Source organism: Triticum aestivum, chromosome 4D, assembly GCF_018294505.1.
Source record: "Triticum aestivum cultivar Chinese Spring chromosome 4D, IWGSC CS RefSeq v2.1, whole genome shotgun sequence".
NCBI classification, from domain to species: domain Eukaryota; kingdom Viridiplantae; phylum Streptophyta; class Magnoliopsida; order Poales; family Poaceae; genus Triticum; species Triticum aestivum.
Window position 1 is genome coordinate 69677941 of NC_057805.1, and position 72089 is coordinate 69750029.

A 72089-nucleotide genomic window follows, 5' to 3' on the forward strand; every position below is an offset into this window, starting at 1 on the left:
CGGATGAGAATGATATTTTGACCGCCCCATTTTTGGAGAAACAGGTGTTTGAAGCTATTTCACAGATGAAGAATAATAAAGCTCCAGGGCCGGATGGATTTCCGGTGGAGTTTTATAAAAAAGTGTTGGCATATTATTAAAGGGGATTTGATACCGATGTTCCGTGATTTATTCTCTGGACAGCTTCAGTTGTTTCATCTGAATTTTGGAACGATAACTCTGCTTCCTAAGAAAATAGAGGCTGTGAGAATTGAGCAGTTCAGGCCGATCTGTCTTCTTAACATAAGTTTCAAAATTTTCACCAAGGTTGGGACTATAGACTCACGCAGATTGCGCACTCTGTGGTGTAGCCCTCCCAAACTTCTTTCATGCCGGACAGAAACATCCTAGAAGGGGTTGTGGTCCTTCATGAAACACTCCATGAAATTCACACAAAAAACTAGACGGGGTTGTTTTCAAAGTGGATTTCGAGAAAGCGTACGATAAAGTCAAATGGTCATTTCTTCAACAGGCCTTGCGTATGAAAGGTTTTGATCAGGCCTGGAGACACCAGGTAGAATCTTTCATGCAAAAAGGGAGTGTTGGAATTAAAGTGAATGATGACATAGGTCACTACTTTCAGACACATAAGGGCCTGAGACAAGGAGATCCGATGTCCCTATTCTGTTCAACATAGTAGTCGACATGTTGACGATTCTAATAGGAAGGGCTAAGGATGCTGGTCAGGTAGGTGGACTGGTTCCTCATCTAGTTGATGGAGGTGTGTCTATCCTACAGTACGCCGATGATACTATCATCTTCATGGAGCATGACTTGGCAAAAGCGAGAAACATGAAGCTGGTGTTATGCTTATTCGAACAATTGACCGGGTTAAAGATTAACTTCCATAAAAGCGAATAGTTCTGTTTTGGAAGAGCTAATGAGGAACAAGATGCTTACAAACAATTGTTCGGTGCGAATTGGGGGCTTTACCTTTCACGTATTTGGGTATACCAATTCACCATCGTAAGCTGACAAACAGAGAATGGAAGTGCATTGAGGATCGATTTGAGAAGAAACTTAGCTACTGGAAGGGCAAGTTGATGTCATACGGAGGCCGATTAATTCTCATTAATTCGGTTCTCACGAGTATGCCCGTGTTTCTCTTGTCCTTTTTCGAGGTACCAGTTGGAGTTCAGAAAAGGCTGGACTTCTATCGTTCCCGATTCTTCTAGCAGAGTGATGAACTTAAGCGAAAATACAAACTAGCTAAATGGGATATTATTTGTCGACGAAGGACCAAGGGGGTCTAGGTATTGAAAATCTTGAGGTGAAGAATAGATGTCTTCTCAGCAAGTGGTTGTATAAGTTATCTCTAGAGATGGAGGCCACATGGGCACAGATTCTGCGTAATAAGTACCTTCATTCCAAAACTTTGTCCCAGGTGACAGTGAGGCCGGCGGACTCGCCTTTTTGGAAAGGACTGATGAGAGTTAAATCAATTTTATTCAATAGGACAAAGTTTATAGTCGGAAATGGTGCCACTACGAGATTCTGGGAGGATACATGGCTAGGGGAAACACCCCTCGCGCTTCAATATCCTTCACTTTATAGCATTGTTCAACGAAGAGACGCTTACGTTACGACAGTACTTCAGTCCACTCCTCTCAATATTCACTTCAGGAGGACGCTAGCCGGAAACCGTTGGGAAGCCTGGCTCCATCTTGTGCGTAGATTGATGGATGTTCAGCTTTCTCAACGGCCCGATCAGTTGTGCTGGAAGCTAACTAGGAATGGAGAGTTTATGGTTAAATCCATGTATCTGGATGTTATCAATTCTAGCTCTATTCCTAGTTTGAAACATGTTTGGAAAGTCAAAGTACCTTTGAAAGTTAAAGTGTTTATATGGTTTGTACATAAACAAGTCATTTTAACTAAGGACAACTTGGCAAAACGCAACTGGACAGGATCTACAAGATGTAGTTTTGTGATCAGGATGAATCCATCAAACACCTCTTTCTTAACTGCCCGTTGGCAAAAAAATTATGGCGGACGGTTCACATAGCCTTTAATATTACTCCTCCGAATACTATCAACACGTTATTTGGGACGTGGTTTGACGGGATAGATTCCGAAACAGCGAGACACATTCGTGTAGGAGTATGTGCTTTATTATGGGCGGTCTGGAACTGCAGAAATGATTTGGTCAGAACAACAAATATTCATTTTTTACAGGTTATCTTCTGAGCCACTGCATTGATCCGTATATGGTCGCTACTCACTCCGACAGAGGCCAGGGAGCGTATGGTTACTGGATCTATCCGATGGGAGATGGTAGCACAGGTTATTTTCAACCGGTTTGGATGACCGTTATGTAATAGGATAGGCAATTAGTTTTCCTATCTTTCTTAAGCCAGCCGGTTGTGGCTTTACTTTTATTTTCTGTTCTTTGTGAGCATTTTTGTTCTTTTGTTTGAGACATCAAAACTTGAGTTGAACTTATTTGCTTATTAATAATATGGCCGTATGCATGCAGAGGCCGGGGAGCTCCCCTTTTTTGAAAAAAAAAGTGATGGGTTGAGCTAGCACTAACGATCAGCTAAAGCAAAATGTGTGAGGTCTATCATACATCCCGCATAATTGGCTAGAACAAACATATGCGTTAGCACACACGATTCAAGACACGTAATCATGTGGGATGGGATCATTTTTTTTGAAAGATCCAGCAAAGCTGGCGTTCATTGATAATAGCAGAGAGCAACGGAAAATAACAAGGTGATGAAGGTCCTAGGACCAAGCGATCCGAAGATCAAAGAAAAAGAAAAGAGAAAAAAGAGAGCCCTAACAACTGCAGCACAACACTCCATACAAACCACACTAGACAGCGCAGCTCCGACTCCGACGGTGAACTATGAAGACAAAGCAAGGTTGGCATCACGGAGGATCACCGAACAAACCATCTGTCACGCGTCATCGTATACCACCGGCCCCCCACCGTGGCTTCGACTTCACAGCAACGGACAGTCGAGGCACTCCTCCGGACACGCCGGAGAAGAGAGCCGACTACCACGACCAAAGACCATGCCTCCGACATTGCTCACCACCGTCATTGTTGCCACAGAAGTCGCCGTGCACGCCCAATCGCAGGAAGCACCAAAAGGATCAAAGTCTTCAAGACGGGCCCTAAAGAGGGGAACGACATTGGAGACGACGCCACCGTCCAACCCTGCAGGAGGATCTGGGTTTTCACCCCAAGAACTTGATCCGAGAGTAGAGGCTATGAAGATTCCTAGCGACGCCTCCAAGGAGAAAAGCGACGCCCACAGACGCCGTCGCCGCCGGCCGGCCGGCCATCACCGGCCAGGCTTTCGCCTAGTGCAGCCACTCCCACGCAGCAGGCCAAGGTCGACCCGTACCTCCATTGGGGGTGCACCCCCGCACAGCGAGCACGCCACCACTGTGCAGGGCCACCAGCTATCCTCCTCGACGACGGGACCGCAGAACCAGATCGGGTTCTGCACCCCGCATCCAACCGCGGCCAGAGCCTCCATGCTCCAACCAGCGGCAACCGGGCACCACCAGCAGCCAGTAGTGCCCCTCCCGGGCCGCCGGCCACCGACGACCTGGCAGATCCAGCCCCGCTGCCCCCTCGCGTCCCATTCGTGCCTTCCACGGGAGCAAGCCGCCCCCAGTCCGCAAACCCGTGCTCCACCGCGCCCGCTCACCCCAACGGCGCAGCTCCTTCCCTCCACGCCGCGCACCAGCGACCGTGCCAGATCCGCGCGCGCCCTGCGCGAGCAACCGCGCCGCGACCCGACCTCCGGTCGTCACCCGTGCCCAGGCGCTCCTCAGCCGGCAGATCGAGGTCGACCTCCGGCCGCTTCTCTGCGCCCGCGCTGGCCCTAGCTCCGCACGGGCACGCCTCCTCCATATCTCTGCTCGCCGACCCCCGCCAGACCTCCACGCATCCCGAAACAGCACTTCCCTGCAGACCGCCAGATCGAGATGCCCCGCGCCCGCTCGAGACCCGCCGGAAGGATTAACTTCCCCGCCGCCGCCGACGCTGCACGGGCTTTGCCTGGCGGCGCACACCGGCGGCGGCGAGGGGAGCAGCTGGGGGGGGGGGTGCCCGACGGCGGCTAGGGTTTTCTCTCCCAAGCCGCCCGCGGGAGCGGCGCGAGAGAGAGAGAGATGTGTCGATCGGGATGGGATCATTCATCGCACATGATGCAATGCGGGGAGTGTGTGGGTTACTATGTTTATCACACATGTTATCTATGACAGAATTGTGTGTGGTGGTTCGTCAATCCCACATGCTTAATTTTTACCAATCCTGTGTCGCAGGTCGTCATTGCCCACACATGTTTGTACGAAACCATGTACAATGTAATAACCCAATAAACAAGCTTATTAGACCATTATTTATTGTAAAACCTCACGAGGTCGGGGTCCGCGGGGACCCAGGCCAGTGCAGCATCGGACTTTGCGAACACTGCCCGGCGCATCGCGTTACGCCGCTCCCTTCATGCTGCCTCCTTGGCCACCCTCTCCTCCGCCGACAGGATGCTTCACGACGAGGAGCCGTTGCTGCCGCTGAGGTAGTGGAGGAGGCACTCATGCACCTTCACGATCATCAGCGGCACCTCCTTCATGGCCTTGCCATGCTGGACGTGGCGCGGCGGCAATGATGGCTTACCGATGCAGACGTACCGGCTGTGCAGTGGCGACGTTGGCTCCTCCTTTAAGCGATGTCCAATTGGGACATCGCGGTTGCGTCGGAAGGGGGAGGCTCTGTCTTGACACGCTGGAGAGGTGGCGATGTCGGCTCCGCCTTGACAGGATAGATCGATGGTGAGGGCGACGTCGGATCGTGGTCCCTGAGCGACCACTCGAGGAGGAGATCCAAGTGCGCTTGGTACTCCTTGTTGGTCGCTGCACCTCCGCGAGGAGGCGGCTCTGTTGCTGCAGCTCATGCTCCTCCTCGTTGCTGGAGGAGAGGACGATCTCCTCCTTCCCACGGGAGTCGGGCGTCGTGGAGGATGATGGCCTGATAGAGCGACGGCGGCGAGGCCACGATCCAGGAGATCCAGAGCCACCACCTGCCAGCGCGGATAACCAGGACTTCGACATCGCCGACGACGGTGAGCAGAGACGGAGAGGAGCGAATCAGCGGTGAGCGGAGAGGAGAGGTGTGCTGTGGACGGCATCGGAGCGTGCTTAAATAGTCATGGCGAGACGAACGGACAGCAGCCGACTTCAATGCGGCGTGCCGGCCGGAGCAGGTTTCTCGGTTGTCGCATCAACATTAAAGCAGGGCCGCCCGCTCGACCGGTCTCGTCGCTCTCAATGTCGTGGAGTCACATCCACCCTGGAGCAGCCTGGCCGGCATCAATGTGCAGCAACCGCTTAGCACGAAGAAGGTTTTGAGTTGGACGTGGCGGTCAGGCGTGTACGTGGCGGACGTCCGTACTACCGCAAATCTCCCCCTAGTTTGCATCCGGTTTACGAGATTCTAGACACGCAAACGCGTCGATGGACCGATGAGGCACCACATTGAATGGCTTGTAAGTAAGGGCACCTCGGTCCGAATGTTTGCGGGTGTTTTGAGCGTCTGCATTGAAGATGCCCTAAGAGACAAAGGATCAATGTTAAAGTTTACTCATATGCTTTGACATACAATTTTATCAAAACTTGTAAGTATTGGGCTGAAGGGGAGACCACACATATAGATCAGTGCACAATTTAATTGAGTGAATCCAGGTGTGGACAATCATAATACATAGAAAATGTTCAGCTTCAACATTGTGCAGTACAACTGAACATTGTGGAGAAATGAACTTGTTCCTCATCTGTCGTCAAGGCTAAGACAGACGAGGCGTCTTTTTCCTCTCGGGAGGGCGACTAGAAACCCTAGGTGCCGCCAGGAGAATCACTCTGTCGCCTTCCTTCGGTGGCTCCTCTCTGCTGGCGACCTCGGTCGTTGGTGGTGAGGGGAGTCGTCGGATCTACGCGTGTGGGTCGTGTATCTTTAGGTTCGGCCCTAGTAGATTAGGTTTTTCGGCTATTCATCGGCTTAGCTTCGTGGCGGCGATGGAGGCGCTGAATAGAGAAGCTTCAAATCCCTCCCCAACAAGGCAATCGGTCATATGGTTCAGGATGGATTTGGAAATTAGTATGTTCAAGTAAGGATGGCGTGGCGGCAGCAGTGGTGGACTTCTGTCTTCGGGCTCCGTCGTTGCGACGGTGTTTGCTCCAGCTGTTGGGTAACGCAGTAATTTCAAAAAAAATCCAATGCACACGCAAGATCCATCTAGGTGATGCATAGAAACGAGAGGGGAGAGTGTTTTCTATGTACCCTCATAGACCGTAAGCGGAAGCGTTATGACAACGCGGTTGATGTAGTCATACGTCTTCACGATCCGACCGATCCTAGCACCGAAGGTACGGCACCTCCGCGATCTGCACACGTTCAGCTCGGTGACGTCCCGCGAACTCTAGATCCAGCTGAGGCCGAGGGAGAGTTTCGTCAGCACGACGGCGTGGTGACGGTGATGATGAAGCTAGCGGCGCAGGGCTTCGCCTAAGCACTACAACGATATGACCGAGGTGAAAATATGTGGAGGGGGCACCGCACACGGCTAAGCAATCAACTTGTGTGTCTATGGGGTGCCCCCTCCCCCGTATATAAAGGAGTGGAGGAGGGGGAGGGCCGGCCCTCTCATGGCGTGCCCAAGGGGGGAGTCCTACTCCCGGTGGGAGTAGGATTCCCCCTTCCCTAGTTGGAGTAGGAGAGGAAGGAAGGAGGAGAGAGGGAGAAGGAAAGGGGGGCCGGCCCCCCCCACCCCAATTCGGATTGGGCTTGGGGGCGCCCCCACCTTGGCCGCCTCCTCCTCTCTCCCACTAAGGCTCAATAAGGCCCATAGACCCCCCCCCCCGGGGGGGGGGGGGGTTCCGATAAACCCCCGGTACTCCGGTAAATGCCCGAACTCACCCGGAACCATTCCGATGTCCAAACATAGCCTTCCAATATATCGATCTTTATGTCTCGACCATTTGGAGACTCCCCGTCATGTCCGTGATCACATTCGGGACTCCGAACAACCTTCGATACATCAAAACACATAAACTCATAATACCAATCATCATCGAACATTAAGCGTGCGGACCCTACGGGTTCGAGTACTATGTAGACATGACCGAGACTCATCTCTGGTCAATAACCAATAGCGGAACCTGGATGCTCATATTGGTTCCTACATATTCTACAAAGATCTTTATCGGTCAAACCGCATAACAACATACGTTGTTCCCTTTGTCATCGGTATGTTACTTACCTGAGATTCGATCGTCGGTATCTCAATACCTAGTTCAATCTCGTTACCGGCAAGTCTCTTTACTCGTTCCGTAATGCATCATCCCGTAACTAACTCATTAGTCACATTGCTTGCAAGGCTTATAGTGATGTGCATTACCGAGAGGGCCCAGAGATACCTCTCCGACAATCGGAGTGACAAATCCTAATCTCGATCTATGCCAACTCAACAAACACCATCGGAGACACCTGTAGAGCATCTTTATAATCACCCAGTTACGTTGTGACGTTTGATAGCACACTAAGTGTTCCTCCGGTATTCAGGAGTTGCATAATCTCATAGTCGTAGGAACATGTATAAGTTATGAAGAAAGCAATAGCAATAAACTAAAGGATCATAGTGTTAAGCTAACGGATGGGTCAAGTCAATCACATCATTCTCTAATGATGTGATCCCATTCATCAAATGACAACTCTTTGTGCATGGCTAGGAAACTTAACCATCTTTGATTAACGAGCTAGTCAAGTAGAGGCATACTAGTGACACTCAGTTTGTCTATGTATTCACACATGTACTAAGTTTCTGGTTAATACAATTCTAGCATGAATAATAAAAATTTATCATGATATAAGGAAATATAAGTAACAACTTTATTATTGCCTCTAGGGCATATTTTTTCTTCAGTCTCCCACTTGCACTAGAGTTAATAATCTAGATTACATAGTAATGATTCTAACACCCATGGAGTCTTGGTGCTGATCATGTTTTGCTCGTGAGAGAGGCTTAGTCAACGGGTCTGCAACATTCAGATCCGTATGTATCTTGCAAATTTCTATGTCTCCCTCCTTGACTTGATCGCGGATGGAATTGAAGCATCTCTTGATGTGCTTGGTTCTCTAGTGAAATATGGATTCCTTTGCCAAGGCAATTGCACCAGTATTGTCACAAAAGATTTACATTGGACCCGATGCACTAGGTATGACACCTAGATCGGATATGAACTCTTTCATCCAGACTCCTTCATTTGCTGCTTCCGAAGCAGCTATGTACTCCGCTTCACACGTAGATCCCGCCACGATGCTTTGCTTGGAGCTGCACCAACTGACAGCTCCACCATCCAATAAAAATATGTATCCAGTTTGTGACTTAGAGTCATCCGGATCAGTGTCAAAGCTTGCATCGACGTAACCGTTTACGACGAGCTCTTTGTCACCTCCATAAACGAGAAACATATCCTTAGTCCTTTTCAGGTATTTCATAATGTTCTTGACCGTTGTCCAGTGATCCACTCCTGGATTACTTTGGTACCTCCCTGATAAACTAATAGCAAGGCACACATCAGGTCTGGTACACAGCATTTCATACATGATAGAACCTATGGCTGAAGCATAGGGAATGACTTTCATTTTCTCTCTATCTTCTGCAGTGGTCGGGCATTGAGTCTGACTCAACTTCACACCTTGTAACACAGGCAAGAACCCTTTCTTACTTGATCCATTTTGAACTTCTTCAAAACTTTATCAAGGTATGTGCTTTGTGAAAGTCCAATTAAGCGTCTTGATCTGTCTCTATAGATCATGATGCCCAATATATAAGCAGCTTCACCGAGGTCTTTCATTGAAAAATTCTTATTCAATTATCCTTTTATGCTATTCAGAAATTCAGTCTCATTTCCGATCAACAATATGTCATCCACATATAATATCAGAAATGCTACAGAGCTCCCACTCACTTTCTTGTAAATACAGGCTTCTCCAAAAGTCTGTATAAAACCATATGCTTTGATCACACTATCAAAGCGTATATTCCAACTCTGAGATGCTTGCACCAGTCCATAAATGGATCGTTGGAGCTTACACACTTTGTTAGCACCTTTTGGATCGAAAAAACCTTCTAGTTGCATCATATATAACTCTTCTTTAAGATATCCATTAAGGAATACAGTTTTGACATCCATTTGCCGAATTTCATAATCATAAAATGCGGCAATTGCTAACATGATTCGGACGGACTTAAGCATCGCTACGCGTGAGAAGGTCTCATCATAATCAACTCCTTGAACTTGTCGAAAACCTTTCGCAACAAGTCGAGCTTTGTAGACAGTAATATTACCGTCAGCGTCAGTCTTCTTCTTGAAGATCCATTTATTCTCTATGGCTTGCCGATCATCGGGCAAGTCAACCAAAGTCCACACTTTGTTCTCATACATGGATCTCATCTCAGATTTCATGGCCTCAAGCCATTTCGCGGAATCTGGGCTCATCATCGCTTCCTCATAGTTCGTAGGTTTGTCATGGTCAAATAACATGACTTCCAGAACAGGATTACCGTACCACTCTGGTGCGGATCTTACTCTGGTTGACCTACGAGGTTTGGTAGTAACTTGATCAGAAGTTTCATGATCATCATCATTAGCTTCCTCACTAGTTGATGTAGGAATCACTAGAACTGATTTCTGTGATGTACTACTTTCCAACTCAGGAGAAGGTACAATTACCTCATCAAGTTCTACTTTCCTCCCACTCACTTCTTTTGAGAGAAACTCCTTCTCTAGAAAGGATCCATTCTTAGCAACGAATATCTTGCCTTCGGATCTGTGATAGAAGGTGTACCCAACAGTTTCCTTTGGGTATCTTATGAAGACACATTTCTCCGATTTGGGTTCGAGCTTATCAGGTTGAAGCTTTTTCACATAAGCATCGCAGCCCCAAACTTTAAGAAACGACAACTTGGGTTTCTCGCCAAACCACAGTTCATAAGGTGTTGTCTCAACGGATTTAGATGGTGCCCTATTTAATGTGAATGCAGCCGTCTCTAATGCATAACCCCAAAACGATAGCGGTAAATCAGTAAGAGACATCATAGATCGCACCATATCTAGTAAAGTACGATTACGACATTCGGACACACCATTACGTTGTGGTGTTCCGGGTGGCATGAGTTGCGAAACTATTCTGCAGTATTTCAAATGAAGACCAAACTCGTAACTCAAATACTCTCCTCCACGATCAGATCGTAGAAACTTTATTTTCTTGTTACGATGATTTTCCACTTCACTCTGAAATTCTTTGAACTTTTCAAATGTTTCAGACTTATGTTTCATCAAGTAGATATACCCATATCTGCTCAAATCATCTGCGAAGGTCAGAAAATAACGATACCCGCCGCGAGCATCAACACTCATCAGACCGCACACATCAGTATGTATTATTTCCAACAAGTCTGTTGCCCTCTCCATTGTTCCGGAGAACGGAGTCTTAGTCATCTTGCCCATGACGCATGGTTCGCAAGCATCAAATGATTCATAATCAAGTGATTCCAAAAGCTCATTAGAATGGAGTTTCTTCATGCGCTTTACACCAATATGACCTAAACGGCAGTGTCACAAATAAGTTGCATTATCATTATTAAACTTATATCTTTTGGCTTCAATACTATGAACGTGTGTATCACTACTATCAAGTTTTAATAAAAATAGACCACTCATCAAGGGTGCATGACCATAAAAGATATTACTCATATAAATAGAACTCTGATTTAAATGAATAACCGTCTCGCATCAAACAAGATCCAGATATAATGTTCATGCTCAACGCTCGCAACAGAACCGGTATCAAATACCCAGGCGCTACTGCGAGCATTAGTTAAGTACACATCAATAACATGTATATCAAATATACCTTTCACTTTGCCATCCTTCTTCTCCGCCAAATACTTGGGGCAGTTTCGCTTCCAGTGACTAGTCCCTTTGCAGTAGAAGCACTCAGTCTCAGGCTTAGGTCCAGACTTGGGCTTCTTCACTTGAGCAGCAACTTGTTTGCCATTCTTCCTGAAGTTTCCCTTCTTCCCTTTGACCTTTTTCTTGAAACTGGTGGTCTTGTTAACTATCAACACTTGATGCTCCTTCTTGATTTCTACCTCCGCAGCCTTTAGCATCGCGAAGAGCTCGGGAATTGGCTTATCCATCCCTTGCATATTATAGTTCATTATGAAGCTTTTGTAGCTTGGTGGCAGTGATTGAAGAACTCTGTCAATGACACTATCATCAGGAAGATTAACTCCCAGTTGAGTCAAGTGGTTGTGGTACCCAGACATTCTTAGTATATGTTCACTGACAGAACCATTCTCCTCCATTTTGCAGCTATAGAACTTATTGGAGACTTCATATCACTCAATCCGGGCATTTGCTTGAAATATTAACTTCAACTCCTGGAACATCTCATATGCTCCATGACGTTCAAAACGTCGTTGAAGTCCCGGTTCTAAGCCGTAAAGCATGGCGCATTGAACTATCGAGTAGTCATCGGCTTTGCTCTGCCATACGTTCATAACATCTGGCGTTGCTCCTGCAGCGGGTTTGGCACCTAGCGGTGCTTCTAGGACGTAATTCTTCTGTGCAGCAATGAGGATAATCCTCAAGTTACGACCCAGTCCGTGTAATTGCTACCATCATCTTTCAACTTAGCTTTCTCTAGGAACGCATTAAAATTCAACGGAACAACAGCACGGGCCATCTATCTACAACAACATAGACATGCAAAATACTATCAGGTACTAAGTTCATGATAAATTAAACTTCAGTTAATCATATTACTTAAGAACTCCCACTTGCCGTCATGATCACCATCGTCACCGGCTTGACACCTTGATCTCCATCGAAGCATCATTGTCGTCTCGCCAACTATTGCTTCTACGACTATCGCTACCGCTTAGTGATAAAGTAAAGCAATTACATGGTGATTGCATTTCATATAATAAAGCGACAACCATATGGCTCCTGCCAGTTGCCGATAACTGTGTTACAAAACATGATCATCTCATACAACAATTTATATAATCACGTCTTGATCATATCACATCACAAATGCCCTGCAAAAACAAGTTAGACGTCCTCTACTTTGTTGTTGCAAGTTTTACGTGGCTGCTACGGGCTTAGCAAGAACGGTTCTTACCTACGCATCAAAACCACAACGATTTTTCGTCAAGTTTGTTGTTTTAACCTTCAACAAGGACCGGGCGTAGTCACACTCGATTCAACTAAAGTTGGAGAAACAGACACCCACTAGCCACCTATGTGCGAAGCACGTCGGTAGAACCAGTCTCGCGTATGCGTACGCGTAATGTCGGTCTGAGCCGCTTCATCCAACAATACCGCCGAATCAAAGTATGACAAGCTGGTCAGCAGTATGACTATTATCGCCCACAACTCTTTGTGTTCTACTCGTGCATATAACATCTACGCATAGACCTGGCTCGGATGCCACAGTTGGGTAACGCAGTAATTTCAAAAAAAAAATCCTACGCACACGCAAGATCCATCTAGGTGATGCATAGCAACGAGAGGGGAGAGTGTTATCTACGTACCCTCGTAGAGCGTAAGCGGAAGCGTTATGACAACGCGGTTGATGTAGTCATACGTCTTCACGATCCGACCGATCCTAGCACCGAAGGTACAGTACCTCCGCGATCTGCACACGTTCAGCTCGGTGACGTCCCGCGAACTCTAGATCCAACTGAGACCGAGGGAGAGTTTCGTCAGCACGACGGCATGGTGACGGTGATGATGAAGCTACCGGCGCAGGGCTTCGACTAAGCACTGCAACGATATGACCGAGGTGGAAATCTGTGGAGGGGGCACCGCACACGGCTAAACAATCAACTTGTGTGTCTATGGGGTGCCCCCCTCCCCCGTATATAAAGGAGTGGAGGAGGGGGAGGGCCGGCCCTCTCATGGCGCGCCCAAGGGGGGATTCCTACTCCCGGTGGGAGTAGGATTCCCCCTTCCCTAGTTGGAGTAGGAGAGGAAGGAAGGAGGAGAGAGGGAGAAGGAAAGGGGGGCCGGCCCCCCTACCCCAATTCGGATTGGGCTTGGGGGGGCGCCCCCACCTTGGCCGCCTCCTCCTCTCTCCCACTAAGGCCCAATAAGGCCCATAGACTCCCCGGGGGGTTCCGGTAAACCCCCGGTACTCCGGTAAATGCCCGAACTCACCCGGAATCATTCTGATGTCCAAACATAGCCTTCCAATATATCAATCTTTATGTCTCGACCATTTCGAGACTCCTCGTCATGTCCGTGATCACATCCGGGACTCCGAACAACCTTCGATACATCAAAACACATAAACTCATAATACGAATCGTCATCGAACGTTAAGCGTGCGGACCCTACGGGTTCGACAACTATGTAGACATGACCGAGATTCATCTCCGGTCAATAACCAATAGTGGAACCTGGATGCTCATATTGGTTCCTACATATTCTACGAAGATCTTTATCGGTCAAACCGCATAACAACATACGTTGTTCCCTTTGTCATCGGTATGTTACTTGCCCGAGATTCGATCGTCGGTATCTCAATACCTAGTTCAATCTTGTTACCGACAAGTCTCTTTACTCGTTCCGTAATGCATCATCCCGTAACTAACTCATTAGTCAAATTGCTTGCAAGGCTTATAGTGATGTGCATTACCGAGAGGGCCCAGAGATACCTCTCCGACAATCGAAGTGACAAATCCTAATCTCGATCTATGCCAACTCAACAAACACCATCAGAGACACCTGTAGAGCATCTTTATAATCACCCAGTTACGTTGTGACGTTTGATAGCACACTAAGTGTTCCTCCGGTATTCAGGAGTTGCATAATCTCATAGTCATAGGAACATGTATAAGTTATGAAAAAAGCAGTAGCAATAAACTAAACGATCATAGTGCTAAGCTAACGGATGGGTCAAGTCAATCACATCATTCTCTAATGATGTGATTCCGTACATCAAATGACAACTCTTTGTCCATGGATAGGAAACTTAACCATCTTTGATTAACGAGCTAGTCAAGTAGAGGCATACTAGTGACACTCAGTTTGTCTATGTATTCACGCATGTACTAAGTTTCCGGTTAATACAATTCTAACATGAATAATAAAAATTTATCATGATATAAGGAAATATAAATAACAACTTTATTATTGCCTATAGGGCATATTTCCTTCACCAGCACCGGCGTGGAGCTTGGGAGATGGTCAAGGAGCGGATGCAGATTGTGGTCTGCATCGACGACATCTGGAATATGGTGGATCGTTTGTTGGGTTCGTGGTTCGTGGCTAGTAGGTATGGTTTTCTGCTTCGACATTTTAGTCGTGCGAGGTGCCGGATCTGGAGTTTGATTGCAGTCCGGGGTGTTGCTCCGGTCTAATTCGTTCAACTGCAATGACTTCGTCTTTGGTGAGTCACCTTGAAGGTCCGCAAAGCTACATATTAGCGACGGACCCGCGTCGACCTCGGGTGAGGAGGTGATCCATTTTTTTTTCTTTCATAGTTGTTGTGGTGGTGTCGAAGGCAGGTGACGGACGATGATGTCAAGCTCAAGGATTCTTCAGTCTTGATTGTAAATTTTTTTCTTGGTTGGTATTTCTTTGTGTAAAGACTAACGTTTTGCTATCTGTTCAGTCTTGCATGTCAGTGTTTACGTGGCTTGTACTGTGGTCCTTATGATATAAATGACACACATATTACTTTGCAAAAGAAAAGAAAAAAATGAACATTGCGTATACGGTCCAAATTCTGTCAGTGCTTGTGCTGGAATTGAATTGATAGTCTGAGCCCAACCGCAGCAAATTGACATGGATAAACATGCACGATTACTCAAAAAAAAAGGATGAACATGCACGATATAAGAGCATGTAGGCACCACGCTGCTGGCAGCACCGATGCGAGCAAATTGGCGGAGCAGGCAAGGCAAGTACTCAAAACTGAAGACATTGTAACTCGCTATAATTCTCTTTTCCTTCCGGAGAAAAATTCGGACATAAATATTCTTTTCCACGGCAATATACGACAATAAATCTTCGACGATACAGGTACGACGTCAACACCAAAACTACATCTTCAGGGTACTGTTACAAGCTCACTTACAGCATCTCGTTCACAAACAGCGCACGTTCTTCTGATTCCCGATGACCAATCTAAGCACTCTACGAGCGAAATTTCCAGACGCGGATGTAGTTTTCACCGTGCGTGGTCACGATCTTCCTCATGCCCACCGACAGGCCGGTGATTGGCGGGCGCAGGTGCATAGGAATGTTGTCCAGCCGAGCATCCGGAGCGATTTCACGGACCCTCTTCTTTTCGACTTGCTGCCTGGGGCCAGATTCCACTGGGCGGACATTCTTCTGTTCAGCTTGTGGCCTGGAGCTGGACTGTGCTGGGTAGCCTGTATCCATGATGAAGCTTCGAATAGTCTCACCAGTTCTCTGGCATACCAGGCGAAGGACACCATCAATACCACCGACCGCCAGCGTCGAAGTGTCACCAGGCAAATGATGTGCACTGTAGATGACATTTGGGCTAACTCTTGTTTCCCAGAGAGGCCTCAGGGTCCTGATCAAGATAAAAGTAACAAAAATGATGAGATCCGGTTATGATTTGCCGGACCATGACATTAGAAAATTTTCAGCAATGGGTTCCGTTGCCAACATTTTTGCCCAGTAGTTAGGTTGTTAACACTGCAAACAACTTCATACTTACATAATAAAATATTATGGATTATTTAAGGCATAAAACAGCTATAGATCGCCACAAGCATGAACAAAGTGCACTTGATTAAAAGAATGTAGAAATGAGCAGCTTGCTAGTTGACCTCTATACACAAATTGTTCATAGACAGGATATTTTACTACATTATCAACTGGTAGTCATGACAATCTTCTTCACATTAAAAGAATGTGTAATCTTCCAACTTCCTTCTATTCTCTGCATGGAAGTAATCTTCTATGTTCAAGCAATCTGAATTCTAAACCACTCCTAGCATCTTATGAGAAATCATTACAGGTTTCTCAGCAAGTAGCAATAGCTTCAACAGTAAACAATCGTGTTGTTCATGCGTAAAAAGATTATCAACCACACACAGAGACACTAATGCAAATGAACACATTTCCATTAAACTCAATAATTAGGTGAGAGCATGCACTGCTCTTACTCCATTTCTGTTCACTCTACTTGAACTTAAAAAAATGAGAGCGAAATCAAGATAGTTGATCAGAGAAACATATTCCCTCCATCCGGGTACATAAGGCCTACAGATTTGTCTTGAATCAAAGCGTTTTAAGTTTGACGAGGCTAATAAAGAAATCAACACACAGAGACACTAAAGCAAATGAAACTTTCCATTAAACTCAATAATTAGGTGAGACCATGCACTGCTCAATATGGTTTCATCCATAGTTCTACAAGAAACAAGCTAACACCTGCTAGAGCTTCCGATTTGGTGTACACACACAACAACCATCGCCTTCTTTCAAGGAATTCTCAAGCATATCAAACTGGGCCAAGCCGAATGTGGGATGTTGGGCGTGATGGAGTCGAGTCTTTTTCTGGTGTTGGCATGCTTGAAGCTGCTTTGCCATTTGAACTATATGTGTATGAGACTATGTGGCCATCTGAGCCTTGCTATTTGTCATGTTCTTAGACTCTTAGTGGACTATGTGAGCTTGTCAATTTGCCATGGTTTGGTTTGTATTTAAAATATGGTGTTGAGATTGCCAAACCATTCTGCAATTGGGAGCCAAATGGCATTGCAAATTGGGTAAGCAAAGCAAACATCTTTTTTACTGTTTTCCATGTGTTCTTATTGTGGCCTTGTGGGACAGAATATATCTTCTACTCTTCTAATCTTCTTTACAATTTGTGTTTGATGTGTTTTGCAAGATGCAACTTGCAATGAGATGGGGGGGGGGGGGGGGGCGAGGAGCCAAATGGGGCAGTACTCTAGTCTATTCTTTATTTTGATCTCTTTCTCTTTAATCTTCTGTCTTAACTCTATATTACATGGCATGTTTTTATTTTATTTTATATATACTCGCCGTATCCCCGAATGGCTGTTTTTGGAAAATGCTGTATCCCGTATCCCCGTATGCATATCCCCGTCTTTCCGTCCCCGTGTCCGTGCTTTTTAGATGTGAGGCACAATCCCAATTTGTGGTTTAACAAGGTTAATTTCTTCTTGCTTTGCTTTTGATGTGCTCTTGGCCATGGTTGATTTTGTTTCCAACGTTTCCACCTTTGGTGGCACTTGCATTTAGTACGCTTACCTAATCTAAATAGCAAACTAGGGAGTATTTCGTAAAAGTATCATGGGCAACCTTTTGCTTAGTTTCCTAATGGAAAACGTCAATTTGAAAGTAGTGATGGGATGATTAGGTTGGAAAGCCAGTAGCCACGTGGGGAACTATGTTGTCCTATTGAAATCAATATCTAAGTTTGCCTGCAGCAAATTGAGGTGAGGAGGTTAATGACATGTGGCATGTTAAGGAAAAGGAACTGGAGCTAGAGTTGCCCAAGTTTCATCCTCAAACTGTCAATAGAAGCTATGAGATACTCTGCACCAAACCTGCTTTCCTCGCAGATACGGGAAGATGCTGGGTTCTCTTGGATCATGCCACCTGGCTGGTACCAAGAATGTCATAGTACTACTTTGACCAATTTCGCACTGGATGCTTAAGTTGCAGTTTTTACTGTGAGATGGAGGTGATACTATTTCCCCTTTTTGTGGGATTCAGTTATTAGAAAGATTGTCAAAGCCTTAGGCCCCGTTCGGATCCTCTCCTGCTCCCAGCTTCTAGTCTCAGCGTGTGGAGCCATCCCGAACGCGGCAGCTCCAAGAATCTGGCTTCGCGGAGCAAACGACCCTGCCAGTGCAAAAACAAGAAGCTGGTCCAACCCAGCTCCCAGCTTCCAGCTCAAAACGAGAAGTTGGAGTTCGTTGAAATTACATGGGAATGCCACCGCTAAGTTGCGTACCGGTTCGATCTATTTCCTCCCGAGCTCCTGTACGAGCCAGCGAGTAGACGTGGACGCTTCCACACCTTTCACTCCGAACTGGGCCGGCAGCCCATGCCACCATCTGCGTTCCCTAACAGCCCATGTCCCTGTAGCCCAGCGCCAGCCCATGCAGCGAAGGGAGAAGCTGGTCACAGCCTCCCGAACGCATGCAGCATCTCACAGGAAGCTGGAGACGTGGATTTCGTGAATCTAGAGGACTTCCGAACGGGGTCTTAATCAACATAGTTTTGTCCTAAAGGAAGGGGGCGTTTTTATGGAGTTCAGTGTCTGAATGGAGAGAGGTGGCACATGCTTGTGCGCAAACTTCACAGTTGGGTGTTTTTTCAGATAAAATGGTATAATTAGTGAGAGAAAGTATCACAGTTGTAGTCATACATGACTCATGGTACAGTTTCTATGCTTTTTTTTTTCTTTTTGCCTAGAAGAGAAGATGCGCACTGCTGTTAGTATGTCAGTATGCATCTCTGTATGGAACACACGTAAATGTTTTTTTTTTGGTACATGCTGCTTGCTGAGGCATAACCAAAGAATCAAAACATTGGCGTTAATCCAGAGGAAATTAAGCATATGAGCTTGGAGCGTGCGATAGCGGCATTTAAAAAAATTCCGGCATAGAAAAATCGGTGGGCTGTGCTTCTCATCCTTCTAAAATTTTCCAAGAAAGAAAAAACGAATATAAATTGTATCATGTGTGTGGAGCGTGCTAGTGTCGTTATAGCCTAATAAAGATTTTTGTAAGGATAAATTTTACTTGAATCGACATTGTCAATGTTTTATATCTAGTAACCCAGCAAAGCATGTGTTCCCCTCTAGTACAGTACTAAATTAGAACAACTACTACTGATACTGACCTTAAGTCCCAGCAATGTGCATAACCAGAAGATGAGCCCGCGAATATTAAGTGTGAATTTGCACTGAAAGACAAGCATCTTATCACTGAAATGATAAATAATGTAACAAGTTAGTTTGATGGTGATTAAAAGCACAGCACAATCATATTTGCATGAATTTTTATTCACTATTTTTTCCTCAAAAGATCCAACAAGAACTAAAACTGACAGAAAGTTATAAATGCAGTTCGATTTATTGAGCTGAGTTATCTTATTCTTTATATAATCAAAATTAAAGGAGCTTTTAGCATTATATTGTTCAACATCAGATTCTTTTTGCTAGGAGGAATATAAAAAAAGTTCAACAAAATAATAGGTCAATGGAGAAAAATGAACATTTATTTGAGCAACACATTAGTTTTTGGTGTAATAGTTAGTTCTACTGTGCTCCTCTGGTCCAACCTATGGAATGCTAGCGATGTTGTATAGCAGGTCGGAGCAAAATACTATGTTTGAGCTTTTCAATTACAGAACTTAATATCTCTAGTCATAAAGCTACACATCAAGTAACATATCTACATGTTGTGATGGGATAATAGAGATGTTGTATTACTACTAGTAGTCAAGGATTAGAAAAGTTCAGATGTTATCTAGACATTGCAAAAGAGGAGCAGAAGTAGCTCAAACGGCCCAAAGCATCTTAGAAGCTTCTCAACTTACTAACTGCATTATGAGCTAAGGACTAGCTAGAAGAAAGGCCAGTAAATGCTTGGCTTTTTTAGTCATGACTCGAAACCAACACCATGCCCATCACTTGTCCGGAAATGAAAATTCATCATGCTAGTAATCCAGAATTAGTTGAAAACATACCTGTTGGTGCAAAAGCTGACTTTAGAAGGCCTAACCTCTCTCCTGAGGTTTGATCTGCAATAGCTACATTTCCAAATGTAGAACCACCAACGATCAGCTGGTCATCTGTTACTGCCAAGCATGTCACCGGGGAAGGGTGAAGCCTGTATACCATATGTGAAATAGGCATCAGTACAAGGAGCATATCAAATTGGATGCACCTCTAATGATGATTACACACTTAAGTACGGTCATAATTTGACTTTCGTGATATGTTGATGATATCAGAAAAAGATTCAAGCTTTTTTACCTTACACCAATTACCTATACTACCTAGTGCAGTTAGCAAAGAAGGGGATATGATGTTACAGAATTCCCCTGAAGTAAGGTGAAGCTCGTGCACACAAAATAACAATGAAAGAATTCAATGATTGCAGACAGCACTTCATTCACATGATATACTACTTGATTCCCTTGTGCTTACCGGTGAATGCTCGAACAACTCCTGCTGTACATGTCATATACAAAGGCTCTACCATCCTCACAACCAATTACAACCTCTGGATCGGCATAACTGCAGAAGCAAATGAAAATGAGAATATAAGTCAATCCTACTTAAAATAATAGCAAGAATGTCTAGGATAATCAAATCTTTCTCAAATAATGGTGGGGCATACACAAGCTTATGCGACACTCCTTCACTGTTAATAATAAACGCTTTCCAGCATGATAAAAATAAAACTGTAGGGGAGGCCCTGACAGTAGATTTTATTGGAAAGAAAAATATGTTGCAAGGCTACATGCAAAAGAATTGTACAAAGGGGTTAGCAACCCATCCAGCCAGAATAGGAGAGGAGCCTTAAGCTCATCTTTCATTCTGAAAGAGAGGAGTAAAAGGTTCCATGTGACATGTATCAGATGCAATCCATCTTCAATTTGGGCACCAAATCAATATGAAATCTTCTGGGGAAAAATGGAGATATAGTTTATCAAGTGTTGTGGCACCATTTAAATTTCAGATCAGAAACTTAAATTGTGCTAGAATAAGAAAAAGATCATAAGTTGTGGTGACTGAATAGAAATATTTGTCTTTTCCTTTTATCTTTGCCCAGAATATTCTCATCCTTGTTATTCTCAACATATACTGATCTGAAGTTGAGATTAGAAACAAAGGTAGAGTGAATTCGAGAAATACAACCACAAAAAGGGGCATCTTTATGCGCGTTTGTTTCGCAACTCCCAAGTGACACCAGAGTACACGATTACACTGTAAGGGTAGATCGCACCAGATATTTATTCTTTATTCTTCAAACACCAATTCAATATTGTTTTTGTACCAGGCAACATCAATCTTGTCATTTCTGGTAAAAAATAATAGCAAGTCATATCGAGACAGTTAAACCTGGCACCTCACCTCATGCATAACCCATGATTGAATGTGTCTCCACGAGATTGAAATATACTTCTTGGTCCACTGCGTTTCCATATGCAAACCTGGGAACTAGTTAAACCTACAATCTGCACAGAGGATTGAAATCCTTTTATGATAGGTAAAAATGTAAGTATGTACTCTGTTGAAATAAAGATGCGGTGTGACCGAAAAGATGATGCAAGGTTGTAACTATAACAGTTCGGTTCAATCAATCTCCATGAATAAAATATAGATGACACAAACCAGAAGCATCAACTCGGCCAGTTTCAGAGTTATGTTGACAGTGTATAATGGAACATCAAGCACATCTATGTTTTGTGCAACCTAATGCACATAATGGGAAGAATGTTGATTCGAGAAACAAACACTGACTGATTTTTCTAACAAGAACACAATCATTTCTGCGTTTAGCCTTGCCCACCATTTTCATGTATGGATGGGATAGGCTTGACCACATGGCTTACCATTGTGCTAACAATTAGATGTACGAATAAGAATCAACTGGGAAAAGTATCCCATAATTCTTGGTCGAAACTCACATAAACATAATAGAGTGACTTCAAGCATTGGCTATGGTCCATATGGATTACAGTACAGGTGGTCTATTTTGCAGTTCCCCTTGACATTAAGATACAACAAACCATGTTGCTAACATCATTGCAACCAGATGCTCGTATCTACATAAATAAGATGCTTAAAATGTACAGTTGATGTTTTGACCTATGAATAGGTGAGGTATCCCATCTAGGCTGCAGTCTTCTATCAGTATGTGTGTATGTTTTCTTTAGGTCAAAAGGCAGGCTCTGCCTTTGCATTTAAGACTGGGAAGTTACAAAAGAGTAAGTAAAAGCAAAACAAAAGGGTCCAGCCGCCTCATGGCGCTGGCTATGCAAGGCTTAAAAACCATGCCAGCAAGTGTGAAAGAATAGATAAAACTTCCAATGTTATTTTAGTAAGCACGAATGTTGGATATGTCTATTCTCAAAACCAGAAGAGTGCAGCTGCTGATACGTAAATAATAGAATTGTGTGCCAACATTGATTACCTTATTTTCATCAAAATCGAAGTCAACCAACATTTTGGAATTTGGAACATTGTACTCATTCATGTATTTGCAACTTTCAGCAGACCAAAGTCGAAGAACCTGGCAAAAACTAGTGTCAAAACGATGAGGCATTCAAGATGATACTAACTAGAAAGGTGACACAATATTCAAAGGAAACTACGAAATCGTCAGCCATGAACTATGCTAATTATCTACAGCTTCGGACTTAGGCAAGCATGATTTCCAGAGTCATGTTTATGTGACAATCTGCATCTCATTGCATCAGCTGTAGGACCACTTGCCGCACCTCACAAATACAATTTGTAACTTGATATTTTACATTAATGAAGATTAAGAACACCACTATATGATGCAACATTCACCTTATCTCCCATTCCAGTTAAGACTGAACCGCTTTTCATACGGCACAAGGTGGCCCTGCAACAAGAAATAAGAAAGAGAAAATAAGGATACTGAAGGTCTGAAGCATTGTTTGGTAAGTATAAGAAACAAAAGACTGACCATGATAAAACAATATGAAAATATGATGAGTTGACAAATGTAACTACTTTTGCTGATACGTTATAACTCGGAGGCATACGTTTATAAGACCTATACCAGACAGCAGGTGCTTACCTCATATCATGACCAATCCACTGATGAACTTCAGCAGACCCACTAGCGAGAGTTGATGCGTGCTCATTCATGGCAAGCGCCTCAAAATAACTTTTGACTGAAATAGTAGAACTCGAGCCTCTTGCCTGCGGATTCCTCTTGTAATATAGATCCCTCATCACATGGGCTGTGCTGATAATCGTATGCCTATCAACCAAGCGAAAATCAGATGTGCACACTTTAATCAACAGTACAGCTTGCTTCGTAATTAGGAACTTCCATAGGAAAATTGTGCATCCGGCTTGTGGGGTGAAAAATGAACGGGCAGAAATACAACGACTAGCACAAGAGTTGCTGTTACAGAAATTGGTAGCTCACTGGTTAGGTTCTCAGATCTCTCTGCCATCTCGCGGAATGAAGTGGGCATCTATGATTTATCAATTCTCCTAATAAAATAAGTTCGACAATAATAATCCACTAGCAGATCGAGAAGTTGGTTCAGTTACAGTATAAGAAGAACATAGCACAAACACAAAACGGACCTACTGCTGAGAGCAATCGGGAAATTAACTGAAGGGGGCACGGGAAAGGGAGGGGAAGGGGAGATGAGATGATCCGCGTAGCGGGTCTGACCATGACTTGCAGACGGCGGAGCAGTGAGCGAGGTCGAAGTGGTCGTCCACGTGGGAGAAGATGGAGCGGAGGGTGTCGTCGTTCAGCGACTGCCCCGTCAGCCCGTACCCGCTTCCTCCGCCGCCGCCGCCGCTGCGCCGCTTCGAGGGGAGACTTCCGCTCCGGCTCCGGCTGCTGCTCGCCTCCATCTCTCTCTCCCTCTCAGAAGGGCGAGCCTCCTGTCGCCGCCCGCCGGTAGTCGGCCGGTCCATACTGTAGGCCTGTAGGCCTCCTGTGTAGGGCACTGCTATGTATCTCTTGATTTGCGAGACCGAAGGAGCGCCCGCGGCCCGCCTACTACAACAGCTCGCTTGAGTGGACCGGACAAACAAACGTTTTGGGAACCCTCGTTCGATTTTAGGAAGGAAGAAGACTACGCCCAGTTATTCTTTTTCTGTGTTTTTTACCAGTTTCATCGGGAGGTTTTCGAAAAAAATCATTTTCATTTTCCCTGTTTCCCTTTTAATGTTTGACATTTCGAAAACACTAACGCCCACACGCCTCCATCGTCATCCAGTGCCTTTTGCACTAATCTTGGCATGAAAAGGCTGATTTTGTGTGCCACGTAGGATAACTCGTGTGTGTGGGTACGAGGGAGTTCGCCCGCACGCCTGTTTCTCTCCGCGGTCAACGTTTCGTCAGTCGGGGCGTGCGATGAAACTGCTGTCGCGCCCGCACGCCGTGCACCACTTCTGTTCCCCATCTCCTACGACTGCCCATTCTTTCACTCTTCCACACCCAAGCTGTCATTTGCCATGTTTTTGAATGATGCATGGCAACTGCCCTATTTATGAGCATGAGCAGATGGCAACTCTCTTTTTATCACGAACATGTTATTTGTTGCCACGTCTGTTTGTAGCGCTACATGGCAAATGTCTAGTGTTAGTAGGTGGCAACTCCAAAAGATACCACCATCGCCCACATGCCCGTCTCCTCTCCCACACACCAAAAGCTATCGGTCGCCATGTGTTTTACAGGGTACATGGCAACTGCCCTAGCGTGCTTGTAAGCAGATGGCAACTCTCTTTTTACCGAAACATGCTTTTTGCCATGTTTTTTAGTGCTACATGTCAACTGTCCAGTGTTAGTAGGTGGGAACTCTTAAAGTTTTTCAAACCATGGTAACTGTAGTAGATCAGACCATACATGGCAACAGCTGCAGTTGCCCAAAAATGGCATCCGGCACTTGACCTAAGATGGCAACTGCAGTTGAGCAACCATGGCAACTGTAGTTCAGCAACATGGCAACTGCAGTTCAGCAACATGGCAACCGAAGAGGTCCGGACCATGGCAATCGCGGCGGGACGCGTGGTTACTGACACGCGGGGCGTGTGGCTCGCAGGCGGGGAGGGGCGACGGCCGAGACGGGTCGTGCGGGCCGCGCGCTCGCTCGCCCGGACGTGCTCGTGCGGGGCGATCGCGCTGCACCGGACATGCGGGCTGTGGCGGCGCGTGCCCGTACGCGGCCGTGCGGGCGGGGTCGTCTCCGTGCCATACAGGGCGTGCGGCACAACCACCCGATACACCACACGTGTGGCAGTTATCGGCGTCCTTGACATTTTATTCTACTAGCAAAACGGCCCGTGCGTTGTAACGGGAGAACAAAAAGTCATAATCTTCAATGGCCATGGCCACATTTTAATGCATCACCGAGATACACTATCACTCTCATTTTCGTGAAAACGTGAACCATTTTTTAAAATCATGAACATTATTTTCAACTCGTGAATATATCTAAAATCATGAGCGTTTTTCAAATTAACTGAACATTTTTACAGATTGCGAACATTTTCTAGAATCATGAAATTTTTTGAATTCGTGAACATTTTATACTATTTAAAAAACAGAAAAAATTGTGAATGTTTTTTAAAACATTTTCTTTGAAGGGGCGAACATTTCTAGAATCGACGAACATTTTTTGGAAGTCGGTGGAATAATTTTTGTAATTCACGAACATTGTTTTGATTTACCAAACATTTCTTGAAATGCGTGACATTTTTTGAATCAGCGAACATTTTATGAGTCAATAAACAATTTGCAAGTCAGAAACAGTTCTTTAATTTTCACAATATTTTTTAATTCGTGAATATTATTTTAATTAAAGAAATTCTGTCCTATTTCATTAACATTTTTAATACACGAACTTTTCAAAAAAACATGACAATTTTTTCATATCCCAAACACTTGTTTTCAAAATTGCTAACATTTTTTGAATATGCAAAAAAATTCTAAAATCCCGAACATTTTTTTAATCCACAAACATTTTATTTCAAAATTCGTATTTCTTTCAATTTTTGGAACTTTTTTGAAGTCCCAAATTATAAAAAGTAGAGAAAAAAAGACGGAAAAGGAAAACCAAACAAAGAAAAATAGAAAACTGGCAATCGGAGATGGGACGGCCGAAACAGGCGCGCTATGTCTTCTTTGAGCGTGCAGAGCGGAATATAGAATGTTCCTGCTACATGGGCTGGCCCTTGCGGGGATTCACCTGTATGAAACGTTTTTTATCACTTATAAGTGGCATTGGTAGGTAATATTTCAAAACTTTTGTGGATGCATGTGCGTTGCAACAGGAGAGATATTCTTTTTGCGAGAAGCAATGGGAAAGATAATTGATATGTCATGCAAGAAAGTGTCTCCACAATGGTAGGCGACAAAGCAAGGAGTTATGGTCTTCTTACTGGACACGTTTGACACACGAAATCTTGATAGTGATGGGGTTAGTCGGCGTGGTGGCGGGCACCGAACTCATGACTTTTTTCCTCCCGGCCCGCCTCCATCTTGGAGTTGTGCCCGCCTCCTCATTTGGTGACTGCGCGGCGACCTCTGAGACATGGTTGCTTCGTCCACTTTATCCTACGATGGCGTAACTTTGTGGATTATTAATTGCAGCGCATAAATCCCGTTTTATTAGCATAATCAGGTATGAATGTTCCTTCTTTTTAGGGTTTATTCTCTTTGATTATTTTAGTGTTCAAGTGCCCATAATTTTGCTTCAATTAAAGTCAAACAACATATTCTTTTTTATTGGCATGTGCCACAATTTCTTTTATTTATAGTCAACCAACATAAAACAAACGCGCACCGCTAACCAATGGCCAGCGCGAATATTTAAGAAAATACTATAGCGTCAGATTAAAATATTTTTTGATTTTTTTGAACATTGAACTAAATATGAATTGGGGAATATTCTTGGAAGCATGAACAATTTTTCAAATTCCGAACAATTTTCATAAAATGCGAACACTTTTTTAAAAAATTCCATTATTTTTGTAAAAACACGAACATAATTAGAAACATGAATAGTTTACGAAATTCACAAACAATATTTTGAAAACATGAATTTTTTACAAAAACATAAAAAAATTACAATTTTTAATTTGTTTTAAAGGGGAGCACTAAAAAAATTAGAAAATATTTTCTTAGACCTAAATATTATTTTGTAATTGTGAACATTTCACAAAAAAAGAAATATAAATTCTGACAATTTTTTGAATATCTAAACGGAAATAGAAATTCTGAATAATTTTTGTAATTTTTTACTTTACAGAAAAAAGAAATATAAGGAAGGAAAAAAGGAAAGATAAATATAAAAGAGAAAGAGAAAAGAGCAGAAAAAAAATAGAAATAGAACAACGAAAAAGGAAAACGGGCCGGCGAAGTTTAGGCCCCCTGTTGGAAGCTTGAACTATTTCTCGCTCCATGCGACAAATAAGGTCTTCCCAAATGTGTGGGCAATAATTAGTGGGATGGCTTTGTTGGGCCGGAGCGCGCGGAGGCCGATTACAGAATTCTGGCAAACCTTTTTTCTTTTCTAGCGGATTGACGAACAAAAGTTTAGTACCACCTTGGATTGAAAAAAAAATCGACGGTGAACGGATGAAAAAATTGGTGAAACGCACCTTACTTTATTGGTAGGTATAGATATAGATTTTTTATTTTCATTTTTTATTTCTTTTTTTTAAATTGTGTTTTCCATGAAAAAAGGGGTGAACTTTATTTTTGCATGGTAATACGTGTCTCATTTATATCATAAGGATCATAGTACAAGCCACGTACATACTGACCTGACAGAACTAAAAAGACATCAGAACGCTAGCCTTTACACACAGGAACACCAGCCTTTACACACAGGAACACCAGCCAAGAAGTAAAATTACAAACAAGACTGAAGAATCCTCTAAGTTTGACACCAACGCCCGTCACCTACCTCTAGCACCACCATAGCAGCCACCGAAGAAGAAAATGACGGATCACCTCCACACCCAAGCTCGACGCGGCTCCATCGCTGATATGCAGCTTTGCGGACCTCCAAGGTGGCTCGCCAATAAAGGCGAAGCCATTGCCGTTGAATGAATCAGACCGAGGCAACACCCGGACACGCCATCGAACTTCAGATCTGGCACCCCCCCAACTAAGACGTTGGAGGGGGGAACCATACTTGCCCGCCACGAACCACGAACCCAGATCCACTATCTTCCAGATGCCGTCGATGCAAACCACAATCTGCATCCGCTCCTGGTTACCTCTGTAACGTCCACGATGCGGCTATATCTCCCACGTGTCGAGGCACGACTTAGAGGCATAACCGCATTGTAGGTATTGTCGCAAGAAGGGTCATCTTCACACAATCCCATGTAATGAACAAGAATGGGATAACGATAGTTGGCTTACAATCGCCACTTCACACAATACATAAATTAATTCATACATCATCCAAAATCCACACATAGACCGACTACGGTCAAATCCAAATGAAAATAAGATAACCCCAAATGCTAGATCCCCGATCGTCCCAACTGGGCTCCACTACTGATCATCAGGAAACGAAACATAGTAACGACCACGTTCCTCGTCGAACTCCCACTTGAGCTCGGTTGCGTCACCTGCACTGGCATCGTCGGCACCTGCAACTGTTTTGGTAGAATCTGTGAGTCACGAGGACTCAGCAATCTCACACCCGCGAGATCAAGACTATTTAAGCTTATAGGAAAAGATGGTGTAATGAGGTGGAGCTGCAGCAGGCACTAAGCATATATGGTGGCTAATATACGCAAATGAGAATGAGAAGAGAAGCAACGCAACGGTCGCGAAGCTAGAAATGATCAAGAAGTTATCCTGAAACTACTTACGTTCATTCATAACCCGAACCTTGTTCACTTCCCAGACTCCGCCGAAAAGAGACCATCACGGCTACACACACGGTTGATGTATTTTAATTAAGTCAAGTGTCAAGTTCTCTACAACCGGACCTTAACAAATTCCCATCTGCCTCATAACCGCGGGCACGGCTTTCGAAAGATAATACCCTGCAGGGGTGTCCCAACTTAGCCCATTATAAGCTCTCACGGTCAACAAAGGATAAACCTTCTCCCGGGAAGACCCGATCAGTCTCGGAATCCCGGTTTACAAGACATTTCGACAATGGTAAAACAAGACCAGCAAAGCCGCCCGAATGTGCCGACAAATCCCGATAGGAGCTGCACATATCTCGTTCTCAGGGCACACCGGATAAGCGAAGCGTACAGGTACCAACGTAACCCAAGTTGCCAAGGGACGGTCCCGCACGGTGCTCTGGTTTGGACCAGCACTCAGAGGAACACTGGCCCGGGGGTTTAAATAAAGATGACTCTCGGGCTCGCGAAAACCCGAGGGAAGAAGGCTTAGGTGGCAAATGGTAAAACCAAGGTTGGGCCTTGCTGGAGGAGTTTTATTCAAGGCGAACTGTCAAGGGGGTCCCATAAATCACCCAACCGCGTAAGGAACGCAACCTCAAGGAACATAATCCCGGTATGACGGAAACTAGGGCGGCAAGAGTGGAACAAAACACCAGGCATAAGGCCGAGCCTTCCACCCTTTACCAAATATATAGATGCATTAATTAAATAAGAGATATTGTGATATGTCAAAAATATCCATGTTCCAACATGGAACCAACTTCAACTTCACCTGCAACTAGCAACGCTATAAGAAGGGCTGAGCAAAGGTAACTTAGCCAAACAACGGTTTGCTAGGAAAGGATGGTTAGAGGCTTGACATGGCAAATATGGGAGGCATGATATAGCAAGTGGTAGGTAGCGCAACATAGCAATAGAGCGAACAACTAGCAAAGCAAAGATAGAAGTGATTTCGAGGGTATGGTCATCTTGCCTGCAAGGTTCTCAGAGTTGTCAAAAGCTTGATCCTCGTAAGCGTACTCAACAGGTTCCTCGTTCACGAACTCGTCTCCCGGCTCTACCCATAGCAAGAACACAAGCAATGGAACCATAATCAATCACGGGAAGTGCACAAGCAACATGATGCAATACATGCATGATATGTGAGATATGATATGAGATGCGTATGCGTGCTCCGGAGGAAAAAGGATGAACAAGGCATTAACTTGGCAAACCAAGTATGCCATTGGAAAGATGAGATGATTTCGGTTGAAATCGATATAAAGATCACCGGAAACGGATGCACGGTTCGCAAATGGCAAGCAAAACAAGAATGACACGATTCTGCGATTAACAGCGTGATAGCACATAGAATACATGAAGTAACTATGCTACAAGACCCCAACATAGAAACAAAGCATATGGCAGTAATCTACAAGAGATTCTTGACAAAAGATGAACACTGAGCTACGCTAGATCACATAATAACAGGTTCAAACAAGCATCGCAAAAGTGCAAAAGATATCAGTTTCACAGACTTAGTGAAATTACTGGACATGGCATAAACAACATCAGGTAGCAATGTTCAGAGCAAGCAATCGACATGCTACAGGAACTTAACATAGCAACACAAGGCATGAAATGAATCTACTAAAATAATAGAACAAAAGTCTCTTACTGACCATGAGCCAAAAAGGATCATAAGATATGATGGAATCCATGTAAACATAGCAAGTTTCGTTAACAGGTTTCAGACTAAGCAGAAAACAGAGCATGACATTAACAGAAATTATGAGGGCATCTTGGTGAGCTTGATTCACTCATTACAAAGAAATGCATGACAAAACAAGCATACCTACAGCAAGATGGCATGTTGATGAAGCTATCCATGGCAAGAGCAAGTTCATATCATGTATGGATCAACTGCAACAAGCTTGGCAAAATTGAATATCATGTTAACAATCTGCCAGGAATATTTTATAGCAAAAGGAGAGCAAGATTAAGACATGCTAGGGCACTCCATAATTGTAAACAGGGGCATGGATGGATAGAGCACAACTATATCTACAAAACATCCTTACTGAATATACTCAAAACAAGCATGGATCTCACTGTAGACACATGAACAGCAGGTAAAAGACTTGGCAAAATTCTAAGTCCCTGAAAACAGAAACATCACGAAGCCTAGTTTGCATGCTTGTACTAGTCACCACATAGATCACAAAAATACATGGCATACACCTTTGTAAAGATGGCATGGCATGGATCAAAACACCTGCAGAGCTCATGCCCATAAGATGCACACATCAAATGCAACAAAAATAACAAAACTCCAAGTTCTGATAAGTAACAGCAGTAAACAGCATATAGCACTCTTGTACCAGAGATTTGGGCATCAATATGGACTCAAACGAGCATGGAACAATGGAACAAAATGAAGAGCATCTCGAAACGAACATTTCAATATATTATATGCACAAATCAGAGCAGTATGCAAAGAGTTATGATGCAATGAACAAGAGCACATAATGTGAAAAACTTCGGGACTGAGGAAAAATCGGGTCAACCTCTCAGATCTGAATCGGGGCACGGGAATCGAGGTGCGGCGCGAGCTCGCCGGGGTTCGGCCAGAGACTTGCCAGAGAGGGGAGAGGAGGCGCCGGCGGGGACGAGGACGAGCCGTGGGGTCGGGGGAGGAGGCGCCGGCGGCGGGGAACGGCGGAGACGGGCGGCGGCGCGGCGAGGACGGGCGGAGACGTACGGGCCCCGTGGGCCGGATCTGGGCCGCGCGGGCCCTGGCGGCGGAGGAGAGAGAGGGGGCCGACGGCGGTGACGTGGCACACCCAGGTTGGTCGGGCGCGGCGGCGGGATTGTCCGGCGCGGACCGGACGTGTCCGACGCGCGGAGGGAGCGGGCTAGGGTTTTCGGGACCCGAGATTTCGGAGGGGATCACCTATTTATAAGCTAGGAGACTCCAAATGGAGTGCGGTTTTCGCCCACACGATCGTGATCCGACGACGGAGAGCATGGAAGTGACTTAGATGGGTTATTGGACTGTTTGGAGGGGTGTTTTGCTGCAACACACAAAAGACCTTTGCGGTTACCCGGTTAACCGTTGGAGCATCAAACGACCTCAAAATGGAATGAAACTTGACAGGTGGTCTACCGGTGGTGTACCAAGGCCACTTGGCAAGACTCGGTCCATTCCGAGAACGTTTAACACCCGCTCACGAAAAGAAACAAGAGGGGTGCGCCGGTGCACGTGGGAGTGTCGGATTGCAAAACGGACAACGGGGAAAATGCTCGGATGCATGAGACGAACACGTATGCAAATGAGATGCACATGATGACATGATATGAGATGCATGACATGAACAAAATGCAAAACGAAAAACAAAACCCGACCACGAAGGGAATATCATAGCACATAGCCGAAAATGGCAAGAGTTGGAGTTACAAATATGGAAAGTTACATCCGGGGTGTTACAACACTCCACCACTACGAGAGGATCTCATCCCGAGATCTAGGACTGAAAGAACTCCGGATATTCGGAACGGAGGTGGTCCTCACGTTCCCAGGTGGCTTCTCGGTCGGAATGGTGCGACCACTTCACTTTCAGGAATTTGATTGACTTGTTGCGAGTCTTGCGCTCAGTTTCTTCAAGAATAGCAACGGGGTGCTCATGATAAGACAGATCTTCTTGGAGGTCAATCTCTTCGAAGTTGATGGTGCGCTCAGGAGTCTTGAAGCACTTGCGAAGCTGTGACACGTGGAACACATCGTGCACGTTCGCGAAGTTGGAGGGAAGCTCAAGTTGATAGGCGAGGTCGCCTCTTTTGCCAATGATTTTGAAAGGACCCACGTATCTAGGGGCAAGCTTCCCTTTGATACCGAAGCGGCGAGTGCCTTTCATTGAAGAGACGCGGAGGTAGACATGGTCTCCGATCTCGAAAGCCAAGTCACGGTGCTTGCTATCATAGTAACTCTTCTGGCGCAATTGCGCGGCTTTGAGATTCTCATGGATGACTTTACACATTTCTTCAGCTTCTGTGATCAAGTCATTGCCAAGAAGTTGGCGTTCACCAGTCTCTGACCAATTGAGAGGAGTACGACACTTTCTGCCATAGAGAATCTCGAATGGGGCCTTGCCCGAACTCGCTTGGAAGCTGTTGTTGTAGGAGAATTCGGCATATGGAAGACAATCTTCCCATTTCATGCCAAAGGAAGTGACACAAGCCCTGAGCATGTCTTCAAGGATTTGATTGACTCGCTCGACTTGGCCACTAGTTTGAGGATGGAAAGCTGTGCTGAAGCGAATGTTGGTACCCATGGCCTTCTGGAAGGAGTCCCAGAACTTAGAAGTGAAGATGCTTCCACGATCTGAAGAAATCAATTGTGGAATGCCGTGCAAGGAGACAATCCTGGAGGTGTATAGCTCTGCCAACTGAGCTGCTGTGATAGATTCTTTGATTGGAAGGAAATGAGCCACTTTAGTAAGCTTGTCGATGATAACGAAGATAGCATCATTTCCGCGCTTGGACTTGGGAAAACCAGTCACGAAGTCCATTTCGATATGATCAAACTTCCATTCTGGGATAGCAAGAGGTTGGAGGAGACCAGCTGGTCATTGGTGTTCTGCTTTCACCCTTCGACAGACATCACATTCGTTCACGAATTGAGCGATTTCTCGCTTCATTCGAGTCCACCAATACGACTGCTTGAGGTCATGGTACATCTTCGTACTTCCAGGATGAATGGAAAGAAGAGAATTGTGCGCCTCGTTCATAATGACTTTCCTTAGATCACCTTTAGGAACCATAATCCGGTCCTCGAAGAATAAAGTGTGTTTGTCATCAATGCGATAGCACTTGTATTTGGAAAGACCCTTGTCGATACCACGTTTCACCTTCTTCACCATGGTATCCAGGAGTTGTGCCTCACGAATTTGATCTTCAAAAGTAGGAGAGACTATGAGGTTGGCAAGAAAGCCTTGAGGAACAACTTGGAGATTCAGCTTGCGGAAAGCTTCACAAAGATCCGGTTGGAATGGCTTGAGGATTAAGCTGTTGCAATAAGCCTTCCTGCTCAAAGCATCTGCAATGACATTGGCCTTGCCTGGAGTATATTCAATACTCGGATTATATTCTTGAATCATCTCGACCCATCGAGTCTGTCGGAGGTTGAGGTTGGGCTGAGTGAAGATGTACTTGAGACTCTTGTGATCGGTGAATATGTCCACTTTTCTTCCCAATAAGAGATGTCTCCATGTTATTAAAGCATGGACAACTGCCGCCAACTCAAGATCGTGAGTGGGGTAGTTCTTTCGTTGGGCTTCAACTGACGAGAGGTATAGGCCACAACTTTCTTCTCTTGCATTAACACAGCACCGAGACCTTGAAGAGAAGCATTACAGAAAACTTCGAATGGCTTGGATTCGTCAGGAGGAGTTAAGACAAGAGCTGTGACGAGTTTCTCTTTGAGAGTGTTGAAAGCAACGTCACACTCAGGATACCAGACATACTTCACATGCTTCTGGAGGAGGTTGGAAAGAGGCTTTGCAATCTTAGAGAAATTCTCAACGAATCCTCGGCAATAGCTTGCAAGACCAAGAAAACTGCGGAGCTGCTTGACATTCTAAGGAGGTTCCCAATTCACAATTGCAGACACCTTCTCGGGATTAACAGTGACGCCCTTGGCAGAGATGATATGACCAAGGTAAAGAACTTCATCAAGCCAAAACTCACATTTGGAAAACTTCGCATAGAATTGATACTCTCTGAGCTTGTCGAGCACCAATCGCAAATGTTTGGCATGATCCTTCTTATGCTTGGAGAAGCCCAAGATATCATCGAGATACACCAGGACGAATTCATTGGTATAGGGGTTGAAGATGAAATTCATCATTCGAGAGAATGTTGGAGGAGCATTGACAAGGCCGAAAGACATGACAGTATATTCATAAGAACCAAAGCTTGTTCTGAATGCTGTCTTGGGAATATCTTCTTCAGGAATGCGAATCTGATGATAACCCATACGAAGGTCAAGCTTGGAGAAGACTTTAGCACCCTTGAGTTGCTCGAATAGCTCATTGATGTTGGGAAGTGGATACTTGTTCTTGATTGTCTTCTTGTTCAATGGACGGTAGTCGACACAAAGTCTGTCCGTGCCATCCTTCTTCTGGACAAAAAGAACACCACAACCCCATGGAGATGAACTCGGTCTGATCAAACCCAGACGCTCTTGTTCATCGAGCTGTTTCTTCAATTCCTTCAGCTCCTTGGGTCCAAGCTTGTAAGGACGCTTGCAAACGGGTTCCGTGCCAGGCTCAAGATCGATAACGAACTCAACTGGCCGGTGAGGAGGCATACCTGGAAGCTCTTCTAGAAAGACATCTTGATACTCACAAACGACTGGAATTTGAGAAATAGCATCCAATTCGCCCTTCTCATTGAGAGAAAATAACCGAATGGTCTCGTCACGAGCGGCATAGATAATCACATCCTCAGAAGAGTGTGTCAATTGAATTTCCCTGGCAGCACAATCAAGTTGATCCTTGTGCTTAGAAAGCCAGTCCATCCTGAGAATTAGATCAATATCCGAGTCACCAAGAACAATTGGAGAAGACAGAAATTTATAGTCGCCCATCTTGATAGAGACATCAGGAACTATCGAGTTGGCTCTCATTGACTTCCCCGGAGAAACAACACCCAATGGTTTATCCAGGTAAGACCAAGTAAAATCATTCTTTGCAAAGAACGATCTTGACATGAAACAAAGCGATGCACCAGTATCAAATAAAACTTTTGCAGGAATATCATTAACTGAGAGATTACCCATTATCACATCAGTAGATTCCTCCGCTTGAGCTGCATTCATCATGTTCACCTTTGCAGACTTGGGATTATGCTTGACCACTGCATTGCTGGAAGATCTCACAGGAGGAGGAGGCGGAAGGCGCCTTTGGTTGAAGCACTTGTTAGCATAGTGACCTTTCTGCTGACACTTGTTGCAAGTCACCTCTGAGAGTGGACGATGATAAGGAGCATTCGACTTTGGAGCTTGATTCTGAGACTTGTTCTGATAGCCAGGGTTGGGTGGGTGGGAAGATCCATGGCCACCTTTGTTCTTCTGCTGGAAAGGCTGACGAAACGGAGGAGGAGGAGGCAACCAAAACTTCTGTTGCTTAGCAGCCACTAGTGAGGAAGAAGAAGACTGAACTGCGTCCCTGACTCTTTTCTTAGAAGCCTCACACTTGAGCTGAGCAGCCTGTTGCTTCAGTGCCATGTTGTAGAAATCATCATACTTGGTCGGCTCAAAAAGCACGAGAGGTAATTGCAGATCTTCTCTGAGACCACCTCTGAATTGATAGATCATGCTCTCTTCATCAGGAACGTCTTGCTTAGCAAAGCGAGCGCGTTTCTGAAACTGAGTATTGTATTGATACACGGACATGCTGCCTTGCTTGAGATTGCGGAACTCCTCACGCTTGCTCTCAACAACACTTTGTGGAATGTGGTGAGCTTTGAAGTCTCGGCGGAAATCATCCCAGGTAATCACACGACCTCCTCTGGAATCTTTGTATTGTTGATACCACTCGGCAGCTTGATCCTTGAGTTGAAAAGAAGCGAACTTGACAAAGTCCTCAGGCCTGACATTGCTACATGCAAAATGCTTGTTGATATCCACGAGCCAATCATCGGCGTCTGTGGCCTCGGCACAGTAGCTGAAAGACTTCGGCTGATTTGCGAGGAACTGGTTGAGGGTAGCGAAGTGAGGCTGATTGTTGCCTTGGCCTTGATTTCCTTGGTTGCCTTGCTCTTGGGTACGCTCTTGCAAGAGTTGCAAAATCATCTGAGCATTGGCGTTTGTGGCTGCCATGATAGTTTGCCATGCCTCCGGAGGCGGAGGTTGTGGCAGAGGGTTCACCTGACTCCCCTCATTGCGTTCCAGATTCTGACGCGTTGGCGGAGCCATCCTGAAGAGGGTGACATCCATTAGCATCTTGATAGACAAATAGACAAGTTGAATCAACGGATAGAAATTTCAACATATAGTCTTCACAATAAACATTTGAACGAGGATGAACGAATGAATTCCATAGTAAATCATCACACTTCCATAAAGTGAGAAGCCACTTGATAAGAGATTGATGAATAAAATAACAAGGTGCAACTGGAACAAATAAATGTTAAGGATTACCCAATCACAAACCAAATATCTGCGGGAAGAAATGCTAAGAGCTACTTGAATCCCACCTATAAACTCCCGAAACTTTCTGGTTATGCAATCTGGTGTTGGGGATACAGGGGACACAAAATATATCACCCAAACTAGCAATCCCTAGATCTAGCTGTATCCATCCGTCAACACATAACCAAGAAACCTGCGGAAATCGTGTACCTCAACCTTCGAAAAGCATCCGTTATACGAGTTATGGCAATAAACCTTCTCCCGGGAAGACCCGATCAGTCTCGGAATCCCAGTTTGCAAGACATTTCGACAATGGTAAAACAAGACCAGCAAAGCCGCCCGAATGTGCCGACAAATCCCGATAGGAGCTGCACATATCTCGTTCTCAGGGCACACTGTCGTGGAATTGTCATGGCAAATGTCCTCGAGCTAGGACTTAGTCGTGGAGCCATCGCAGCTAGGAAGCTTAAAGGGGTTAAAGTGGACAAGGAACACGGGGGTTATACTGTTTCGGCCCCTTACAGTGAAGGTAAAAGCCTACGTCCAGTTGAGGTGGTATTGATTATGGTTTCGATGACGAGGGAGCTTAATTGTTATGCCTGGCTCTCGATGAGATCTTACTTGTCCCTAAACCGCCGCCGGGTCGTCCCTTTATATAGAGAGGTTGACGCCCAGCGGCCCTCAGAGTCCCGGCTGGCTCATAAGAGTGTCCGTCTCGGACTCTCAACTATTCTTGCCTTACACTACAAGTCTTGCCATATGGCGGTTTATCACTACGGGCCTTAAGCCATCTCCGGGTCTTAGGCCCATCATTGACCCGCCATCTTCAAGCTCGGTACTGGGCTTCGCGTGATGACCATTATGAGTAACCCGGCCCCTCCTGGCGGGTGACTCTAAGGGTTATATCCTCAACATTAGGCCCAGATTGATTTGAACCGGTTCATGTCAATCTTCAATTCTTTGAGAGAAAAAATCTTCCGGCTTATGGTCGTGTGAAGGTTATAACCCGCCGTGACGTCATCTTCTGGATTCCTGGTAACCCGCCATGACGTCATCTTCCATTAAGTCCATTTTTTATTCCACCATATCCTCAACGGATCTTATCTTTAAAGGCCATCCCGAAAATCGAGGCGTTTTTGTGGTGAGATAATCACGCCGTGGCCTCCTCGTTTCTCGCGCCCACTTATGAGCCTCACCTTATAAATAGCCCGGCCCATGAGCCTCCAGTCACTCGTCGCCTCCATCTTCTTCCTCCTCTCGCCACTGTGCTGCCCCGAGCTCCGCCGCCGCCGCCGCGGGTTTCCTCGTCTTCACCAACTCAGGCCGCTGCATCAACCTGACGTGACCAGAGAAACGCGACGAACCCCGCCGTAACTCCGCACCTGTAAGTCCCTGCACCTCTCCACCGTAGATCCGCATTAGGGTTCCACTGTTCTTCCTCTGTTCTTCGCTGTTCTTCTCGAATTCCTCTGTAGTTCTTCCACTATAGTCATGTTTGATCCAAGAGTAGTACAGAGCTCCTGCGGTAGTTGTTGCACATCCATTTTTCACTAGTAGATCCCCTTTGTTTGAAATAAGATCCCATCTGAATCCATGAACTTCTTCTGCGTCAGTTCTAGGTCTAGAAATTTTCTTTAGCCGACCGTTTGATCCAAAATAATTACTGCGATCTGTGAAACTTGTTTTCGCCACACTTAGTCAAAAATCATCTGTTTAGCTTGGCGGCTCACATTTCCGGCTTAAAAGAAGCCACGCGCTGTAAAATTTCCGGCTCATTTATGATAAAGCTGTAGACAATTTGAATTACTCACGATACCTTCAGCGGCTTAGATAACCCGATGCACTTAACCATATGTCATTAGGCCCCTCTCATAAGCCGCCATTTGAGTATTAAACTGTAGACGTCTGCCGGCTTATAATTGAACCGGACATTTTCCTTTTGTCATAGGCTTCATCTTTCACAATGCCTCCCAAAGCTCCCAAGGCACCCATCACGTGCAACTGGATGAGATCCAATGTCACCGACGACACTTTAGCTGATTTCGTAAAGACGGGTTACTTGCCCAAGAAGGAGATCATGTCTTATCGTGCCCCTGACCCGTCGGAGGAGAGACCTCAACCAAGAGATGGTGAGGTGGTGATATTTGCTGATCACATGAGCCGGGGCTTCGCACCACCCGGCTCAAAATTCTTTAGAGAGGTTCTGAACTTCTTTGATCTGCGGCCGCAAGACATAGGACCCAATTCCGTGTCAAATATATGCAACTTCCAAGTATTCTGCGAAGTCTATCTCGGAGAAGAGCCCAGCCTGCTGCTCTTTAGAGAGCTATTTTATCTGAACCGCCAGAATGAGTGCGCCAACGGGCCGAGCCTGGAACTTGGTGGAATCTCCATTCAACGCCGGAGAGACTGCCTCTTTCCTTATGCTGAGCCGCCAAGCCATCCAAAGGACTGGAACCAGACGTGGTTTTATTGCCAGGACACTTCTCCGGCTGACGAGAGCCCTCTGCCCGGCTTTCGTGCCCTGCGTCTGGAGCCAAATCACCCTCTGCCAGACAAACTCTCTCAAGCTGAGCGTCAACCTCTGATCCCCACCATCAATAAGATCAAGGCTCTCCTGGGAAACGGCCTCAACGGCATTGATCTGGTCCGGGTTTGGATCTCTTGGCGGGTGATCCCCTTGAGCCGCCGCCCCGGCTTAATGTGTGCTTACACGGGCCGGAAGGATGACCCTCTGCGGCACAGCCCCAACGATCTTCCTGAGGACGTTGTGGACGACATGACCAAGTCTCTCCTGAATGAGAGCTTAGCCGACTGTGGGAGAACCGGCCTGAACCCCTTCTGCCAAGCTAACCCGGCTCCGGCGGTAAGCCACTGACCTGAACACCTTGGTTTTCTTTTAATAGTTTCCATCTGAACCTTAAGAAATCTTTGCTGTATGTTTCAGGCTAATGACAAGTTCTGGAAGGTCAAATATGACCATGAAGCGGCCAAAAAAGCCAGGAAGGCTAAGAAAGCCGCCAGGAGAGCCGCTCCCCGCAAGAAGGGAAGCAGGCCTACTGCCTCAGAGCTGCTTCAGCTAAGTGACAGCTCCGAGTCAGAGGTAACCCCTGAATCTGTAGGCTCTTGTTTTGTTTCTTGTTTATTCCTATCCACCTTATCGATACTGATCATCAGCAGGATGACACCGGAGCAAGTAACCCGGTGACTGAAGAGGTAACGACACTTTCCTCCGACTCGGAGCCCTTGCCAAGGCTGAAAGTCCGAAGAGTAACCCGGAAAGTAAGATTTTCACATCCTTTAGCTTATCAAGATCCTCAATTTCTTTTGAAGCAACAGATTCATGAGAGCCGGCGGCACACCCGGACCAACAAGGATGCAGACCTCTCCTCCGGCTTACCTGAAGCATCAAGGAAGCGCCGGACCGAGGTTATCTCCAACTTATATCCTTTTCATCCTTTGGCGGGCGTTATCGTCAACCGCTCAATTCTTCTGATTCAAATTATCAGGAAACTTCACCTTCCTCTGGTGATTCTATGCAATCTAACCTGCCGGCTTTCAAGACCGCACCCGGGTAATGATGATCATCTTTGTTGTGCTTATCTTTACTCATGCTTTTGTACTAACCTTTTGTCCTTTCAGTGCCCAGGCAAAGCTCAGCAAGAGGGCGAAGAAGAATAAACCGGTCGAAGAGCCGGTCTTGACTGAGCCGGAGGTTTCAGCTCAAGAGCCGCCAGCTGCCTCTGCTCCTGAAGCCACCGCTCCAACCGACGAGCCAGCCATAGAGACTTCTACCAACCCGGACATCTCCAGCCCGGCTCAGCCGGCCGATGACCCGGACGTGGTAATCACCCGGACGGAGTTTGTCGAGCCGGGGAGACCCACTGCGCTGGCTAAGTGCTCTGCCAAGGAAGAGTTGCTAGAGCGCCGCAGGGCCAAGCTGGACATCACCAACTACGCTAACCTGAGCATTGGAGATATCATCTCCGGCTATGTCAATCAGGTGCACAGCAGCCGGGACCTGGAGATTGACATGGTGAAGCAGATACAGCAGAAGTCTGAGGTACCACTCTATTGCTTACTGCATAGTCATCTTTACCATACTAGCCCCCAAGTCTACTACTTATGATAGAATATGTTGTAGACTTAACTTCCGGCTTACTTTCATGAACCGGTAATTTGTAGATAGAAACTTTCGACATGCATTAGCCCCCAAGTGCCAAGTGTCTTTGCTTGGAAAGTGCTTGGGACTTTAAAGTTGCATAATAATTATTCATACTATAACCCGGAAATTGTACAGGCTGCTTGCAAGAAATTTGAGGCTGATATCTCTGAGCTGAAGAACCGCCTGAAGACTCAGGAAACTGAGACCCGGAAGGCCAACGCTAAATTTGAATCCAGTGTTGCTACTCAAGAGAAGCTGAAGAAGAAGTTTGAAGCTGAAAGGAAGACTTGGGCCGAAGAGAAGGCTGCTCTGGTAAGCCGGGCCGAACAGGCGGAGGCGGCTCTGACGGAGAGAACCGCCGAACTCTCCGGCTTAAAGCGCCATGTGTCACAGATGGTCGCCGCAATCTTCGGTAAGTCATTCTGCAGGCTTTCAACAAGTTTACAGTCTTTATGTCTCATAACTCCCATCATTGCTAGCGGCTGATCTTACTTTGTTAAACAGGTCCCAGAAGCGCCAACCTCAATCAGAACGTGCTGACCAAGCTGAAGGCCGTGTACACCTTGGTGGAGCAACTCTACACCGGGTCACAGCGCGCCTTGGCCGTTGTGGCCCTGTCCAATGAGGTTCCGACTCACCTGGCGGACGTACTTCGCCGGCTTGCCGTTCTTCCTCAGCGTTTCCAAGAGCTACGACGGGCTTCTGCAAGAGCCGGAGCCATAGCTGCTCTGAGCCGGGCCAAGGCTTTCCTTCCAGAGCTAGACCCGGCTGACATCGCACTTGGATACCCCAGCCTGAAGGAAGACGGCACCCCCTTCGACCAAAAAGACTTTGCTGCCTGTGTGAAGATCGTGCGCCCGGTGGCCACCCTGATTGGGAATGACACCGACCTTACCAAGTACCAGCCGGGCTACGACGCAGAGAATCAGAGGATCCCCACTCCGCGTTATGAAGCCATCAGCTTGGTCCCGCCGACTCGTAAGCACACCTTTGCCCCAGAAATTGACCCGGCCGGGTTAATTGACGAGGAGGCTCAATTTGAAGCTTTGAGCGGCATTGAATGGAAATCGTCAACCTTCCAGGTCATGGGAACAGCCGGAGGAGCGGAGAGGGATGAGCCAGAAGCTTCGACCCAGCAAGCATCTTGATCCTTAGACGGCTTATGGTTGCACCTTAGAGCAATGCCTCACCTTTTGGACTGGGGGAGTCGTGTAATAGAGTAGGACAAACATGTTAATCTTGTCGTGCCATCGTGCACATGTTGAATGCTTAGCTCCGTTAAAGTTGCCTCCTTATATTCCTCCGGGTCATAATTGATCATTTATTGTCCTGAAGCTCGAATAGCTGTCCTTAACCATCCTGCATAGAAAACAAGTCACAAGTCTCGAGGCGGCTTACCGCACTGAGAACCATAGACCTTACATACATAACCCGGAGTAAGAATTAACAATCCTCAAAGACTGGCCCTCCATTACGTCTTTGATGTAACCATAACGGCATACTTACAGGCCTTCAAGTAGAGTTCCGGCTTATGTAACCCGAATGATGAGATGAAGACCTTAACTCCGGTTTACCAGCGTCAAGAATACTTACTATATGTTATCAGCATTGTGAATCAAAATTAAGTCGGCAAAGGAAAAGCCGCCCTTGCACACTGTTGATGTGACCAACAGAACTTGTTGTAAGTCAGAAGATCAAAAACTTAGGGGCTTCCGGTTCGAATACGACCAGAGAACCGTCCCAAAGGGGTTAAGCTAAGATTCGAATGCGATCATATAGCCCCCAGCGGCTTTGGAGATGCCAATCAAGAGGGTACCGACAGCTATGTTCTCTTTGGTTCGAATACGACCCATGTTTGAACAGGAAGCCCCCAAATGACCTTAAGAGTTGTTTAACGACGCTGATTCGAATACGATCCACGTCGGTTCCCAAAGGGGGTTGAGCTATGATTCAAATATGATCAAAGAAAACTCCCCAATGAGCTCGGCACTTTGCCAATCAAGTGGGTATCGACAGCTATGTTCTCTTTGGTTCGAATACGACCTATGTTTGAACAGGAAGCCCCCAGGTGATTATATTGTTTACGGCTAGATTCGAATACGATCATAAGCCGGATCCACCTCCAAGTGACCATGTGATGTTGTAATGGAAATAACACGTTTACCTTTGGAGGAGAAAAGGACAGAGGTACTGCTTTATCATTTAACATAATATATACATGGTTATAGAAATATGTACATTATGAGAGCCGGTGGCTCAATTGTAATATGGCCGAAGCTGAGCTATGTTCCACGGCCGACGGGTCTCTTCCTCCGACTTGCGTGAATCTTTATGCTCCCGAACGTCAATAAGGTAGTATGACCCGTTGTGCAAGTTCTTGCTGACCACAAAGGGCCCTTCCCAAGGCGGGGATAGCTTGTGTGCATCTGTTTGATCTTGGATGAGCTGGAGCACCAGATCACCTTCCTGGAAGACCCGGGACTTAACCCGGCGACTGTGATAACGGCGCAGGTCTTGTTGGTAAATCGCTGAGCGAGCTGCTGCCACATCACGCTGATCGTCCAACAAGTCAAGAGCATCTTGGCGCGCCTGTTCATTATCCGCCTCAACATAAGCCGCCACTCGAGGCGAGTCATGACGGATGTCACTGGGGAGGACTGCTTCCGCTCCATAAACCATGAAGAAAGGCGTGTAACCCGTAGACCTGTTAGGAGTAGTATTGATGCTCCATAACACGGAGGGTAACTCCTCCACCCAACAACCCGGCGTCCGTTGCAAAGGGACCAAAAGCCGGGGCTTAATGCCCTTCAAGATCTCCTGATTAGCTCTCTCAGCTTGACCATTGGATTGAGGATGAGCCACTGATGAAACATCAAGTCGAATATGCTCTCGTTGACAAAACTCCTCCATGGCGCCCTTAGACAGATTGGTACCATTGTCAGTTATAATGCTGTGTGGAAAGCCAAAGCGAAATATCACCCTTTTCATGAACTGAACCGCCGTGGCTGCGTCACACTTGCTAACTGGCTCTGCCTCAACCCACTTTGTGAACTTGTCAACTGCCACCAAAAGGTGGGTCTTCTTATCCTTGGACCTTTTAAAAGGCCCAACCATATCAAGCCCCCAGACCGCAAATGGCCAAGTGATTGGTATCATCCTCAGCTCCTGAGCCGGCACATGAGCCCGTCGCGAGAACCTCTGGCAACCATCACATTTACTGACCAAGTCCTCCGCATCAGCATGAGCCGTCAGCCAATAAAAACCATGACGAAAAGCCTTGGCCACAAGGGATTTTGAGCCGGCATGATGGCCACAATCCCCTTCGTGAATCTCACGCAAGATTTCTTGACCTTCCTCAGGGGAACACAACGCTGGAACGCTCCAGTAACACTGCGGCGATGCAGCTCACCATTGATAACAACCATTGACTTAGACCGCCGGGTTATTTGTCTGGCCAAAGTTTCATCCTCAGGCAAATCTCCCCGGGTCATGTAAGCCAAGTATGGCACCGTCCAGTCCGGGGTGATGTGGAGAGCCGCCACCAACTGTGCCTCCGGGTCAGGGACAGCCAAGTCTTCCTCTGTAGGTACCTTAACAGAAGGGTTATGCAAGATGTCCAAGAAAGTATTAGGCGGCACCGGTTTTCGCTGAGAGCCCAGCCGGCTTAATGCATCAGCCGCCTCGTTCTTCCTGCGATCGATGTGCTCTACTTGGTAACCCTGAAAGTGTCCAGCAATGGCATCAACTTCACGGCGATAAGCCGCCATGAGAGGGTCCTTGGAATCCCACTTGCCTGATACTTGTTGAGCCACTAAGTCTGAGTCGCCGAAGCACCTTACCCGGCTCAAGCTCATCTCCTTAGCCATCCGAAGACCATGGAGCAAGGCCTCGTACTCAGCCGCATTGTTAGTGCAAGGAAACATCAACCGTAGCACATAATGAAACTTGTCACCTTTAGGGGAAGCCAATACAACTCCAGCCCCCGAGCCCTCCAATTGCCTAGACCCATCAAAGTGAATAGTCCAATATGTATTATCCGGCTTTTCTTCAGGCACCTGTAGCTCTGTCCAATCGTTGATGAAATCCACCAAAGCTTGAGATTTAACAGCAGTGCGTGGTACGTATTTCAGACCATGAGGCCCAAGCTCTATAGCCCACTTAGCCACTCTTCCTGTGGCTTCTCTGTTTTGGATGATATCTCCAAGGGGAGCAGAACTAACCACAGTGATGGGGTGACCCTGGAAATAATGCTTAAGCTTCCGGCTTGCCATGAACACACCATAAACAAGCTTCTGCCAATGTGGATACCGCTGTTTGGACTCGATGAGCACTTCACTGACGTAATAAACCGGCCGCTGAACCGGATACTCCTTACCCTCTTCCTTGCGCTCCACCACCACAGCCACACTGACGGCTCGTGTGTTAGCAGCTACATACAGTAATAAGGGCTCCTTGTCAACCGGAGCAGCAAGGACTGGGGGCTCAGCCAGCTGTCTCTTCAAATCCTCAAAAGCAGTATTAGCAGCATCATTCCAGATAAAGTCATCAGTTTTCTTCATCAACTGGTACAGTGGCATGGCCTTCTCACCCAAACGGCTTATAAACCGGCTTAAAGCAGCGATACGACCCGCCAGGCGCTGGACGTCGTTTATACACGCCGGCTTAGCCAGAGAGGTGATTGCCTTGATCTTTTCCGGGTTAGCTTCAATGCCTCTGTTGAGAAACCAGGAAACCCAAGAGCTTGCCTGCAGGAACACCAAAAACACACTTGGCCGGGTTAAGCATCATCTTGTAAACCCGGAGATTATCAAAGGTTTCTCTAAGGTCATCTATCAGGGTCTCCTTCTCCCTGGACTTAACCACGATATCATCCACATAGGCATGAACATTGCGCCCAATCTGGTTATGAAGACAATTCTGCACACAACGCTGGTAAGTCGCCTGTGCACTCTTGAGTCCAAAAGGCATAGACACATAACAGAAGGCTCCAAAGGGAGTGATGAACGCCGTCTTCTCCTGGTCCTTAACTGCCATTTTAATCTGATGGTATCCAGAATAAGCATCCAAGAAACTTAAGCGCTCACAACCCGCCGTAGCATCAATGATTTGATCAATACGGGGGAGGGCAAAAGGATCAGCCGGACATGCCTTGTTTAAGTCCGTGTAGTCCACACACATCCGCCAGGTGCCATTCTTCTTGAGCACGAGCACCGGGTTAGCTAACCACTCTGGGTGAAAGACATCAACAATAAACCCGGCCGCCAAGAGCCGTGCCACCTCCTCACCAATGGCTTTCCGCCTCTCTTCATTAAACCGCTGAAGGAATTGCCTGACGGGCTTAAATTTCGGATCAACATTGAGAGTGTGCTCAGTGAGTTCTCTAGGTACACCTGGCATGTCAGAAGGTTTCCATGCAAAAATGTCCCTGTTCTCACGGATGAACTCGATGAGCGCGCTTTCCTATTTTGGATCCAAATTGGCACTGATGCTAAACTGCTGAGATGAGTCACCTGGAACGAAATCAACAAGTTTAGTCTCATCAGCTGATTTAAATTTCATTGCCGGCTCATGCTCCGTGGTCGGCTTTTTCAGAGATGTCATATCTGTTGGGTCAACATTGTCCTTGTAAAACTTCAACTCCTCTGTCGCACAAACAGATTCTGCATAAGCCGCGTCACCTTCCTCACACTCCAAGGCTACCTTTCGGCTGCCATGAACCGTAATGGTCCCATTGTGACCCGGCATCTTGAGCTGTAAGTATACGTAACACGGCCGTGCCATGAACTTGGCGTAAGCCGGCCGCCCAAATATGGCGTGATACGGACTTCTTATCTTGACCACCTCAAAGGTCAATTTTTCCACCCTGTAGTTGTACTCATCTCCAAAGGCCACTTCCAATTCGATCTTACCAACTGGATAAGCCGACTTACCAGGCACCACGCCATGGAAAACAGTATTGGACTGGCTGAGGTTCTTATCAATCAACCCCATACGACGGAAGGTCTCATAATAGAGGATGTTGATGCTGCTGCCTCCATCCATGAGCACCTTAGTGAACTTATATCCTCCCACCTGAGGAGCCACCACCAGGGCCAAGTGACCCGGATTATCAACCCGGGGAGGGTGATCCTCCCTACTCCACACAATAGGCTGCTCAGACCATCTTAAATAGCGTGGAACCGCCGGCTCAACAGCATTCACAGCCCTCTTATGAAGCTTCTGATCTCGCTTACACAGACTGGTGGTAAACACGTGATACTGTCCACCATTGAGCTGCTTTGGATTGGTCTGGTAACCCCCCTGCTGCTGTTGATGACCCTGGCCGGACTGCTGATTAAAGCCCCCTTGAACATTCTGAGGATTGGAATTTGAGCCGCCGCCCGGGCCATGAAAACCGCCGGCGCCTGAGCCGCCGCCCGGGCCATTGTTGCCATTAAAGGCATTGGAATTCTTAAAGGCCTTCATGATTGCGCAATCTTTCCATAGATGAGTAGCTGGCTTCTCCCTAGAGCCATGCCTTGGACAAGGCTCATTCAACAACTGCTCAAGCGTCGGGCCTGACCCGCCGGCTCGGGGAGGTGGCCTCCCTTTACGTCGCTGGTTGTTACCCTGTGAGCTGGCATTGGCCACAAACTCCATGCTGCCATCAGCCTTACGCTTGTTACCTCCTTGGTTTGCCGGGTTATGCTGAGGACCCTTGCCATTGCCGTTCTTCTTTCCCTTCCCTGTCCTTTCATCATCTGAAGCGGGGTCCTTGGTACTATCAGAGTCGGCGTACTTGACGAGAGCCGCCATCAGCGTACCCATATCATTGCAGTCGCGCTTGAGCCGCCCGAGTTTCATCTTCAGGGGCAGGAAACGACAATTCTGCTCCAACATTAAGACTGCAGAGCCGGCATCCATCTTATCAGATGAATGTATTATCTCTTTGACCCGGCGAACCCAATGTGTCGTAGACTCACCCTCCTGCTGTTTACAGTTAGTCAAATCCACAATTGACATAGACTGCCTACAGGTATCTTTGAAGTTTTGGATGAACCGGGCTTTCAGCTCAGCCCAAGACCCGATGGAATTCGGTGGCAGCCCTTTCAACCAAGTGCGGGCAGTCCCATCTAACATCATGGTGAAGTACTTGGCCATCGCCGCTTCACTGACCTCCAGCAATTCCATGGCCATCTCATAACTCTCGATCCAGGCTCCGGGTTGTAAATCAGCCGTGTAATTAGGCACCTTCCTAGGCCCTTTGAAGTCCTTGGGTAGACGTTCATTGCGGAGAGCCGGCACTAAACAAGGGACACCTCCAGTCCTCGTAGGGATACCCACGTCGACGGAAGCCGTCGGATAAGCCGGGGGTGTCTGGTAAGCCGTCAACTGAGGCACCTGCTCCGCCTCTTGCCGTGCTCTGTCTTGGTCTGTTGCGTGAAAGGCTCCGTTATGAGCCGGGCCATGGCCAGGTGGCAAGTCATGGCGTCGGACATTACTTGAGCCGGTCGCTGAAACCATGTGTCTGCTATAACTCGGGCTCCGGCCTGGGCGAGGGGTTGAATGGATCATGTCCCGGCTGTAAGAGTACGCCTCTTGCTGCGCCAGAGCTGTCTGAAGGAGCTCCCTGACCCGGCGGGTTTCAACCGCCGTTGGAGAGTCGCCATCAATTGGGAGAGCCGCCAGCCGTGCCGCCGCGGCGACCATGTTTTCCAACGGGTTGGCATAATGACCCGGTGGTATTGGCACGTACTGAGGCGGGGCAGGGTTCACCCGGGGAGGTCCCATCACTTGGGGCTGAATTGGTGTCCCAGCCCCGGGCACTATGATCTCCGGCGGGTTACTAGACCCTGCACCTGGCGTGTTGAAGAGGTTTCGAGGATCGTAAACCGGAGGGAGTCGAGATTGGGCCTTTTGATGCCTCCTTCTCATGACCTCATTGGATGCGTTTTGATCCATCGTGAGCCGGAAAGACTGTGCTTGAATCAGCTGAGTCTGGGCATCAAGAGCCGCCCTCTCTGCAGCCATCCTGATCCCCTCCGCCGCCAGATCCTCCTTGGCCTTTGCTAGATCCAACTTTAACTGTGCCACCTCCGCGTCATGTTGAACTTGATCCGCCGGAGCACCGTAGCGGTCAACAGGACCGTCATCTTATCTGTGAGATCCATCAGCACCTGAGCCGGCGAAGGCACCGGGCTTCCTGACCCGGAGGCGGGGTTTTGAACAGGTTGCGCGCCGGCCATGAAGATTCCAACCCGGCTCGGCGGTTCAAAGGGGTCCGGAATGCTGTCACCATCGGAACAACCCCTGAGCCTGCCATCTTGAAGTTGATACAACGAGTTTGATTCATCCGTAGACGACTCGCCGTCAGAGCCGGCGGCCGTCTCATCACCAGATCCAGACCCTCAGAGAGTCCTCCATGAACACATCCCACAAAAGCATGCTTCAAGGCAGGTAGAGCCCGAGCGGGTCGCGCACACTGAGCCGTCTCGATGAGATCGGCGCAGAAATCCGGCTCAGGGCCTGGCTCACCAATCTTGCCAATGAAGACATGAATTCCGCCGAAGGGGACCCGGTACCCGTACTCAATTGAGCCGGCGTCGGGGCCCCAGTTTGCATCGTCGATGTAGAGCTTGCCGCGACGACTCTTGGTCATCCGGCCCACAGCGTATCCCTTGAGCCCTTCGAAGCTGCCCTTCAAGAACTCAAATCCACCGTGCGCTAGCCCCACGATGGGCGCCAACTGTCGTGGAATTGTCACGGTAGATGTCCTCGAGCTAGGACTTAGTCGTGGAGCCATCGCAGCTAGGAAGCTTAAAGGGGTTAAACGGGACAAGGAACACGGGGGTTATACTGGTTCGGCCCCTTACGGTGAAGGTAAAAGCCTACGTCTAGTTGAGGTGGTATTGATTATGGTTTCGATGACCAGGGAGCTTAATTGTTATGCCTGGCTCTCGATGAGATCTTACTTGTCCCTAAACCGCCGCCGGGTCGTCCCTTTATATAGAGGGGTTGACGCCCAGCGGCCCTCAGAGTCCCGGCCGGCTCATAAGAGTGTCCGGCTCGGACTCTCAACTATTCTTGCCTTACACTGCAAGTCTTGCCATACGGCGGTTTATCACTACGGGCCTTAAGCCATCTCCGGGTCTTAGGCCCATCATTGACCCGCCGTCTTCAAGCTCGGTACTGGGCTTCGCGTGATGACCATTATGAGTAACCCGGCCCCTCCTAGCGGGTGACTCTAAGGGTTATATCCTCAACACACACCGGATAAGCGAAGCGTACAGGTACCAACGTAACCCAAATTGCCAAGGGACGGTCCCGCACGGTGCTATGACTTGGACCAACACTCAGAGGAACACTGGCCCGAGGGTTTAAATAAAGATGACCCTCGGGCTCGCGAAAACCCGAGGGAAGAAGGCTTAGGTGGCAAATGGTAAAACCAAGGTTGGGCCTTGCTGGAGGAGTTTTATTCAAGGCGAACTGTCAAGGGGGTCCCATAAATCACCCAACCGCGTAAGGAACGCAAACTCAAGGAACATAATCCCGGTATGACGGAAACTAGGGCGGCAAGAGTGGAACAAAACACCAGGCATAAGGCCGAGCCTTCCACCCTTTACCAAATATATAGATGCATTAATTAAATAAGAGATATTGTGATATGCCAAAAATATCCATGTTCCAACATGGAACCAACTTCAACTTCACCTGCAACTAGCAACGCTATAAGAAGGGCTGAGCAAAAGCGGTAACTTAGCCAAACAACGGTTTGCTAGGAAAGGATGGTTAGAGGCTTGACATGGAAAATATGGGAGGCATGATATAGCAAGTGGTAGGTAGCACAGCATAGCAATAAAGCGAACAACTAGCAAAGCAAAGATAGAAGTGATTTCGAGGGTATGGTCATCTTGCCTGCAAGGTTCTCAGAGTTGTCGAAAGCTTGATCCTCTTAAGTGTACTCAACAGGTTGCTCATTCACGAACTCGTCTCCCGGCTCTACCCACATCAAGAACAGAAGCAATGGAACCACAATCAATCACGGGAAGTGCACAAGCAACATGATGCAATACATGCATGATATGCGAGATATGATATGCGATGCGTATGCGTGCTCCGGAGAAAAAGGATGAACAAGGCAGTAACTTGGCAAACCAAGTATGCCACTGGAAAGATGAGATGATTTCGGTTGAAATCGATATAAAGATCACCGGAAACGGATGCACGGTTTGCAAATGGCAAGCAAAATAAGAATGACACGATTCTGCGATTAACAGCGTGATAGCACATAGAATACATCAAGTAGCTATGCTACAGTACCCCAACATAGAAACAAAGCATATGGAAGTAATCTACAGGAGATGCTTGACAAAAGATGAACACTGAGCTACGGCTAGATCACATAATAACAGGTTCGAACAAGCATGGCAAAAGTGCAAAAGTTATCAGTTTCACAGACTTGGTGAAATTACTGGACATGGCATAAACAACATCAGGTAGCAATATTCAGAGCAAGTAATCAACATGCCGCGGGAACTTACCATAGCAAAACAAGGCATGGCATGAATCTACTAAAAGCATAGAACAAAAGTCCCCTACTGACCATGAGCTAAAAAGGATCAGAAGATATGATGGCATCCATGTAAACATAGCAAGTTTCGTTAACAGGTTTCAGACGGCAGAAAACAGAGCATGGCATTAACAGAAATTATGAGGGCATCTTGGTGAGCTTGATTCACTCACTACAAAGCAATACATGACAAAACAAGCATACCTACAGAAAGATGGCATGTTTATGAAGCTATCCATGGCAAGAACAAGTTCATATAATGTATGGATCAACTGCAACAACCTTGGCAAAATTGAATATCATGTTAACAATCTGCCAGGAATATTTTATAGCAAAATTAGAGCAAGATTAAGACATGCTAGGCACTCCATAATTTCAAACAGGAGCATGGATGGATAGAGCACAACTATATCTACAAAACATCCTGAATGAACATACTCAAAATAAGCATGGATCTCACTGTAGACACATGGATACATGGCAACAAAATAACAGCAGGTAAAAGACTTAGCAAAATTCGAAGTCCGTGAAAACAGAAACATCACGAAGCCTAGTTTGCATGCTTGTACTAGTCACCACATAGATCACAAAAATACATGGCATACACCTTTGTAAATTTGGCATGGCATAGATCAAAACACCTGTAGAGCTCATGCCCATAAGATGCACACATCAAATGCAACAAAAATAAAAAAAACTCCAAGTTCTGGTAAGTAACAGCAGTAAACAGCATATAGCACTCTTGTACCAGAGATTTGGGCATGAAGATGGACTCAAACGAGCATGGAACAATGGAACAAAATTAAGAGCATCTCGAGGCGAACATTTCAATATATTATATGCACAAATCGGAGTAGTATGCAAAGAGTTATGATGCAATAAACAAGAGCACATAATGTGAAAAACTTCGGGACTGAGGAAAAATCGGGTCAACCTCTCAGATCTGAATCGGGGCACGGGAATCGAGGCGCGGCGCGAGCTCGCCAGGGTTCGGCCGGAGACTTGCCGGAGAGGGGAGAGGAGGCGCCGGCGGGGACGAGGACGAGCCGCGGGGTCGGGGGAGGAGGCGCCGTCTGCGGGGAACGGCGGAGACGGGCGGCGGCGCGGCGAGGACGGGCGGAGGCGATGAGGCGGCGGGGACGTACGGGCCCCGCGGGCCGGATCTGGGCCGCGCGGGTCCTGGCGGCGGAGGAGAGAGAGGGGGTCGGCGGCGGTGACGTGGCACGCCCCGGTTGGTCGGGCGCGGCGGCGGGATTGTCCGGCGCGGACCGGACGTGTCCGGCGCGCGGAGGGAGCGGGCTAGGGTTTTCGGGACCCGAGATTTCGGAGGGGATCACCTATTTATAGGTAGAGGGAGCTAGGAGACTCCAAATGGAGTGCGGTTTTCGCCCACACGATCGTGATCCGACGACGGAGAGCATGGAAGTGACTTAGATGGGTTATTGGACTGTTTGGAGGGGTGTTTTGCTGCAACACACAAAAGACCTTTGCGGTTACCCGGTTAACCGTTGGAGCATCAAACGACCTCCAAATGGAACGAAACTGGACAGGTGGTCTACCGATGGTGTACCAAGGCCACTTGGCAAGACTCGGTCCATTCCGAGAACGTTTAACACCCGCTCACGAAAAGAAACAAGAGGGGTGCGCCGGTGCACGTGGGAGTGTCGGATTGCAAAACGGACAACGGGGAAAATGCTCGGATGCATGAGACGAACACGTATGCAAATGAGATGCACATGATGACATGATATGAGATGCATGACATGAACAAAATGCAAAACAAAAAACAAAACCCGACCACGAAGGGAATATCATAGCACATAGCCGAAAATGGCAAGAGTTGGAGTTACAAATATGGAAAGTTACATCCGGGGTGTTACAACCTCCCAAGCTCCACGCCTGCGCTGGAGCAAACGCTGTCGCAACGACGGAGCCCGAGAACACAGGTCCACCGCGAGGATGCCACCGCCGCCGCACCATCCTTGCTTGAACAGTATGGTTTCCAAATCCACCCCAAAAACGGATCGCCTCGTTGGGGAAGGATCTGAAGATTTATTAGTCGGCGCCGCCATCGCCACCGCCGAAGCCATGAAGTTGAACAACCCAAAATCCTAAGAAACGAATGCCTAAAACAATCCACACACGTGGATCTGGCAACCCCCTCACCACCGACGACCGAGGTCATCAACGGAGGGGAGCCGCCGGATAACGGCGGCGGAGGAAGGCACCCTAGGCAGGAGGCGATCGCCTTTCTTTCTTCTCCTGGAAGAAAGAAAGCATGTTTTCAAAGGACTGTGATAACTGCCAACTGTTTGGTACTGTAGTTTGCAACATATCCAAACAATTCCATCTAACGAGTCCGAGACACATTCGATTGATCACCCTTCGATCCTTTTCCCATCGCACGAGCGATACTTTTTTCTCCTTCTTGTTAGGATCCCATGATACGTCTCCAACGTATCGATAATTTATGAAGTATTCATGCCATGTTTACTATTGTTTTATATGATTTTGGTATGATTTGATTAGAACTAACCCGGACTGATGCTGTTTTCAGCAGAACTACCGTGGTGTTGTTTTTGTGCAGAAATAAAAGTTCTCGGAATGCGCTGAAAATCAACGGAGAATTTTTCTGGAAAATACAAAAAATACTAGAACAAAAATCTACCGGAGGGGAGTCCCGTGGGCCCCACAAGGGTGGGGACGCGCCCACCCCCCCTTGGCGCGCCCCTGTGCCTTGTGGACTACCCGTGACCGGAAGTTTTGCCGCCGCAATCCTCTGTAGCCATGAGAAATCAATCTAGGCCCTCTCTGGCACCCTGCCAGAGGGGGCCATCATCACCGGAGGCCATGGAGGAGGATCCCGGAGGGGCCATCATCGCCATGAAGGCCAAGGACCAGAGGGAGAACCTCTCCCCATCTAGGGGGGCATGGAGGAGGAAGCACAAGGGGGAGAACCTCTCCACCTCTCTCTTGGTGGCGCCGGAGTGCCATCGGGAGGGGAATCATCGCCGCGGTGATCGTCTTCATCGACATCACCATCATCATCACCATCCTCATATATTTTACGTGGTCCACTCTCCCGCACCCCGCTGTAATCCCTACTTGAACATGGTGCTTTATGCCACATATTATGATCCAATGATGTGTTGCCATCCTATGATGTTTTGAGTAGATATCCTTTGTCTTTGGGTTGATTGATGATCTAGATTGGTATGAGTTGTATGTTTTATTTTGGTGCTATCCTATGGTGCCCTCCGTGTCGCGCAAGCGTGAGGGATTCCCGCTGTAGGGTGTTGCAATCTGTCCATGGTTTACTTATTGTCTGCGTTGCTTGAGTGACAGAAGCATAAACACGGATAAGTGTGTCATGGCGTATGGGATAAAGGGGACTTGATACTTTAATGTTATGGTTGGGTTTTACCTTAATGATCTTTAGTAGTTGCGGATGCTTGCTAGAGTTCCAATCATAAGTGCATATGATCCAAGAAGAGAAAAGTATGTTAGCTTATGCCTCTCCCTCATATGAAATTGCAATAGTGATTACCGGTCTTGTTAACGATTGCCTAGGATAATTCCGTACACCGACCCATCATTATTCCACACTCGCTATTTATAATATTTATTAATATATTCTAACTTTATGATAACAGCACCTACTTTTATGTTTTAGCTCTCCGATATCATGCAAAATTATCCTCTTCATACCCACAATGTAGTTTTATTTCTCGTTTCTAGTTGGAAGCAAACGCTCGGTGTACATAGAGTCGTATCAGTGGCAGATAGGACTTGAGAGAATATTGATCTTACCTTTAGCTCCTTGTGGGTTCGACACTCCATACTTATCACTTCCACCATTGGGAATTGCTACGATGATTCCCTGCACTTGGGGATTATCATCCCACATCCCATATTTTTGATTTTTGTTCAGAAACAAAAGCAGGGTAAAACGATGAAAGGATCGATATGGTTGACTAGAGGGGGGTGAATTGGCAACTAACAATTTTTAGCTTTTCTTTACCAATTTTAACTTTGCATCAAAGTATGTTGTCTAGATATGCAACTAGGTGAGCAACCTATATGATGCAACAACAACAATCACACAAGCAAGCAAGGAATACAACACAAAATAAGCTAGCACAAGTAAAGGTAAGAGATAACCAAGAGTGGAGTCGGTGTAGACGAGGATGTGTTACCGAAGTTGCTTCCCTTTGAGAGGAAGTACGTCTCCGTTGGAGCGGTGTGGAGGCACAATGCTCCCCAAGAAGCCACTAGGGCCACCGTATTCTCCTCACGCCCTCACACAATGCGAGATGCCATGATTCCACTATTGGTGCCCTTGGAGGCGGTGACCGAATACAAACAAGGTTGGGGCAATCTCCACAACTTAATTGGAGGCTCCCAACGACACCACGAAGCTTCACCACAATGGAATATGGCTCCGCGGTGACCTCAACCGTCTAGGGTGCTCAAACACCCAAGAGTAACAAGATCCGCAAGGGATTGGTGGGGGGATCAAATTTCTCTTAGTGGAAGTGTAGATCGGGGCCTTCTCAACCAATCCCTAGAAAATCAACAAGTTTGATTGTCTAGGGAGAGAGATCGGGCGAAAATGGAGTTTTGAGCAACAATGGAGCCTGGGAAAGAAAGAGGTGGTCAACTTGGGGAAGAAGACCCCCCTTATATAGTGAGAGGACAAATCCAACCGTTACCCACCTACTCAGTCCGCGACATGCGGTACTACTGCACATCCAAGCGATACTACCGCACAGGCTTGTGGTACTACCACTGGGAGGTGTGGTACTACTTAAAATAACAGCAAGAATGTCTAGGATAATCAAATCTTTCAGTGGTGGGGCATACACAAGCTTATACAACACTCCTTCACTGTTAATAATAAACAGTTTCCAACATGATAAAAATAAAACTGTAGGGGAGGCCCTGACAGTAGATTTTATTGAAAAGAAAAATATGTTACAAGGCTACATGCAAAAGAATTGTACAAAGGGGTTAGCAGCCCATCCAGCCAGAATAGGAAAGGAGCCTTAAGCTCGTCTTTCATTCTGAAAGAGAAGAGTAAAAGGTTCCATGTGACATGTATCAGATGCAATCCGTCTTCAATTTGGGCATCAAATCAATATGAAATCTTCTGGGGGGAAATGGTGATATAGTTTATGAAGTGTATGCCCATGGATACGGCCATCCGAAGACCATGCAACAAGACCTCGTATTCGGCTGCGTTGATGGAGTCTGTGTATAATATTTGGAGTACATACTGGACAACATCTCTAGTGGGGGACGTTAACACGACGCCCGCTCCCAGCCCCGCCAACATTTTGGAGCCGTCGAAATACATAACCCAATTGGAATATGCGCTGTACTCTTTAGGGAGTTCGGCCTCTGTCCATTCGGCGACGAAGTCAGCCAGCACTTGGGATTTGATGGCTCGACGTGGCTTGTATGTTATGTCAAATGGAAGTAGCTCTATGGCCCATTTGGCGATCTGTCCCGTGGCATCGCGGTTGTTTATTATGTCATTAAGTGAGACTTCGGAAGCCACCGTGATTGAACACTCCTGGAAGTAGTGTCGTAGCTTCTGGGATGCCATGAAGACCGCATATGCTATCTTTTGGTAATGGGAGTACCGGGATTTGCATGGTGTGAGGACAGTAGATACGTAGTATACTGGTTTTTGAAGTGGGAATTTGTGTCCGTCCTGTTCTCATTCGACAACGAGCATTGCGCTCACCGCCTGATGTGTTGCCGATATGTATAGCAACATGGGTTCGCCAGCGTGTGGTGCGTCCAGGATTGGGTTGCTTGCTAGGAGGGCCTTTATTTCCTCCAGTCCGGCAGTCGCCGCGTCTGTCCATTCAAAGTTATCGGTGCGTCGTAAGAGGCGATAGAGTGGTAGTGCCTTTTCTCCTAATCTGGAGATAAAGCGACTTAACGCTGCCACGCAACCAGCTAGTTTTTGGACTTGTTTGAGGTCTGTTGGCATAGCCAACTGTGACGGAGCTCGGATTTTAGCTGGATTTGCTTCTATTCCTCTATTGGAAACGATGAAGCCCGGTAGTTTTCCAGCGGGGACGCCGAAGACACATTTTTCCGGGTTGAGCTTAATGTCATACGCACGGAGGTTGTCGAATGTAAGACGTAAGTCGTCTATTAGTGTTTCGACGTGCCTAGTTTTGATGACGACGTCATTGACATAGGCTTCTACTGTCTTGCCGATCTGCTTCTCCAGGCATGTTTGAATCATGCGTTGGTATGTGGCGCCGGCGTTCTTGAGCCCGATGGGCATGGTGTTGAAACAGAATGGACCGTATGGGGTAATAAATGTTGTCGCAGCTTGATCGGACTCCTTCATTTTGATTTGATGGTATCCGGAATATGCATCGAGGAAACACAGTGAGTCGTGTCCTGCGGTGGCGTCAATGATTTGATCAATGCGGGGGGGGGGGGAGGGATCCTTAGGGCAAGCCTTGTTGAGGTCTTTGAAATCGACACACAGGCGCCGGGATTTGTCCTTCTTTGGTACCATCACCAGGTTTGCCAGCCAGTCCGGATGTTTGATTTCTCTAATGAATCCGGTCTCGATAAGCTTGGCCAGCTCCTCCCCCATGGCTTGTCGCTTGGGCTCGGAAAAGCGCCGCAGTGTTTGCTTGACCGGTTTAAATCCCTTTAATATATTGAGACTATGTTCGACCAGCTTGCGTGGGATCCCTGGCATATCTGAAGGGTGCTAGGCAAATATGTCCCAGTTTTCGCGCAGGTTCTCGTCGTGCGGCGTCAACTGTTGGGTTCAGTTGCGCTCCGATAGATGTTGTCTTCTTGGGGTCCGTTGGGTGTAGCTGGAATTTGACTATTTCTTCTGCTGGTTTGAAGGAGGTGGATTTGGGGCATTTGTCGAGGATTACATCGTCCATGTCCATCGTGGAGTGCAGTGTGGTTAATTCTTCGGCCGCGAGGGCTTCGGATAGCGCCTCAAGGGCCAGGGATGCAGTTTTGTTTTCGGCGCGGAGTGCTATGTCCGGATCACTGACGAGAGTGATTATACCGTTTGGTCCGGGCATTTTGAGCTTCATATACCCGTAATGAGGTATAGCACCCGTAATGAGGTATAGCTTTGAGTTGGGACCGACGGTTCCCAGCATGCTGCCTGAGTTTTCCAGGCGCTTTCCATCACGTTGTACTTCTGTATGATAGGGTCTAAGTCAGCGAACTTCAGTATGTGGCGGCGACTGATGGCGTTAAGAATTCCTTCGTCCGTGCAATTGTTGCAGAACGCTGATATCGCGTCCTCGTCGCGACAATCTTTTACCTTGTCTTTGACAAGGAGGAATCTGACCCAGAAGCGGTGGACCGTTTCCTGAGACTGTTGTTTTATGCTCATGAGAGTGTCTATGTCCGGGTGGGTGGGTGGAATTAAATCCGAACCCTGACCTGACCGATTTTCCGGAGTCTGAAGACCTTCCAAACTCAACAGTCCGGGCTCCGGAGTATCTTCTGATTGTTTAGGACTGCCGTTCGAATATATGTTCGGAGGGCTGGTTGCATCCCTTCGCTGGTGGGCATCCGGTTCTTCCTGATCGGCGATCCGAACATAGTCCGTCTTCAATATAGAAGAAAACTCGTCATCGTGCTCCTCGACTACCGCTATCTGGTGGGTGACCGGTGGAGTTTTGATTTCTCCTTGATCGGTTTTAAGCCTGATCCGATCGTAATCTGTGGCGATTCCCAAAGCGGCGATGCGATCTAGGAGCTCGTTCAAGGACGAAAACTCTGCCGGATCCATCTGCTTGGAGTGTTCAGAGTTGATGCGAAGGGGGTTTTCGATGGCCCGAGAGGTCATCGTCGGCTCAACGGCCGACCGGGCGATCATGGTAAAGCCGCCCAGCCGGAGGGTTTGGCCTGGGGCCAGGACTCCCCCGGAGGTGATGTTGTCTTTAAGGACAAGGCGAGCCATCGAACCTTTCGTCGACGTCACAGTGGAACTCTCAATGAAAGCACCAATGTCGGTGTCAAAACTGGCGGATCTCGGGTAGGGGGTCCCGAACTGTGCGTCTAGGATCGATGGTTACAGGAGACAGGGGACACGATGTTTACCCAGGTTCGGCCCCTCTCTATGGAGGTAATACCCTACTTCCTGCTTGATTGATCTTGATGAATATGAGTATTACAAGAGTTGATCTACCACGAGATCGTAATGGCTAAACCCTAGGAGTCTAGCCTCTATGACTATGGTAATGAGTGTATCCTTTCCGGACTACACCCTCCGGTTTATATAGACACCGGGGGGATCTAGGGTTACATAGAGTCGGTTACATAAGAAAGGAATCTTCATAGTTGATCGCCAAGCTTGCCTTCCACGCCAAGGCGAGTCCTATCTGGACACGGATTCAGTCTTCGGCCTTCAAGTCTTCACAGCCCATTAGTCCGGCCCATGGATAACAGGCCGGACGCCCGAGGACCCCTTAGTCCAGGACTCCCTCAGGGGCCACTGGAGCCCTCTGGAGCCTCTTGGTTACGCAGGCACTTCGAGCTCGTGTCACGGTTGGGATTCGAGTGCCAGACATTGGAACTGGAGCCACCACCTATGACACACAACACAAACACGAGAGAACCGAGAAGGGTTATTGCAAAGACGAGGGCCAAAACCAAATGAAACAAGCAGACATGAGATTTGGAAGGACAAAACAGCATAATTTCCAACTCTACGATAGTACCGGACCAGTGCACGGATGTAAAAAATTACAGCCGCTCGAGCTGCGGTAGTACTGTGCCGGGGTGGCACAGTAGTACCGCGCCTGGAGCGGAAGTAATTTTTTTACTTCCGCGCTCTGGGCGATAGTACCGCTCCAGGGGAGCGGTAGTACTGCACGAGTTCGGTTCTTGGGCGAGCAAGCGGTAGTACCGATCCAGGAGGAGCGGTAGTACCGCACGGATTCGAAATCCCCAAGAACAGCATCTCCGGATCTAGAAAGATCCGCAAAAAATAGATCGGTACTACCGTTGATCAAAACTACACTGTTGTATCACTTCAAATAGAACATATACTGCACTAGCACTGTCCTAAAACCTCCTCTTGCAAAGATTTAGCCAAAAATCACATGAACTACACATGCATCTCCCCAAGACCTAGAAGCACAAGAACGGAACAAAAGGAGAGGACTTGGGGAGATATCGGGGTCCATGGCAAGAGGGCAAGGTGGGGAACGATCCCACCGGTCGGAACGCGAGGAGAGCGGCAGGAGACGGAGATCCGGCGAGGTCCTCCGGCGCCGTTCTTGGGTAGGAGAGAGAGAGGGACGAAGTGGGGAAAAGAGATGAATGGGTATGGGGGAGTTGGAACTCCCCCTGCCCCGCTCTTAACCCCCACCTTCTCGCAGCAGCGCGGTAGTACCGCGGGTCCTCGCGGTAGTACCGCCTGGGCGGAAGTACTGCTCGCTGGGCGATAGTACCGCTCTTCCAGCGGCAGTAAAAAATTACCGTCGCGATGGAAGCGGTAGTACCGTGCCTAGGATGCAGTTCTGCATGCACAGAGTAGTCCACCTCCTGCGGTAGTACCGTGGCTTGCCACGGTAGTACCATAACTCCAAGAAAGTGCAAGTTTCGACGAGAAAAGAAGAACACGGCCTTTGCAACGCAACCTTCAAGCAACCGGACACACAAAAGAGCTCACACACGAGGCAAAACAAACACAAGCTCGACACAAAGGAAAAGGCAAAAGACAACAAGGACCAAACACGAAACACAACCTCTCCAAAGAGAGGGCGGTGGTCGGAGCCACCTATGTTTGAGTCAGTTGGTATGGCACCGCGAAGAATTATCCTTGGGCCCATGACCAAAACACGTCTTTGAAGCACAAGTACCATCAAAAATGGCTAATGTGAAAGAGTTGATCAATTTATGCATAATGGCGGGAGGGAGAGTTCATTGAGAGAACAACACTCCCCTATGTCCATGCCTACACCTAAATAAGACATCAAGATGAGTATGGTGGGGTGTGCAAGGGTTCAAGCCACATTGCTCGAATCAATGATATTTAGCTCATGCCTTAACTCGCGAAATATTGCTTCATCCAATGGCTTCGTGAAGATATCTGCAAGGTTATCACGAGTGTTGACATAGTTGAGCTCGATCTCCCCTCGCCTAATATGATCCCGGATAAAGTGATACCGAATCTCAATATGCTTCGTCTTGAAGTGTCGCACCGGGTTGAGAGAGATCTTGATGGCACTTTGATACGTCTCCAACGTATCTATAATTTTATTGTTCCATGCTGTTATATTATCAATCTTGGATGTTTTACAATCATTTATAGTCATTTTATATCATTTTTGGTACTAACCTATTGACATAGTGCCAAGTGCCAGTTGCTGTTTTTCCATGTGTTTTACATCACAGAAATCCATATCAGACAGATTACAAATGCTACGAAACTTTATGGAGAATTTTTATGGGCCAAAAGGAACACAACGGGCCCTGGCTGCGCCTGGGGGTACCCCGAGGGGGCCACAACCCACTGGAGCGCGCCAGGAGGCCCAGGCACGCCCTGGTGGGTTGTGCCCACCTCGGGTGCCCCCAGACCGCCTCTTTGCTCTATAAATACCCCGATATTCCAGAAACCCTAGGAATGTCGATGAAATATTCATCCAGCCGCCGCAGAGTCCAGAACCACCAGATCCAATCTACACACCATCTCAGATGGGGTTCACCACCTCCATTGGTGCCTCTCCGATGATGCGTGAGTAGTTCTTTGTAGACCTTCGGGTCCGTAGTTAGTAGCTAGGTGGCTTTCTCTCTCTCGCTGATTCTCAATACAATGGTCTCTTGGAGATCCATATGATGTAACTCTTTTTGCGGTGTGTTTGTTGGGATCTGATGAACTTTCAGTTTCTTTGATCTCTTATATGCATGATTGCTTATAGCCTCGTATTTCTTCTTCGATATTTGGGTTTTGTTTGGCCAACTTGATCTATTTATCTTGCAATGGGAAGAGGTGCCCGGTAGTGGGTTCGATCTTACGGTGCTTGATCCCAGTGACAGAAAGGGAAACGACACGTATGTATCATTGCTACTAAGGATAAAACGATGGGGGTCTATCTCTACATAGATAGATCTTGTCTACATCATGTCATCGTTCTTATTGTTGTTGGGGAATGTAGTAATTTCAAAAAAATCCTACGCACACGCATGATCATGGTGATGCATAGCAACAAGAGGGGAGAGTGTTGTCCACGTACCCTCGTAGGCCGAAAACGGAAGCGTTATGACAACGCGGTTGATGTAGTCGTATGTCTTCACGATCGACCGATCCTAGTACCGAACGTATGGCACCTCCGTGATCTGCACACGTTCAGCTCGGTGACGTCCCACGAACTCACGATCCAGCAGAGTGTCGAGGGAGAGCTTCGTCAGCACGATGGCGTGATGATGGTGATGATGAAGCTACCGGCGCAGGGCTTCGCCTAAGCACTACGATGATATGACCGAGGTGGATTATGGTGGAGGGGGCACCGCACACGGCTAAGAGATCAATGATCAACTTGTGTGTCTATGGGGTGCCCCCTTCCCCCATATATAAAGGAGTGGAGGAGGGGGAGGGACGGCCCTCTACTATGGCGCGCCCTAGGGAGTCCTACTCCCACCGGGAGTAGGATTCCCCCTTCCATGTAGTAGGAGTAGGAGAGAAGGAAGGGGAGGAGAGAGGGAAGGAAGGGGGCGGCCCCCCACCCAATTCAGATTGGGCTAGGGGGCGCGCCCTCCACCTTTTCCCTTCCTCTCCTCTATTCCACTAAGGCCCAATAAGGCCCATATACTCCCCGAGGGGTTCCGGTAACCCCCTGGTACTCCGGTAATTGCCCGAACTACCTGGAACCATTCCGGAGTCCAAACATAGTCATCCAATATATCGATATTTACGTCTCGATCATTTCGAGACTCCTCTTTATGTCCGTGATCATATCCGGGACTCCAAACTACCTTCGGTACATCAAAACACATAAACTCATAATACCGATTGCCACCGAACGTTAAGCGTGCGGACCCTACGGGTTCGAGAACTATGTAGACATGACCGAGACACGTCTCCAGTCAATAACCAATAGCAGAACCTGGATGCTACATATTCTACGAAGATCTTTATCGGTCAAACCGCATAACAACATATGTTGTTCCCTTTGTCATCGGTATGTTACTTGCCCGAGGTTCGATCGTCGGTATCTCAATACCTAGTTCAATCTCGTTACCGGCAAGTCTCTTTACTCGTTTCGTATTGCATCATCCTGCAACTAACTCATTAGTCACAATGCTTGCAAGGCTTATAGTGACGTGCATTACCGAGAGGGCCCAGAGATACCTCTCCGATACACGGAGTGACAAATCCCAATCTCGATCTATGCCAACTCAACAAACACCATCAGAGACACCTGTAGAGCATCTTTATAATCACCCAGTTATGTTGTGACGTTTGATAGCACACAAGGTGTTCCTCCGGTATTTGGGAGTTGCATAATCTCATAGTATGAGGAACATGTATAAGTCATGAAGAAAGCAGTAGCAATGAAACTGTAACGATCATAATGCTAAGCTAACGAATGGGTCTTGTCAATCACATAATTCTCCTAATGATGTGATCCCGTTCATCAAATGACAACACATGTCTATGGTTAGGAAACATAACCATCTTTGATAAACGAGCTAGTCAAGTAGAGGCATACTAGGGACACTTTGTTTTGTCTATGTATTCACACATGTACTAAGTTTCCGGTTAATACAATTCTAGCATGAATAATAAACATTTATCATGAAATAAGGAAATAAATAATAACTTTATTATTACCTCTAGGGCATATTTCCTTCAGTCTCCCACTTGCACTAGAGTCAATAATCTAGTTCACATCACCATGTGATTTAACACCAATAGTTCACATCACCATGTGATTAACACCCATAGTTCACATCACCATGTGACCAACACGCAAAGGGTTTACTAGAGTCCGTAATCTTAGTTCACATCGCCATGTGATTAACACCCAAAGAGTGCTAAGGTGTGATCATGTTTTGCTTGTGAGAGAAGTTCAGTCAACGGGTCTGCCATATTCAAATCCGTATGTATTTTGCAAATTTCTATGTCAACAATGCTCTGCACGGAGCTACTCTAGCTAATTGCTCCCACTTTCAATATGTATCGTGATTGAGACTTAGAGTTATCTGTATCAGTGTCAAAACTTGCATCGACGTAACCCTTTACGACGAACCTTTTTTCACCTCCATAATCGAGAAACATATCCTTATTCCACTAAGGATAATTTTGACCGCTATCCAGTGATCTACTCCTAGATCACTATTGTACACCCTTGCCAAACTCAGTGTATGGTATACAATAGATCTGGTACACAGCATGGCATACTTTATAGAACCTATGGCTGAGGCATAGGGAATGACTTTCATTCTCTTTCTATCTTCTGCCGTGGTCGGGCTTTGAGTCTTACTCAATTTCACACCTTGCAACACAGGCAAGAACTCTTTCTTTGACTGCTCCATTTTGAACTACTTCAAAAACTTGTCAAGGTATGTACTCATTGAAAAAACTTATCAAGCATCTTGATCTATCTCTATAGATCTTGATGCTCAATATGTAAGCAGCTTTACCGAGGTCTTTTTTGAAAAACTCCTTTCAAACGCTCCTTTATGCTTTCCAGAAAATTCTACATCATTTCCGATCGACAATATGCCATTCACATATACTTATCAGAAAGGATGTAGTGCTCCCACTCACTTTCTTGTAAATACAGGCTTCACCGCAAGTCTGTATAAAACTATATGCTTTGATCAACTTATCAAAGCGTATATTCCAACTCCGAGATGCTTGCACCAGTCCATAGATGGATCGCTGGAGCTTGCATATTTTGTTAGCACCTTTAGGATTGACAAAACCTTCTGGTTGATCATATACAACTCTTCTTTAATAAATCCATTAAGGAATGCAGTTTTGTTTATCCATTTGCCAGATTTCATAAAATGCGGCGATTGCTAACATGATTCGGACGGACTTGAGCATCGCTACGAGTGAGAAAACTCATCGTAGTCAACACCTTGAACTTCTCGAAAACCTTTCACGACAAGTCGAGCTTTGTAGATAGTAACACTACCATCAGCGTCCGTCTTCCTCTTGAAGATCCATTTATTCTCAATGGCTTGCCGATCACCGGGCAATTCCACCAAAGTCCATACTTTGTTTTCATACATGGATCATATCTCAGATTTCATGGCCTTAAACCATTTTGCGGAATCTAGGCTCATCATAGCTTCCTCATAGTTCGTAGGTTCGTCATGGTCTAGTAACATGACTTCCAGAACCGGATTATTGTACCACTCTGGTGCGGAACGTACTCTGGTTGACCTACGAGGTTCGGTAGTAAATTAATCTGAAGTTTCATGATCATCATCATTAACTTCCTCACTAATTGGTGTAGGCATCACTGGAACTGATTTCTGTGATGAACTACTTTCCAATTCGGGAAAAGGTACAATTACCTCATCAAGTTCTACTTTCCTCCCACTCACTTCTTTCGAGAGAAACTTCTTCTCTAGAAAGAATCCATTCTTAGCAGCAAAGATCTTGCCTTCGGATCTATGATAGAAGGTGTACCCAACATTTTCTTTTGGGTATCCTATGAAGACGCACTTCTCCGATTTAGGTTCGAGCTTATCAGGTTGAAACTTTTTCACATAAGCATCGCAACCCCAAACTTTAAGAAACGACAACTTAGGTTTCTAGCCAAACCATAGTTCATACGGTGTTGTCTCAACGGATTAGATGGTGCCCTATTTAACGTGAATGTAGCTGTCTCTAATGCATAACCCCAAAACGATAGTGGTAAATCGGTAAGAGACGTCATAGATTGCACTATATCCAATAAAGTACGGTTATGACGTTCGGACACACCATTATGCTGTGGTGTTCCAGGTGGCATGAATTTGTGAAACTATTCCACATTGTTTTAATTGAAGACCAAACTTGTAACTCAAATATTCGTCTCCGTAATCAGCTCGTAGAAACTTTATTTTCTTGTTACGATGATTTTCCACTTCACTCTGAAATTCTTTGAACTTTTCAAATGTTTCAGGCTTATGTTTCATCAAGTAGATATACCCATATCTGCTCAAATCATAAGTGAAGGTCAAAAAATAACGATACCCGACGTGAGCCTTAACACTCATTGGACCGCATACATCAGTATGTATTATTTCCAACAAGTCTGTCGCTCGCTCCATTGTTCCGAAGAACGGAGTCTTAGTCATCTTGCCCATGAGGCATGGTTCGCAAGCATCAAGTGATTCATAATCAAGTGATTCCAAAAGTCCATCGGCATGGAGTTTCTTCATGCGCTTTACACCAATATGACCTAAACGGAGTGCCACAAATAACTTGCACTATCATTATTAACTTTTCATCTTTTGGCTTCAATATTTATGAATATGTGTATCACTACGATCGAGATTCAATAAACCATTTACATTGAGTGTATGACCATAAAAGGTTTTTATTCATGTAAATAGAACAACAATTATTCTTTGACTTAAATGAATAACCGCATTGCAATAAACATGATCCAATCATATTCATGCTTAACGCAAACACCAAATAACATTTATTTTAGGTTCAACACTAATCCCGAAGGTAAAAAGGAGTGTGCGATGGTGATCTTATCAACCTTGGAATCATTTCCAATACACATCGTCACCTTGCGCTTAACTAGTCTCTGTTTATTTTGCAACTCCCGTTTTGAGTTACTACTCTTAGCAACTGAACTAGTATCAAATACCGAGGGGTTGCTATAAACACTAGTAAAGTACACATCAATAACATGTATATCAAATATACCTTTGTTCATTTTGCCATCCTTCTTATCCGCCAAGTATCTAGGGGCAGTTCCACCTCCAGTGACCATTTCCTTTGCAGTAGAAGCACTCAGTTTTAGGCTTGAGTCTAGCTTTGGGTTTCTTCACGAGAGTGACAACTTGTTTGTCATTCTTCTTGAAGTTCCCTTTCTATTCTTTTGCCCTTTTTTCTTGAAACTAGTGGTCTTGTAAGCCGTCAACACTTGATGCTCTTTCTTGATTTCTACCTTCGCCAATTTCAACATCGCGAAGAGCTCAGGAATTACTTTCGTCATCCCTTGCATATTATAGTTCATCACAAAGTTCTAGTAACTTGGTGATAGTGACTAGAGAACTCTGTCAATCACTATTTTATCTGGAAGATCAACTCCCACTTGATTCAAGCATTGTAGTACTCAGACAATCTGAGCACATGCTCACTGGTTGAGCTATTCTCCTCCATCTTGTAGGCAAAGTACTGTCAGAGTTCTCATACCTCTTGACACGGGCATGAGTATGAAATACCAATTTCAACTCTTGGAACATCTTATATGTTCCGTGGCGTTCAAAATGTTTTTGAAGTCCCAGTTCTAAGCCGTAAAGCATGGTGCACTAAACTATTAAGTAGTCATCATACCGAACTTTGCCAAACGTTCATAACGTCTGCATGTGCTCCTGCAATAGGTCCGTCACCTAGCGGTGCATCAAGGACATAATTTTTCTGTGCAGCAATGAGGACAATCCTCAGATCACGGACCTGGTCCGCATCATTGCTACTATCATCTTTCAACATAGTTTTTCTCTAGGAACATATAAAAAATAAATGGGGAGCTACATCACGAGCTATTGATCTACAACATAGTTATGCAAATATTATCAGGACTAAGTTCATGATAAATTAAAGTTCAATTAATCATATTACTAAAGAACTCCCACTTAGATAGACATCCCTCTAATCATCTAAGTGATCACGTGATCCATATCAACTAAACCATGCCTGATCATCACATGAGATGGAGTAGTTTTCAATGGTGAACATCACTATGTTGATCATATCTACTATATGATTCACGCTCGACCTTTCGATCTCAGTGTTCCGAGGCCATATCTGCATATGCTAGGCTCCTCAAGTTTAACCCGAGTATTTTGCGTGTGCAAAACTGGCTTACACCCGTTGTATGTGAACGTACAGCTTATCACACCCGATCATCACGTGGTGTCTCGGCACGACGAACTTTCATAACGGTGCATACTCAGGGAGAACACTTGTACCTTGAAATTTAGTGAGAGATCATCTTATAATGCTACTGACGAACTAAGCAAAAATAAGATGCATAAAGGATAAACATCACATGCAATCAATATAAGTGATATGATATGGCCATCATCATCTTGTGCATGTGGTCTTCATCTCCAAAGCACCATCATGATCACCATCGTCACCGGCGCGACCACCTTGATCTCCATCGTAGCATCGTTGTCGTCTCGCCAACTATTGCTTCTACGACTATCGCTACCGCTTAGTGATAAAGTAAAGCAATTACATGGCAATTGCATTTCATACAATAAAGCGACAACCATATGGCTCCTGCCCGTTGCCGATAACTCCGTTACAAAACATGATCATCTCACATAATAAAATTTAGCATCATGTCTTGACCATATCACATCACAACATGCCCTACAAAAACAAGTTAGATGCCCTCTACTTTGTTGTTGCAAGTTTTACGTGGCTGCTACGGGCTGAGCAAGAACCGTTCTTACATACGCATCAAAACCACAACGATTTTTCGTCAAGTATGTGTTGTTTTAACCTTCAACAAGGACCAGGCTTAGCCACACTCGATTCAACTAAAGTTGGAGAAACTGACACCCGCCAGCCACCTGTGTGTGAAGCACGTTGGTAGAACCAGTCTCGCGTAAGCGTACGCGTAATGTCTGTCCGGGCCGCTTCATCCAACAATACTGCCGAATCAAAGTATGACATGTGTCGGGTAACGTAGCAGAAATTCAAAATTTTCTACGCATCACCAAGATCAATCTATGGAGTAATCTAGCAACGAGGGGAAGGGGAGTGCATCTACATACCATTGTAGATCGCGATGCGGAAGCGTTGCAAGAACGCGGATGAAGGAGTCGTACTCGTAGCGATTCAGATCGTGGTTGATTCCGATCTAAGCGCCGAACCACGGCGCCTCCGCGTTCAACACACGTGCAGCCCGGTGACGTCTCCCACGCCTTGATCCAGCAAGGAGAGAGGGAGAGGTTGGGGAAGACTCCGTCCAGCAGTAGCACAACGGCATGGTGGTGATGGAGGGGTGGGGCACTCCAGCAGGGCTTCGCCAAGCACTGCGAGAGACGAGGAGGGAGAGGGGTAGCGCTGCGCCAAGAGAGAGATGTTCTCATCTATGGCAGCCCCAAAAACCCCACTATATATAGGGGAGGGGGAGGGGCTGTGCCCCCATCTAGGGTTCCCCCCCAAGGGGTGCGGCCAGCCCTAGATGGGACTTGGAGGGGTGGCCAAGGGGGGAGAGAGGGGGGCGCACCACTAGGTGGGCCTTAGGCCCATCTGAGCCTAGGGTTTCCCCTTTCCCCCCCCTTCCTGCGCCCTGGACCCTTGTGGGAGGCGCACCAGCCCACCTAGGGGCTGGTCCCTTCCCACACTTGGCCCACGCAGCCTCTGGGGCCGGTGGCCCCACCTGGTGGACCCCCGGGACCCTCCCAGTGGTCCCGGTACGTTACCGATAGCACCCGAAACTTTTCCGGTGACCAAAACAGGACTTCCCATATATAAATCTTTACCTGCGGACCATTCTGGAACTCCTCGTGACGTCCGGGATCTCATCCGGGACTCCGAACAACATTCGGTAACCACGTATATCTATTCCCTATAACCCTAGCGTCATCGAACCTTAAGTGTGTAGACCCTACGGGTTCGCGAACCATGCAGACATGACCGAGACGTTCTTCGGCCAATAACCAACAGCGGGATCTGGATACCCATGTTGGCTCCCACATGTTCCACGATGATCTCATCGGATGAACCACGATGTCGGGGATTCAATCAATCCCGTATACAATTCCCTTTGTCAATCGATATAGTACTTGCCCGAGATTCGATCGTCGGTATCCCGATACCTTGTTCAATCTCGTTACCGGCAAGTCTCTTTACTCGTTCCGTAACACATCATCCCGTGATCAACTCCTTGGTCACATTGTGCACATAATGATGATGTCCTACGGAGTGGGCCCAGAGATACCTCTCCGTTTACACGGAGTGACAAATCCCAGTCTCGATTCGTGCCAACCCAACAGACACTTTCGGAGATACCTGTAGTGTACCTTTATAGCCACCCAGTTACGTTGTGACGTTTGGTACACCCAAAGCATTCTTACGGTATCCGGGAGTTGCACAATCTCATGGTCTAAGGAAATGATACTTGACATTAGAAAAGCTCTTAGCAAACGAACTACACGATCTTGTGCTAGGCTTAGGATTGGGTCTTGTCCATCACATCATTCTCCTAATGATGTGATCCCGTTATCAACGACATCCAATGTCCATGGTCAGGAAACCGTAACCATCTATTGATCAACAAGCTAGTCAACTAGAGGAGGCTTACTAGGGACATGGTGTTATCTATGTATCCACACATGTATCTGAGTTTCCTATCAATACAATTTTAGCATGGATATAAACGATTATCATGAACAAGGAAATATAATAACAACCAATTTATTATTGCCTCTAGGGCATATTTCCAACAGTCTCCCACTTGCACTAGAGTCAATAATCTAGTGCACATCACCATGTGATTAACACTCACAGGTCACATCACCATGTGACCAACATCCAAAGAGTTTACTAGAGTCAACAATCTAGTTCACATCACTATGTGATTAACACTCAATGAGTTCTGGTTTGATCATGTTATGCTTGTGAGAGAGGTTATTAGTCAACGGGTCTGAACCTTTCAGATCCGTGTGTGCTTTACGAATATCTATGTCATCTTGTGGATGCTACCACGCGCTACTTGGAGCCATTTCAAATAACTGCTCTACTATACGAATCCGGTTTACTACTCAGAGTCATCCGGATTAGTGTCAAAGTTCGCATCGACGTAACCCTTTACGACGAACTCCTTTTCACCTCCATAATCGAGAAAATTCCTTAGTCCACTAGATACTAAGGATAAGTTCGACCGCTGTCATGTGATCCATTCCCGGATCACTATTGTGCCCCTTGACCAACTCATGGCAAGGCACACTTCATGTGCGGTACACAGCATAGCATACTGTAGAGCCTACGTCTAAAGCATAGGGGACGACCTTCGTCCTTTCTCTCTCTTCTGCTGTGGTCAGGTCTTGAGTCTTACTCAATACTCACACCTTGTAACACAGCCAAGAACTCCTTTTGCTGATCTATTTTGAACTCTTTCAAAATCATGTCAAGGTGTGCGTTCTTTGAAAGTATCATCAGGCGTCTTGATCTATCTCTATAGATCTTGATGCCCAATATGTAAGCAGCTTTATCCAGGTCTTCCTTTGAAAAACTCCTTTCAAA

The 72089-nt window shown here is 46.6% G+C and overlaps 1 protein-coding gene across 1 annotated transcript; it reads right to left on the minus strand.

The window, feature by feature from the left end:
- Positions 1–15058: 15058 nt before the first annotated feature.
- LOC123096279 (F-box/WD-40 repeat-containing protein At3g52030) lies at positions 15059–23897 on the minus strand. The gene is made up of 9 exons (XM_044517969.1): positions 23535–23897; positions 22923–23108; positions 22670–22724; positions 22287–22385; positions 21224–21327; positions 20294–20383; positions 19831–19973; positions 18982–19066; positions 15059–15670 (listed from the first exon to the last, which is right to left on the minus strand). Exons 1-9 carry the CDS (start codon positions 23783–23785, stop codon positions 15265–15267), a joined length of 1419 nt encoding a protein of 472 aa, XP_044373904.1. The 5' UTR covers positions 23786–23897; the 3' UTR covers positions 15059–15264.
- Positions 23898–72089: the final 48192 nt, after the last annotated feature.

Bases quoted from the DNA above. Each gene is read 5' to 3' on its own strand.
- LOC123096279 (XM_044517969.1), bottom strand. From the start codon at position 23,785: ATGGACCGGCCGACTACCGGCGGGCGGCGACAGGAGGCTCGCCCTTCT. The intron at 23,109-23,534 runs GTCAGACCCGCT...CTTGGTTGATAG, and splicing joins TCCGCCGTCTGCAAGTCATG to GCATACGATTATCAGCACAG. The intron at 20,384-21,223 runs GTGAGGTGCCAG...TTGCTTCTGCAG, and splicing joins AATCATGGGTTATGCATGAG to TTATGCCGATCCAGAGGTTG.